Below are 72089 nucleotides of genomic sequence, written 5' to 3' on the forward strand. Positions count from 1 at the left end.
AATACTGTAGGTTGTAGATGGGATGGCTCTCATTTTTTTAAGCTTAGAAGCTTCCGGGTGAAGTTCAACTTTGAACATAGGTTGTGGGATTTTATCTTTGTTAACAATATTTATTACTGCTCTAGCGCTAAAGCCTTTTTCGCTTAGGGCATTTGTTATCTCAATGGGTTCTACATCTGATTCGATACCTTTAATTACGACAACAAGGCCCTTACTACTCTTTAGTTGGTATGTGTAGTAATTTTTTTTGCTGTCTTCGAAATATTTAGTTATGACTCTAAAAATGTTTTCAGTGTCGATTTGGATTTTGGTTTCGTGTATATTGCCCCTAGTTATAGGAACAATATGAAAAGTATTATTTCCAATCAGACTTGCAAGGATTGTAACTAGCTTATTTGAGCTGCGTTCACGCAAGTAGATTGGAGGCGGTTTAAAATTTTTGTTAATAGGCTGATTAGCTTCATCTGTAGTTTCAGCTAATTCAGCAAATCTATTGCCAGAAAGAATGTTTGTAGTTGCACTATCTTTGATGGTTTTAGTTATTTTAGCACCTTTTGAATTGCTTTTTTGAGGACTAAGTTTGCGTTCCATATTTACATAGCGTTCCATGCCTGTTTGGACCTTTATTTTATTTTTTGGACTCGCTAAGTCGGAAAATGCAAGCGAAGTTGCTGAAGGTGCAATGTTTGACAAGCTTTTGTCAGTTTGTGTAGTTTTCAGAGGCAACGTATTCGATGCGTCTATTACCAAATAAGCATTACGTTTACTTGGAATGCTTATCGTATGTCTTCTTACTAGATTTTGATTGCTCATTTGCATACGTGGTTATATATGCAAATAGCAGGTGTGCTATAAGATTTACTTAATTTAACTACTATTAATATTAATTGATATTAAATTAAATTAACTATATAAATATAAGTAAAATAAAATTAAATTAATATAAAGAAGAAAATAATAAAAATAAAAATGAAGATGTAAAAATAAAATGAAAATGTGTAAAATATTATACTTTATATTCTAATAATTAAACATATAAATAAAAACAAAAAGAGAGAAAAAAGAATAATAATTATACTAAGAATAATAATAATAATAATAATAATAATAAAAAAATAATAATAATTAATAAAATTAATATCTTTAAATTCCAAAATCCAATGTTAGCACGTATGTTGGTTTTGATGTTGTGTTGTGTTGTGATGAATTGCGGGCTTCCAATTACAGCTTTTGTGGAACACGTTTGTAATAATACTAGCTGTCTCTATCAGCACTTTTTTGTTTTGTTTATATATTCACAAAACCGCACTGATATTTTGTTTGAATGCTTGCTCACTTTTTTTATTTTGAGCTTTAGAAAATAATTTGCTGTCTCTGTCAGCTATTTGAGTTTTTTTTAATATTAAAGTTGTGCAAAAATCAACAAAAATCGAAAAAGCGCGCGCTATTTTCAAATTAATATTTTATGCACTTTTAACTTTTAGGAATTGTTTTTTTGTCCGAGAATTTTCTGTTTTTTATTTTTGTATTAATAACAAAAGTTATTCTTTTAAAAGTGATTGTTATTTACTTGTTTTTATACTGAAATTTAAATTTTTCCGAGACCGGCTTAAAAACACGTCCGCTCACTAGAAAGTTCGAAAGCTTTTTTCTCTTAATATGATTTAGTTTTTGTATGATATTTAGCAGTAATAAAACTATTATTTTATTGAATTTTATAAATCTCATTATGTATTGTCCAATATATATCAAAATGCTTAGTCATCCTACCATATAACTGAGGTATATATATTTATATATAAAATTATGTTGCATTAATATCTCTTCAGCTGTTTGAAGATATTTTTATCTTACAGTGAAAACTGTGTTTGGCTGAACATTCATTATCAGTCAATGTTTGTTTATATAAAGGGATACTCTACCGAGAGGGACTAAGCTGTTCCAATCAATAATACAAATAATATATGGTTTCAAATATTTTGTCCGTCATTTTAATCAAAATGGATTAAGTTTACAATAAGGTTTTGTAATAATATGTTATTATTATTTGCAGGTGTACAATTGATCTTTTAAGTCAGGTGTATTCATAGCCTATTATTTAATAATAAATATTTGCAGCTTTGCAGTTATAGTTAATATGTTTGGGAAATTCTTATTGTTATCTAGAGATATGTGATACTTCCTTCATGGCCTTAATTTATTTTTCCAACTCAATTTCCTCAATAAACTGTAGTATTAAATCTGTGCTTCAAAATTCATTTGTCATTTGTTTATGTATTTGAATTGGTCTTATCCCGCCTATTGCAGTTTGTCGCGTTAATTTCTTTTTTGGTACCATATATTTGTCAGATATGTTCTTGTAGCTGAAGCATAAAATATAATTTTCCAAAAAAAAATGTATTCTTATTACTTAGGCCGGGAATTTATCAATCTACGTAGTATATAAAAATGTACGCATGTACTAAAACTGTACATATATATACCCATTTAATATATATCAGATTTGAAAAAAGATACTATGAATGTTCGTGGGTATATATATAGTGGGATTTTGGGACAGCGCACTTTCCAACAAGTGGACCCAATGAAGTGAAGGATTAGTCGAAGTAGACCACGAAACTATTTGGGTCCTTTTTCGTCCTTCGATTCTCGGATGTCGTTATTAAGTTAAAGCTCGTGTGGCTTCCGTTCTCATAACTACATCTTTTGTTAATGCAAGCAGCTCATTTATCTTGAGGTTTCCTGCCAAGTCATCTCCAACCCAATGGTGTCCCAAGACAGACTTCCTCCTACTTGCCAGTGCTGGACATTGGCACAATATATGCACCGCTGTCTCCTTTTCTTCTAGACATAGTCTGCAAGTGTCTTCCTCAGCAAAAATTATCTTTTTGAGGTGATACTTGAAGTTGCCATGTCCAGTAATTAGTGAAGTCAGCCAGCTTAGAGTGCTCCGCGAGTAGCGAATAGCACTTATATTGCTTCCCTGGCTTACGGTTTCGTGGGTATACTAATATATTATATATAATATTCGAAATCAAGTATTATAAATGTGCCAAATTCACTCAATAAATGTATGTGAACCAAACCGGATTAAGTCAGAATTAAAATACTGGATATTTGATTTCCAAAAAGAATTAACGAAAACCAAGTCAACACCTCAAAGACAATTAGAAACAAAAATTGGTTAATTTTCACACAATTAGGCAAAACGTTTCACAGTTTACTTAATCCAGTTGCAATCAGCTTATTTTTCTTATTAAACAGTGAGCTAAATCAACTGCAATTTGTGTCTTTCGGATACCAAAAAAGTGGGCTTACAAAATTTATTTTATGTCAATTAAATTCCAAGAAATGCGGTTTTAATTTGCATTCTTAAACACCTACAATGTTGCAGTGTTTGTGTTGAATATTAAAATGGGTCAAAGGATGTACTATTAAACGTGCGTCCAATAGAATCATTGGTACCTGCGCTGGTAGGCCGTAATTCTGGCAAAGCTATACATAATACATAAGCTAAACCTTTCTGAGTAGAAATGCAAATAAAAAGGAATAATTAAAAAATGCAGAATTAAAATTCAAATGCAAATGCAAATGCAAATACTGTTGAAAAATGGCATAAGGCAAACAAAATACCTGGGCACGTGCACATGTTGCAAGCCGAGAGCAAAACTAGAATGTAAATAAAATTTATTTTAATCAATGCAGGAGATTCTACTAAGCAATCTTATTATCCTTTACGACATATTTCAAGCTAAGCCGTTCTCGTTACAGCGAATGGATTAAAAATTCAAACTGTTTTTGCATAAGATTTTCGGTCCTACCCAATTGCTAAGTCAGTTGTTTTCTTTGTGAACACATGAACCTTTATCGTTTCCGTCTTATTTTCTCCATTCATTATCTTTTCTGTTAGTTCGTTTGTTTGTTTGTTTTTGTGTTCAGTTTCTTTTTTCAATATCTGCACCCAACTCTAGGAATATAATCCTGTAAGTTCACATATCGTTTATGCATAAATGTTTATGCAGTAACTTGCGTTCATTCAAGTATGCATTCACATCGAAGTCCTTTCGCTGGAAAATAGTCAAATATGCAACATTTTCCTATCAACTATTCAGGTTTCCATATCGAACGCTCAGTGAAACAATTGAAAGCTACAAAAAGTAATAAACTTAATAGAAGTTCTCTGTTTCCATTCATTTGAAAAACTTCTACCAAAAACTCTCTTAAATTACCATTTTTTTTAAGGATACTAGAGTTCATGAATTCGCATATTCTCCAAATCACAATGTATGCAACATGCCAAAGATTGTACTATTCTGACAAGTAAAGTTATTAAATGGCAGAAGAATAAATTGAATTGTAACCAAAGCAACATGGGATTATAGTTTTTTTAGAACTTCACTTCATAGTTCACATCCTGCTTGCCTTCTCCTTTCTATTTGCGATACAAGCAAGTAAGCAAACAATCAGTTAAACTGATAAACTTTGCGCAAAGTCCTTTAATGTGTGCATTCATTCATGTGCATAATTCTCGCCTACATGCAAGTGCTGCATCAGGATACGCGCTTAAGTATCGGCTTTGGAATATCCTTTAACGTTTGTCTGTGCATAGAATTGAGTTGCCTCTTCTCCACTGCACTGGGTGTACCCATTCATGTGTTGTGTTGCGTGGTGAAAGTGAAACATAAGCAGAATTTAGTGGAGCGCTTTCATGTAATGCCTCTTTTATCCGGTTTTGTAGTGCCTTTAGAAAGTGCTTATCAATTTTTTTGTACTTACCTTGCGCTGTAAACAGAGTATGAGTGCTCGTTTAAATTTGCATCAGAAACATTTAAAGTGAAATGCTTAAATTGTAGTTTTACACATCAACTTAATATATAAAAATGCATTTTAAAAGTCATTGAACTGAAGAAAATTGTATAGTTTAAATTAGTATTATGTTATTATTATTAAATAATAGGCTATGAATGCACCCCAACCTTAAAGATCTATTGTGACCCTAAAAGCCCAACTAAAACAAATCTAGAATATTTATAAATCTCGTAATTGCTGTGGGGTTAATATAAATCTATTTGATTTGGTATCAAGATCCCGCTTCCAAAGTAGTTAAGACTATATCTAACCGCCGCTGGGCAGTTGCATAGAACATAATCTGATATTTACTTCTGCTCATGGCAGAATCGTCAGGAATCACTTTCTACCGGACCTATATTTTTCATGTCGTAATTAAATCTACAGTGTCCTGTAAGAAGCAATGTGGAATTTAATATCGTTTCTGCTAAGAATAAGGATAGTGTCAGGTACAATGAATCTTCTTGACTGCTGTTTGTTTGCATGCCTGTTTGAGCTCTCCAGTGTTCAAGTAAATTTCGTTTATTTCGTTTACATATTAAGTTATTTGTGCTATTTGCTGCCTCGCAGAAGGGCTCTGAACATTAAAGGAATACATGCACCTTTTTTACTAGGGAGTCTCTATTTCACTGCTCACATGTCCTTCATATCCTGGTACCCATATAAGAGTAACATAGTTCCTCGATGCTAGAGTATTGAGCAGTTGAAAATATTCCCAGACCAACTTTGATAATTAGTATTAGATGTAGTAATAAAATTGTTGTAAATTATATATCATCACGTTCCGTTCTACAAATTTCATCCAATACCGGTACTGCTATATGGTGCAGAAGCGTTAGCAGTTACCAACAGTGATGAGAAGGTGTTAGGAGCATTATAAAGCATAATTATTCGGAAGATCTATTTTTCCTTAAATGAAACAATGATTTGTAAAAGTTATAACACGCCATTGACATAGTTAAACGTATAAAAATTTAGTCTCTTCAGCTAACTTTGTCATGCCGTGCGAATGGGCGAAAATGCTTAGGCTAGAAAGGTTTTTGATTGGATACCTGAGGGTGGAAAATGCTTAAGAGGGCGCCTACCTCTTCGTTGGAAAAACCATGTGACCAACAACATGAAGATACTCGATACTACGAACTGATCGAACTGAAATAAGTAATACATCACATAGTTTAGTATTCATTTGAAATTAATTAAAGAGCTCAGACAATGACACTTAAGGTTATATATAGATATTGTAACCTTAATACTTCGCATTTGAATGATATATTGATAATTAAATAAATGCTTTGGATAAATTTTTTTTTTTGATTGTTCATTGAAATTGATATCTTTTTCATTAAAAGAGATTGGACAAGGCCATTATCAATTTAAGACAAATAATTTTTTTTTTTAATTTTTTAATAATGAACATAATAATAATTTTTAATATCTCACAAAGTGCAATATATAATATATATAATATATAATTTGAATAAAGTATTAGTATTGCTGTTAAGCTAGACTTACTTTGTATAGGGACAAAGAAGCTTTATTAAATTTTAGAGGAGTTTTTCGAATAGCAAAGAAAGAAATAAAGTACAAACACAAAAATTTATTTTTTTTAATTTTATTGAAGTTCGGCTGACCATACAACGCTGTTTCGAGTATTGCCAAGTACTCTTCATCAGTGGTCTTTGGAAATAATCGAATTTTATTTAATTAGTTTATAGTCCGTATATAATTTGTTTGGACTGCAAGTGCCAGGCTTAGAACTCGTGCCTGTCAAATTAGAAGCGATGACTAATCGTGTTTATCCACAAGAAACCAAGGCTGCACAAACTTTCAATGCTCAAGTTCCAGGTTTTATTGTCACTTGTTTTTATTTAATTAGTGACAACAACCAAAGCACTTGCCGTGCTTTAAATTAGAACGAGCTTATAAACTACAGCTTTATTTTGGAAACACAAGTTTCAACGAATTGAAAGTTTAACTTTTTGGGTTTGCCTTATTCTTTATTTCTTTTCAAAGCTACTCTTTTTGTAGAGACATATTGTACTGCATATTGTTTTACTTACTATATGTAAAGCGACCATTCTGGTGCTTTTTACAAAGAAGCTATGCTATGTTATTCTACAAATCCGCTTATTGCGGTTAGGAAAAGCTGAACAATATTATATTTTAACCTATTGTTCTTACTTTTCACAAGTCTAATATTTGAATAAAGTATTAGTATTGCTGTTAAGCTAGACTTACTTTGTATAGGGACAAAGCATTGAAAGTTTGTGCAGCCTTGGCTTCTTGTGGATAAACACGATTAGTCATCGCTTCTAATTTGACAGGCACGAGTTCTAAGCCTGGCACTTGCAGTCCAAACAAATTATATACGGACTATAAACTAATTAAATAAAATTCGATTATTTCCAAAGACCACTGATGAAGAGTACTTGGCAATACTCGAAACAGCGTTGTATGGTCAGCCGAACTTCAATAAAATTAAAAAAAATAAATTTTTGTGTTTGTACTTTATTTCTTTCTTTGCTATTCGAAAAACTCCTCTATAATATATAATATAATAATATATAATATAATATTTGAACCCGTAAAATCTTACGGAATTGAACTCTGGGGCTCTGCTTCTTCATCAAATACTGAAAAACTTCAAAGCACTCAATCGAAAATCTTTCGACAAATAGTCGATGCCCTCTGGTATATTAAAAACACGAATATTCATTTAAATTTTCAATTTAACACAGTCACAGATATGATTGTCAGCAATATAGAACGCAGTCAAATTCAGGTTTTTGAAAAACCTTACAGTTCTTTTTAAAAAATTTTCCAGCCCTCTTTAATTTAGAGGGTTCAGTTAAGATTAAATTAAAACAATATGCTGATAATATAATATCCTCTAGTTTATTATTTCGAGGAAACTGAAGTCCTTAAAATTGTAGAATATGAACAAAGAAGATGGATATATGTGCCAGACTTCAAGAATTTTCAAGAAATTTTGAACAGGTCAGCATTTTTTAAAAGGTTGTAAGAAGCAAGAGTTCAGTTAGAAATCAATAGTTATTTGGTGCCAAGAAGAAATTCAACAGTGTTTTTAATCTTAATCCGAATAGATTCTTTGGATTATTTTGGCTTTAAATATTGAGTCAAGTATTAGTACTATTTCTGGACGCGGTAAATTTTCGCTCAACCAAATTTTGCGAAATTTAGAATGTCATTATTACCAAAAAAATATACCATTATCAATACATTAACTTAATAGCCACAATAACTTAATTTTAAATCGGTACAGAGTGTCATAACTGTTATGTGACCTATCATAAACCATAAAGCCGAAATTCCGGAATAGAAACTCCAACAGAATGATGTCTTGTTCAATACGTAAATTATATGCTTATATGATCGATATGCAGTAGGATTAATTCCAAGCGCAAGCGATATTCTAAAATTGTAATAAATTTCTTCTTTACCTTATTACAGATGCGACATGTCAGTCCAGTCTCCTCCGGGATTATGATCACATATGAGTTTGTCTTTTATTATATAGATTTGTAAAAATTAGATTTACATTATTGGAATATGATATTCCGAATACTCGTGTGAACAACGTCTACGATATTCCTTTAGTTGATTTTCTTGAATGCATTAAGGAAACTATAAAGAGATGTACGTATGATAACCTATTCTATTAGGTATATTTACTTCTAGTTTCTTCGATTTTAAGTTTGTGCACCGTGGTCAAACGACTAAGTTGTAGTTAGGGTAACTTTACCATATCTGGAAAAGGCTACTCAATTCACCTTCTTTCAATAATCAATAAAAGTCAATAATCAGTGACTCTGGATAAGTACTCAGCATATATCTAGACCAAAATTCATTACACGTAGCACTTGAAACCAAAGAAGCACAAATATCGATTCATATGACAAATCATCTTTATATGATTGTCAGATTTAACATATAGTATGTTTACATCTCTAAAGTTCTTTACAAATATTTATTTTGCACAAATGATATATAAGACTTTTGTTTCATTCACAATAACACAATTTTGTAGTGTTAAATACTGTACTACGGTGAACTGTTCAAGTTACAACTAACTTGATTTTGTAGAAATTACGATTAAATTATGTTTTCAACTGTCTAAATTCCTTAACAAATCTTCCTGATTCGAACTTGTTTTGCTGTCGAAATCAATAAGTTGAAAACACAGCTGCAATTACAAGCAAAACTCTGATGTGAATCCAGTATAACATTCAAAACTTTATATTGTTTTACAAATAATAGTTATGTTAAAATTATATAAGGAAAATTGTGCGAACATAAAAGTCAAGTACGGCCTTGCATTAGTTGGTTAAGGAGCGCTGACTCTCAGCTTCAAATTTAGCAGGGCACGAGTTCGATTCCTGGTACTTGCAGTTTCAAAAAATTGTTTATGAATAATTAAATACTAGAATTATTTCCAAAACCACTGATGATGGTCTTGGGCAATACTCGAAACAGCTGTATGGTCAACCAAAAATTCAATCAATTAAAATAATATAAAATAAATTTTTGTTGTTGTAGTTTCACTACTGTTCGAAAAACCTCTTTATATTATTATATTTTCATATTAATTTATTTATAACAAGCTCATCCAGTTCACTTTATAGTCATCTATTGTTGCCATATAATAATTTCCCAGCATTTTAAGGCTATTTACATACGTCAACATAGAACAAAAGTTAGACTTTTCACTTTCTTCCAAATAGTAAGCCGCCGACAACATTTATTTTTGTCAGGTATGAAGTTAACAGAGCATTGGGCGTGTATTTGAGCATATCCATGAGATATATTTTTTCGCCACAAACATTTGAAAGTGTCACGCGTACAACAACAACAACAACAATTACAAGACCAGCAGAATAATAAAAAAAATATCTGCCACATGAAGTTGCACATTGTGGCGTTGAAGTGTGCATTTGCAGTTACGCTGACTTTGCGGCCGCTATTTCGATGCAACACATGCATTCAGTTAACACCTGAAATAGTCAGGCGTTGTGCCTGACTGTGTTTGTCAGTTGCATAAAGTTCAGGGAATATGGCTTAATAAATGCCACACGCCTAACCCAGCACGTGCACGAGCCACATATGGTCAAATGACTCGACCAGCATTTTTTTTCAGGTGACTGCTTCATTTGTATGCAAAATATGCAGGACTGTTGATATTAGGATTTGTATTTAAAGTAAAAGTAAAAATGCTAATTGAAAAAATAAATGCACTTTAAAGTGCAGTTCACTAAATTCTGATGGTTATAAATATTTTAACGCGCTCCTGCAGATAAAAAATATTTCAACGAGTTAATTTCATAGCAGGGGAAAAGTAGCCGTTAAATATAAATAAATTTTAAAAAATTTTATAACTATGATAATATAAAATAATATAATAATATGAATCATATAATAATGTAAATAGCATATTATTAACATATTATTACTTCCATACTCCATTAGAAGCAAAAAGAATCTACAAAAGTTTCTATTGTGGGCTACTTTTTTCAACTTGTTAAACGATTTGCCCGTCTCCTGCTGTCCTTATCCAGGACATTGCTAGTCTGCCTCTGCACAGTCATCGATTGATAAGTAATTGCAATCTTCTTTCGATTTTGGAATTACCGAGCCAGGTTTCCGATTCATATAGCGTACATGGTGATGGTACGTATATTGGGGGCCCGTCATATGTTGCGCAACCTAGCAAATGATACTCGCGCTTTTTGAATGCGCCTATTGATGTCCATTTTCGCACCCCCATCCACCAATAAATTACTCCCTAAGTAAGTAAAGCTTATAAAATCATTATAAAACGAGTTGAGTTTTCGGTTTTTACACGCATTTCTTCAGTTTTAGTGATGTTCATCTTCAAGCCTACCTTCGATGATTCGTCTTGTACAATGTCAGCCACATGCTCAAGATCTTCCAACCTAGCATTAAACCTCCAACTGATGCCGCGGTTTTGCAAATCGAATATTCACCCAATCGAGTACAACAATAAACAGTAGTAATAAAATGTAGGCTTGTTTGACTCCGGTGGTTGAATTAACATATAAATATTTATAAAAAATATTTTTATTAATTTTATATAATATTACTTGCATTTATTTTTACAAAATTAATAGGTAATCTATTATACTTAGATTAGCCCTTATTTTTGTTTTTAAAATAAAATAAGAACTGCTAGTCTCTATTGGAACCACCTATCATACAATAAAAAGAATTTATAATACTTAACTGAGGTTAGTATTAACTAACGTTTTAAACCATCATTGCTTGCCATAAGAATCTATACTTAAATTATAGCAAACTATATAACATACCCTCACCAAAGACATTGTAGGACATTTGGAATATTCCAGATTACGACCATATCTGTTACTCTTATCACAGAGCTATTGTAACCATTACTCTGCTTCAGATATGAAACGTACTCGATATCCTTATCAATTTAGTTGTTTTTCAGATATCAACATTAGAGTATAGCATTCTAATATACAACTTACAAAATAATTCTATGCTGTTTACTTATAAGTAATGTTCTATTACAGAATATTTTAATATACTTAATATAAATTTATTATAAGGGTTAGGCTAAAGAACTTAGTTTGTATGGTTCTTGAATCAATGACATATTATGAAATTTTAAAGTGTCTAATCATTCGGATCATAATATATATGCAAACATATCAGAGATTTGTTATGAAGTAAAATTCTGTTATTGATATGAAAGTTAGATTTCAGAGTCAGATTAATAAGCTTGGTTTGTATGGCTCTTCAACCAGTAACACGTTATGCAATTTTGAAGTATTAACTCATCTTCTACATATATGGCAATTATATCAGAGATATACAAAGTAAAGTTCTGTTATTGATATAAAACTTAGAATAAAGATGTAGCCAGCTGCAATATCAGGCAATAAATTCTGCAATAAATTGAAATGTTTTGTTCGGGTTAGACGAAAAGACATTGTTTGTACTGATGTTTATCGCTTATAGTGTTAACTCTTCAGTTAATGCGTGAGATCCCAGAGACATCTTTCCATAACGCCTGATCAGAGCGAATTATATTCTGAGATGTTTGTGCAGCTAAAATAACAGACCATGAACTGGAGATAGTAAACGAGTCTAGCCATTTAAAAAGAGTTAAACGATAGACCCGTGGTTCCCAACCTTTTTTCATCCTAGAACCACTATGATATTTTTGTTTTTAGTAGGGTTAAAAAAGTTTAAAAGTAATAAACTGTATGATTATTTTAATATGTTTTATGCATCTCTGGTATAATGTGCAATGAATTGTATAAGTGCATACGTACCTTATAAAGGCTATAAAATAGATATATAATTACTTGAATATTTTGTATGCTTATTTTCTAATAAATGAGGTCTCAGATGACAAATTACAAGTCATGTATCTATACCTGTTAAATTTGATGCACGCACCATTTTTAACAATCTCAAATGATGCGTGGAGCACCGGTTGGGAACCACTGCTCTAGACTTATCCGCATATCTTCTCCGAATGCTTTTTCTATCTGTAAGATAGGACAATATAATATTGTTCAAATTTTTTACTTCTTCTATTATAAACTGTATCGTTATAATTAAAATATAGTTTATATATTTAAAATTAAATTGTTTTCACTCAAAGCTAAATAATCTCTTAATTAGTGAATGACTGAAATAAATATGGAAAAATATAAAATTGCAGAAAAATTGTTTGTTGAAGAGAATTATCATAAAATAAAATGAAAATTAATTTAAAAGCACAAATGTGAAAAATATCATCATTTTTAGATCTAAATAAAGAAAATTCTTTTTCAACTTAATAAATATTTAAAATAGATATAAAATATGCTTTAAGTTGAGTAATAGCATTTTTGCTACTGACACTTGCTAGAAGTGCAATTTTACACTTCCCGCAGCAAACGCTGTATGCACGCCATAAGGAGGACTACTTCGAATCTAAAAAATATACCAAACAAGGATAAAAATTTCCGTTTTCAAACTAAATAGAAAATTCTTCATCTTCTTTATAAATGTAAATATGTAGTTTGAACGTTCTGTTGGCCAATAGATGAATCCAGCAAGTTAAATAAGAGTTGCAAAAAAAAGATTATTTCAAAAAATACTGCTGCTTGTATTAAAAAATATAAATGGGACCATTGGCATACAGGATCAAAAGGACTTGGTCTAAGCCATGAAAAGCCAATGGTCTACAAATGCTCCGTACGTGACACTTACCAAGCATGAAGCGTTGCCGTTAAATTTTACTTTTCCTTTTTATGCAGATTCAACTATTTTATTTTCTTTTATTTCTCTGGAAAAAAAATTTCTAGAAAAATTTTTTAAAATAAAATTCACGTTCGAAGTTTTGTTTCTGAATGATTTTTGCTGATAATACTTGTTGAATTCTAATTTCTTATTAGATTTAGTACATGAAGCACCATTCCGTTTTCTCCATCTTAGCTTCCATTTTATTTCATATTTTATTTATTTAGCTGCTGACAATGGTCAAATAATTTGAGTTAAACGAAGAGATTTATTTTGCATCAATTGCATTTATTGGAATAATATCAATTATGTTATTTAATGTCCGTCATACAAATATTATGAAAAGGGTATAAAAAATTTGTCAAGATGCTTGTAATGCTGCAAAAGAGTTATAGAAACCCATATAAACTGTATGGATTTTGGACCAGCAGAACATGATGAACATGATGGTGACAATGCCTGTCTAATCATTTGTCAATCTGTCTGCCATTGTGTTTGACTCAAGATTTTTTTGTGGGGATCAGGGCTCTCAAGATACATTTTCTCAAATATCAGAACGTGGTTGGCTACTTTGATTTCACTGTCTATTAAACTCACATTCGGTCTTTCCACCGAATTATATTCTCTGCTTTTTTATCTCTCATTGAACTAAGGACTATTCGTAAGTCTTTCTATCAAATCTTAGTATCCTTTCTCTGTTCCTCTCTGTGTTATCTTTCGAGGCCTAGATTTATATCAAATGGGCTGTATTTTAGAAAATAACAATTTCAGGCCCTTAGACTAGTCGTGACTTGAGAGGGGGTTGAATATGGAAAAAAGTGTCTTGTTATTACACTTTTTGGATTATTATCATTCCACCCAAGGCTTTTGACACCTTGAAATTTACAATTATCAATATTTTATATTTGCGGAATTTATGTTCTTCTTATAGAGGAACGAGCTATCTCTATAGTTAGTTTTTTCCTGATTAATTTTCAAATTACTTCGTGAGGCCACTTTTTTCAATCGCTGTATCGGTGACTGTTCTATTACGCAGGTATTCTTTTTCTATATTTCAGATATGTTTTAAAGAACAACTAAAGAGCAACTGAAAACATGAAATTGATTACGGGTGAAGCGAGGGTTAGCATACATCACTCTATTTAATCCTTGAGTGTACTAAACATCTTTCTTTATTTATTATTAACTTCTGAGAGATACTGTTGGAAGCGTGTTTGCATCTCTTTTTTAGCTATTGTATAAAACTGCTTAAAAAGTTAATGATTTAAATTAATGCTCTTATAAACAAAGCAGTCACTTAAGAAGACCATTTATTATGGGGTTATGAAAAAAGCTATTTCTTAATGAATAAACTTAATATAAATTTAGTTGACACCAAAGTAAACACAAATATTTTTGCTTTAAAAACTTGAAATTTTGCATTTTATCATAAGCGAAATTATTTTTCCGGAATAAAAGTTTTAAAATTAATTTTAAATTACCAATAAGGATTCTGAAAAGTTTCAAATTGAATTAGAAGTTCTTCCATGTGCACAAGAACTTTCCAATCAGAAACTTCTGTACATTTATCTACTCAAATCCTTCCAACGTCAACATATCGTTTTGCATCAATTTCTGAAATTATTCGAAACTTTTGTCACAAAATGCACTAAAGTTTGATTTGTACCTTAGCCAGAATATGAGGAAAATATTCTAAAAAAATAAATAAAAATATTTTAAACTTTTTATAAAAATTGAGGAAACTAACTTTATTTTATTAAAAATATATGGAATTTTATACCTACTGCACTTTTTTCTTACATCCTATTGATTGGGAGGAAAGGTGGTAAGATGGCAAATAGGTCTTATCATCAAATTTTTATATGTGATCGAAATATGTATTTAATTTTAAGTGCTGAATATTACGAGACTACTACATTTTTATTCAAATAGTAATTAATATTAATATACAACTCATTTTATTATAATTTCTTTCAATTTCTTTTATTGATAGACAATATTTCTGTGGGGTATAGTAATTAAATATTAATCTGAATATAAACTTTCTGTAAATTTAATATTTTTTTATCATACTACTATATATGAAAATATTTTCGATATTCTCTCTTACCACACAAATAAATAAATTACGAAAATTGTGCTTTCCTTATATGGAAAGCATTGAAGGCTATCGTGTTTTTTTAAACTCAAAAAAATAATTTTTTATCGAGTGAATACTTATACTAGTCATTTAGCGAATATCACCAAATATCCATCCAAAAACGGTCTTCGGAAACATCTATTGATTTAATTGACTGTACATAATTTTTTTATTTATTAAGATAATAAATTTTGCATTGTGATCTAGAGTTCTATTGGAATCTCTTCTTAAAATTAGAGATTAGTTCAAGTGTTGTCTAGATATATTGTAGTATTCAGCTTACTTTACCGATTTTTATTTCTTCTACTGATAGGAGAAGATGTCTATCGCCGCATTGCTTTGATTTGTGCAACAGTGACTAACAAATTTCTAGCAAGTGCTTTAAATTCTTCGATTCTTGCTTATAGTCCCAGCATATATCATTAAAGTAAGTTCAAAATCCTGTAGAGTTGTAAAATATTTAATTATTTATCTTGAATTTACAAAAAAAAATGAAAAGTATAACAAATATTGAGTTTAAGTAAACAATTGATTTTGATTTGCTTTTAAATCTTTTATTCTTTGAATTTTTTAATATTATCACAACACAAATATTTTTTCATTTAATATAGAAAACTTTTCAACCAAACTGTGGTCGCAAGTCATTTTATATTTTATGTAAATATTATAACATGTTTTTTCCTAAAATAAACTAAAAATAATTTTACTAAAAGTTTCCGTTTCATCTTTGGAAAATGGATATCAAGTAGAACAAAAAATTATTGAAACTCATAACTGAAGCACTCAAAAGTTTTTTAATATTTAATAACCCTCGAGTCACAGTTTAGACATTATTTTTCAGAAACTATGTATATTTTTGTTTTGATAAATCTTCAAAAATGTTTCACAAACTTCACTATCAATCGTCTTTGATGCCAACGCCTATATCCTTGTCATAATTTTCTTCCTAACTAGTTTTCAAGCCACTCCCTATTCATTTTATGCATCCCATGGAAAGCTATGCACGAAAACTTTTGAAATGAAATTTCTTTTCAATTTTCTCAATGCAAACAACCAAAAGCAAAGAATGATTAAATTTCAAACATTTCTCTCTTTATTCGGAACCATAATCAAGCGAATCCCCCAGTCGCCTACTGGTCATCCCCAAATATTGCAAATATTTAATCTTAAAATGCAACTCCGGGAAGTTCTGTCGCACGCTTACCAAATTTGCATAATGTTCGGCAAATAAGCAATTTGTTGCAATTCTCTTAAGTCAATTTTTGCTGCTGTTCCGGAATTGTCAACTCATCTGCAGTTCCTGTGCAATCATGAAGTTGCATTGGATACACCAAGTAGTCCGCATTTATTGGAGTGTCATTTGCAAAACTTTTTGATGCAAGTCTAATTGAATTTCATAAAATTTCTGATATTTTAGTTGCTAAAATTGGAGAGGTTTGCGTTTCGCAGGACCAGGAAAATGAAAATAATTTGATGAGTAAATTAATAATTAACAAACAAAAGTTATTACGGTGAAGGGTGTTAAATTATTCGCTTAATACCAAATTTAAATGATATTCTCTCGAAACTCATTTACAGTTTTTAATTATTTTGAACATCTTAAGAGTACGTGATAGTCAATAGTTCTCTAACGTGTGATTACCTGCTAATAAGGTGCTTACACGCATCAGTATAATACGACTATAAATAACTGTGGGGCATTAGAATGCCAAGGAACTCCGCGGGTATTAGTTAAGGCTGTACGTTTGGATATGGTTTCCTCCTTGAGTGAGAGCGAGATCTATCTAACACCATTGCTATTCTTTAGCCCGCAGCACCTGGTTATACATTGCAATTCTACATCGAATTAAACTAATAAATATAAGGCTGTACGTTTGGATACAGTTTCCTCCTTGAGAGGGAACAAGGTCTATCTCCATTGTAATTCTTCAGATCACAGCATCTTGTTATATATTGCAATTCTACATAAAATTAAAGTAGTGAATATAGTCATTCTATCTGCGTATTTTTATAAGCACATTCCCCACGATATTTCTATTAAAGAGCCCCTCACACATTGAAGGAGAGTAATGAATACAGCCATTCTACTGAAGTCAATTTGGGTTTTCACTACAACCACTACGATACTTCTATTAAAGGAATCAAACCTAATTAGTCAGGGCAGCTGAAGTTGTGGACCCTCAATCCCATGATATTATATTCACATCTTTGATCGGATACCGGAAGTTAAACTCACTCACTACCCTTCATACTCCAAAGAGTGTCGGGCAATACCTAATTGGCTTCAGACGCCTCTCACGACAGGTGTGCCTTGCGTCAGAAATATGGTAACGTCTTTACCATAGAATAATGTGAGAGTAGATTTACGTATAAAAAAACCATTGAAACAAAAGCGTAGTATTAGACTATAGTATAATTGAAGTTTTAAGTAATACATGAATAGTTAGTAAGTAGTCGAAAGGGGAGAGTTACTACACAATATTAAATTATTATACAATATTCTTAAATTATTATTATATCATGACTTAAAATAAACGAATTCCTACGTAAAAGTCATATTTATCTACTTTTGTTATATGTATGTATATTGAACGTCATTACTTAGATACAAAATATAAATGATAAAGTCTACAAACCATTAAGAGTTTTGTATTATTGTCATTGGAGACACTTGTATTCCAATAAAAAATCCAAAAACTGTAATAAAATTTGTTAGATAGAATTGTAAATGACATTGATTGAAATTATTTTTATTTGTTTATTAACAATTTTAACAATTCTTCTTAAGTTTCCCAAAGCTACGTTAAGAGTATAGTTGACATATTGTACAAAAAAAAAATTTTTATTAAATAAAAGTATTATTCTTTTCTGTTTCTGTTTTATAAAAAAATTTGGCTACTTATTAGTGTCAATGTTTATAAAATAATGCAATTGTCCAATCTTTCTTACTCACTATTTGACTATAACACCCCATTACCGGATTTCGGCCTGACGCAGCATGTCGTTTCAAGTGCTTTTGCTGCGTACGCATATTCTCCAGTCCCGTCCAGTCTAGTACAAGTCCGATTAGTACTCCCTCAACTTAATCACTTCAACGGAGACAAGGTCTACGTCATCGCCTTCTTTTTTCTTTCTCCAACTACCGGTTCAAACACCTTTTCGTTGGAACGTCTTCATTCATTCTTATGGCATGACCAAGCTTACATAGTCGCTGGATGTTAATTCCCTAAATTATAACAATGTGTTGATAAAACTCGCACAGCTCGTGGTTTATTCGGATGCGTTGGTCTCCAACGTTTCCAATGCGTAGAGAACCAAAGATCTTACGAAGAACTTTTCTGGTAAAAAATGCCAGTGCTACTACACCATTCTTTAATAACGTCCATGCTTCTGCGCCGTATAAAAGCACAGCTAGGTTAAGCAAGTTATAAAGCCTAAATTTTTTTTGTTGATAGACAGCTCTACATACTAACTACCTACTAAGCTCTGGATAACACTTATTGGTAACGGTGATTCTTCGCTTAATGTCCAGGCTGTCTTTGTTGTTGTTCGTTAAGGCGGTGCCAAGGTTGATGAAATCTTTAACATATTCGATATTATAGCCACCAATCACTAACTCGGTGCTCAAGGTACGCCCATTAGCTGATATATACATACTTCATTTTGTCCTCATTACATTGACCAATTAGCCCATAAAAAGTAATATTTATACAATATTATAATCATATTTTATTCTTTAAAATATTGATATTAATATATATGCTGGTATAAATTTTTTTAATGGAGCAATACTCTTTTTAGTTAATTAAACTCCACGTACAAACACTTAACATACTAACAGATATCAGTGGTAGCCATTACGTATCCTGGTGTTGAGATACTTTTACCTCCAACTGACAAAGGACGGAGCAAAGTTTTGCTACATTTTCCGCAACGTTAACCAAAGATTTATTTCATGCTGCAGTACTTCATGGAGTGCAAACAAGAGCAAAAAATCTTTTATTGTTTGGTTTCTATAGTCGACCATTAATGACATATATCCAGCTATTTTTTAAAATATTTTAAATCATTTAAGATACATATCTTCTAGTGATGATATATACTTAAAAGTGATACTTCTATTGCTATATGAAATAATATTTTGTAAGAATTATGTCGAAAAAATCTTATTTGTTATATCCACCTTCTACAAGCCAATCTACATAAATTCACATACATCCGCTCAACATATATATGTATATCGAATGTAGAGTTAAAATAGAATTTTTATATTATTTTAAAATAAAAGTCAAACTCTTATTTCTGGTTGTAGTGTATCCGGAAATAATGTTCGACAATAAAGAGCTGTGCGCCTTGCAATGCAATTGTATCTTACATTGTGTTATTTTGGTAAATATTGCAAAGCTTCAGTATGGCCAAAAGCGTAATACGATAACAGGTGGTTCCCGTTGGGAGCAAGCACATTATAGTGATGGTTTTCTAGCGCCATGAGACCTACATAGCTCCCAAAGAGAAAAAACAAGAAAATGGCAGTGGAGATATGTTGAACATACATACACGAAACCATAGTAGCGTTTATTGCCATTTTGTGGAACTACTGCAGAGAGCTAGTAGTTATATATTTAAAAAGGATACTATCATTTCATATTAGCAGCAGTGCAACTATTTACACTGAGGAAATAAACTAACTTAATTTCTGAAGTTATTTTCAAGATAAAATTATTTTCTAAAAATATTTCTAAAATGATTTTATTGAAAAATGAAATATATGCAGTATCTCTTAGGAAGCTTTATGTTTCTAATATTTTAAATGTAAAATAATTTATCTCTTATTGTATGTTCTTCTTGTAGCTATTTACGTTAAGTTTCCTAATCAATTTAATTCACTTCAGAATGACAATAAAATGAAAAATATTACATTGAGTACAATGATCACGTCTCATGGCGATGTCATTGCCAGGTTCAATTATGCTACGTTCGTATTGCATATTAGAAACTCATTAGAGCTCCTGGCAGAGCAGATTGTCCAGCATACAAACAACCTTGTTAGCTGGCAGACAACAGAGGATACTTGCTGCACTTATCTTTTACTGTAAGGACTACCAGGTGCAGTTGTAGTTTAGTTGGACAATGTAATGCAATCTGTTATTGGTTCTCGTGATTGAAACGTTTATGCTGCACAGTCTCTTGTTCCATTTTACGTGCACCACATGTAATGTAAATCAATGCCGCAATGCTTTTGTGCATCTGGAATGAATGTGCTTTAAATGACCTTTGTCTGACGTAAATTGAGTGAATTTCCAATTACCATTCGACATTTATGACATGCAATAATATAAACCAAACCAGACCAGACCAAACCAAGCCAAGACAAGCACTTAATGTCTGTGATAATAATATAATTATTAATGTGATGATTGAGGCAAAGATGAGTTTAATTACACTTAGCTTAAGGCATTAGATTATTTCTACCAGTATGAACTAAGTTTAATGGATTTAATTCTCTTATTTGCGTTGTGTTTTAAATCTTACATATATAAATTGGCAATAATGCATTGTAACCATTTTCTAAAATATTTTAGATTTGTATTTTAATAAATTATTGTCAAATTCAATTAAAATTCATTAAGTTGAAAGTTGTGGTATTTGTGAAATTTAACATGAATAAGTGGAAACATAAGGCATAACCCCTAATAGGGTTATTTATATTGATATATTGACATAGTAGAAATTGATATATGCATGTTTAATATAAATATTGAAATACAATCTAAAATATTAATTTTAATAACACAAAATATGTAAACTATAAGCTACTAGTATAAACTAACTCTACTTTTTGTTTATCAATTATATTGAAATTAAATATTTTATATATATTAAATTTATTAAATGTACAATAATTAATTTCAAATAATAATTTAATTTTACATACTACTTAATTTATTTAAAATAATAATATTATTTTAAAATTTTGGTTAATTTATGTTGTTCCAAATTATGAATATATTCATGAAATAATACTAGTATCTATGTACAATTCCGTAGTATCAAGTTACTGAGACAATATAGCTGTAATGAATTGTATATAAATTATACATAAATATAAAATAAAAATATTTTTTCACCCGAAAATATATTGTGCTACTATATACTAGTATAAATTATATGTACTTTCTCGCAACATAAAAGAACATATAAGGTCGCAGTGCTTCTCTCAGCAAGAAGCTAGTTCCCGGTATTTAAGCTATCCTACTCTATACAATTCTTTTGTCGTTATTGAAAGTGATAAATGTCGCCATGGTTTAACGTTTCCCGATATTATGTATTACCTAAGATGATTTTGTCTTTTTGATATAAGTACGTCACATTTCATAACATATATCAGATGAATTGGCGAAACCGATAATCTATGAAGTAATTAAAAAATAATGTTTAGTTATTAGTAGTAAGTACATAAAGTAGCGTAACCATGGCTGACTAAGGGTGTAATTAGTTCTTGACCCGTAAAAATTTTATAAATCAGTTAAAATTTGTAAAATTTGAGATATATCACTCTTCTCCTTGATTAACATCAATTGAATACATCTTCTCAGTAACAAAAAAAGTGCGAGTAATGTATAATTACAATTTCTTTCATTAGCAACTATAGTTTTCTAGTTAATAGTTATAATAGATCATTTCTTTTGTAAGCATATCACAAAAGTACAACCACCGCTTAAAATAATTACATATGAAACAACAACACTAGGCCTGTTCTTTGTGTAAGCATATTACAAAAGAACAACCGCTTCTTTTAAAAATAACATATGAAACATGGTTGCCAAAACTAAAAATTCGTCTATTGTGAACGATTTTTGGAAGTACGCATAATATTTGCTGTTAACTGTAAACTATTTGACAAATAATACTCAATTCTTTTTAATTTACTAAAATTAAAAAATTATACTTAATTAATGAAAAAGCCTGAAAATACAAATTTTATTTACAATTATGTAAAAAATAAAATAATTGCAAAAAATTCTTATTCATTTTCAAAACTTTAACTTTAAATTTTATTACGTGTTTTGCATAAATAAGCCTAACAAAATTTCCGGTTCTTCCAGTGTTGCCATCAAAAGTAATGCTATTTGATATTGTTCTTTTGCGATATGCTTACAAAAGAAAACGCCTAATACTAGATTTTTTTCTCTATCCTCTTCTCTTCTCTTCTCTTCTCTTCTCTTCTCTTCTCTTCTCTTCTCTTCTCTTCTCTTCTCTTCTCTTCTCTTCTCTTCTCTTGTCTTCTCTTCTCTTCTCTTCTCTTCTCTTCTCTTCTCTTCTCTTCTCTTCTCTTCTCTTCTCTTCTCTTCTCTTCTCTTCTTTTCTCTACTCTTTTCATTTCTTCTTTTAAATCATTTTAAATCAATTTCATTTTTTTCAACTTCTGAACACTTCCAAAACATGATTTTAAAATACATTCCATATCATCCAAGTCAAATTTTGGTTAAACTACCGCACCATTTTGATGTGATAATCTTGAGCATGCATTTCAGTTTACACATCACAACATATGGTTTGGAAATTATCACTGATCATTCAAAAATTCCATTAATTACTTTCCGAAACATTATTTGAATACATTATTTTCCATATCAGCTGACATTTATTGCATTGATTCAATGCTACAAACGACCAAAAATATGCTACAAAAAAGCAAAACAAAAATGTGGTTTCAAAAGAAATTACATAAAATTGAAGTATATCAGAATCTGATGTGTGTCAACAATACTAAACCCAGTATTTTTCATACAATTTAGTTCAGCTACTTGTCAACTATTAAGAAAATGTTTGAAATTTCGCAGTCGATATTCTGAAGCAAACGAATTTTATTTTGAATCTAAATGCAACAAATTTGAGAAGTCAATTTTGTAGAATACTTTTAGGTGTTCAATATTGAACTTTTATACGCTACTTTTTGGGTGAATGACATACAACTTATGAACATACAACTTATAGTATTATTATCAGAAACCAGTTTTATAAATGTCTGTAATAGTTTAGTAATAGAAGTTGTTAAAGATATGACATCAATACTGATAACAGGATTTTTAAGATTTTCATTTTGGAAATACAACCACTGTTATCCATTTCCTTTAGTGGTGCATGGGACCTCAATAATTCTTCTAAATCTGACTCTATTTGGTGTTTCTGTATAGATGTTTGCGGATTTCTCGGTTGGAACTCTTCTCTCTATATATCTGGAGTGCTTCCATGTTTTAAGATAGATTTCACATTTTTGTTAAAGATTCGCAGTTTGATCTGCCTACTGAGTACACTGTATCGCCATAAGTTAAGTTTACCAAACGCGGCTTTCACTTTATTGATACGAACATCAATATCTTTATTAGCTCTGCTTTTATTGGTCACAAGCTTCTCAAGTAGGTAAATGATGAATATTACTACAGGGGAAAGAGCCTATGACCCTCAAAGCCCCCTTATTTATTTAAAAAATAACTATTTATTTAAAATAATATTTTACGTATTCATAAGAAATATGGTTAGTTCAATGAAAAGCTTTAACCAACTTTAAAATATTTATGAATATTTAAGCATTACTAACTTTTATTACTAATTACACAAGATTACGATTTTTTTTAGAAATGATTTATAATTTACTTTTATTTTATTTTATTTTTCTTAACAATCCATCTTATGAATTAGATAAGTAAATTTAATTAGAACTGCAACCTTTTATGCTTTATTAAAATTAGGATATATTAATTTAATATGATCATTATAAAAAATTATTTCATTTGTATGTAAGAGATCAAGAGCGCGGTACCTATTTAAGGCTCAATTAGACGGTAGGTAACGTAAGAAATTAATTTATAGTGAAATGCGCAGCCAACCAAACTTGTGTGTTTGATAGAAACGAAATAAACAAAGTACACCGTTTTTATTTATTTCGTTCCTATCAAATACGCAGGTTTGATTAGTTGTGCATTTCGTTTAGAATTAATTTCTTACGTTACCTACCATCTAACTGAGCGTTTATAATCTTCCAATTTTAACAGCTTCGTTGACTGAAGTTACTACAAGTGAGTTGACTCAGTAACTGATGGTCTTTTGTAAACTATAGGAGGTACTTACTCGATAACAATCAAAATCTTTATATGTTTGTGTATATTACTCTTTCTAATAAACTATAGAGAAATAAGTATTACGTTTAAAGTTTTGGAATAATAACGTTGTAGAATTTCTTATTACACCTAACAGATTTTGCACATTTCAAGTTTATAATGCAATAAACTAACAGAACCTAAAATATCAATAAAGAAATGTAGCACTGATTCAACTTGAACTGCATGTCTTCCATTCACACGATACGCACTCCAGTAGAGAAATTTCTTTCTCACTGTTTTGTGTCCTTGCAAATTTGTATCTGCAGCAACAATTTTAGTGCTGGCTACGTTGCACACTTTTAGCTTTTGTCGATGTTGCATGCAATAATATCAGAGACGCATCATTATTTCCATTTTATTTATTCCGTCTTTGCCACAAAGTTAATCGTCATAAACTGTGCAATCGCATTGTGGACACATAACAACGTCTTCGAATCGAAATGCAATTTCTTTTATTTGCTCAGTGCAATTGAGCGGAAAACTGTTTCCTTTGGCAGTCATCCTCAAAGACTGCCAAATTGGTAGCATTCAACTGAAATACGTTCAGTGAATTTGTTTCACAATAAATGTTGCAAAATATAAAATTTCTTATATTTTAAATGAAATAAGAGACAAATATTTTTGTCACGAAAATCGAACATTCTCTAAAAACAATCAGTAGCAAATTGCTTGGCTTCAGCAAGAAATTCATTGTCTATACTCGTAGTAAGATATTTCATTATTAATATCTATTAAATTAAGATATCTTCTAAATGAAATAAAAAGTAGTATAAAATAAATTTTAATACGAATTTAAAAAACCCTAAATTGTTTCATCCCTTAACATAAAATTGATTAATATGAAGCAGTTCCTATAAGGTATGTCCATTTATTATCGGATTATCATGTGACAATTTGGCATTGCATTTCTCTCTGTTTCGTTATCTATCTGCCTGACTGTTTTAATGCAAACTAGTTAATTTAGTTTTGAGAGAAGACATAGATGAATGAAACTTTACACATAGTCGCCTTAAGAAACGGATATTTGCGAATTTCCATATGAGGACGAACTTTTCTTTAATATATATATATTATGTTGAAGCTCTTTGAGCCTGTGCACTTGAGCAGTCTTACTCTTTCTTAACTCGAGGTATTTTCAAAACCCTTCTTTACGCCTTGACTGGATTATTGTTTATGACTTCATCAGACTAAGCAATAATTGACCTCAGATCTGCATACTTCCCCGAGGAGTCTGTAACCATTCTGAGATTTGATAATGCGGTGTTGGTAAATCTGTCAGTTTTCGCAAATAATTTCAGGGCTCTATCCCTTATGTAATTTTTGATGGGATCAATCTTGAGATCCCTGAGGATGTCATTCATCCTAAAGTACCACGGTACTTTGAAAAGTCTTCTCAGAGCCTGGCTTTGTGCAATTTCTAGCTGGCGAATAATAGTGTTTAAAGCTTTGCTAAACGCTACACATCCATATAGAAGTGACGAACGAATTATTTGGTTATATATCAATTTCCTGTTCTTAGCATAGAGATTTTCATTTCTGAATAGCGGTTGGAGGTGATGAAGAATTTTGGCATAGCTAATTATTTTCAGTTGAACATGTTTGAGCCATGTGAATCGTTTGTCCAACGTGATACCGAGTTATTTAACGCTATCCTCGCAGTCTATCACCATATCACCCACTCTCACTCTCGACGGATTCTGTCTCGACTTACCCGTTGTAAACAGAGCCTTTGTTTTTTCATTATTGATTTTTGTTTTCCATTTCTGGAAATACTAGTAAATAAAATTTATTTGCTGACGACTTGTCTTTATCACAGTAAGAATATTAATTATTGTAATAAAACTATAAAAGCAATACATCATATGGAACTATGATATGGTAAAGGACTTAAATGTCCTTTACCGAGTTTCCTTGTAGTTGTATAAACCATCAAAGACGCCAACTTACAAGGATATTCAAAGAGGTAACATATCAAGATACGGAGGGTCATAATCTAGTGATGTAAAACCGTCGAACTAATCCTCCCTGGATTGTTGAGATAATAATGAGCCCTAAATAAGGATAATATATTGTCTAACAAAAATTTATTTTTATATATATTGAGTGATATTGTTAAGTAACTGTAGGTTTTTGTCACTAGATGGATTTATTAACTATTTATCTGATAAGACTAATCCAATTATGTGACTTCACAAAACTAAACGCAATGAGGTCAATATACTTCGCTGTTAAAAACTTGATCCTCTAAATATTAATATTTATATATTCACATTTAGATTAAATAATATTAATTATAATATTATTATTAAATTTTCTTTTAATTCACTTAGATTTTTGACAATTTTGTTTATTCAATTTGAACTTGAAGAACATTGAACCCATTTTCAATGTTTCATTTAATATATTTTTGCTTTAAAATTATTCAGATTTCTTTAAAAACAAATGTAAAATGAAAATTTTCAATCCAATTTTCAAAAAATTTCAAATGAAGATATATTTTTTTAAAAGGAAACTTTAATCTGAGTTAAATTAAAGCAAGTACGCATTTTCTGTACGAAGTCAATTTTAATTAATTTCAGCAATCCAATCAGCAACAAGCAATGCCCAGAGGTAGATTGCAAATCTGAATTTAATTGAGTCTTCAATGCAAATCGAAAGTAGAAGGTAAAATATTTTTGGTATGTTAAGCAACCACGAATTGCAGTAATGAAAACAGCAAGGATATGCTTTAAATATACGTACAAAAAAAATAATAAAATAAAGAAAATAAATTTACTTAAACTCTGCAATGTTCTTTGATTTCGCCTCATATCAGGCACGTGAAAGGATTAAACAAAAAGCAGATGGCGCTTGGCACAATACCCGCAAAACAAATTCCATTCTTCACTGCGTAACCCCAAAAGATATAAGAAAAATTGTATGAAATTTTCCGTCGGAGGAAGAATAACGATAAGCGTACGCGTCAAATGGAAGAATCAGCACCGAATACTCAACCATTTACATGTTGTTAATGGAGGAAAATTTGCCCGGACAGTAAAACTGCGCAGACACGTTTTAAGCAAGAATTTCTGGTAAAAATCAAAGGATTACAATGTATGCAAGGATAAGAATAAGCAAGGAAGGATACCGGGCAGCTGGTATCCTCCGAGTTGATAAACTTAACATTTCATTTTTGAGTCGAGTATTTTATTTTTTTTTTTGTTTTTGTTTTTCGGTTTTATATATATTAAAAATAATTGTTAAGCCTAACGAAGCGTGAAACAATACCAAAATGTGAAAAAATTAATATAAATGAAATGAACGAATTTTAATAAATGGCATTCAATAAATTCTGTGAAGGACGAGGCATAATTACAATGTGACTACGTTCAGTGAAACAGTACTGAATTTAATGTTCATTACTGGAAGGACTGATTTGAGTTACAATTTATGCAAAAAAGGAAATAAATATAATTGAATATAAAGGTCTCAAATAATCAATAGTCCACATCCAATAAAACGCCTCTTATAATAATGTTTATATGTAGAAATGATTTGAATACAATGGACTCCACTGCTACTTCACTGGCCATTAAAAAGTCTATATGACAGGCATGAATAGACAAATTGATTGGATAGGTCGTGATCATTCTATAATAATGATAAATATACCACATAAAATGGTAACCGATCAAGTCAAAATAATTCTTCAGTAAACTTCGCGAACCATTTAATACGTGGTCAGTACTAAATCATCTAAATTCTCACGTACGCTTGGCATTTGTAACTTCATAGTCATTTATGGCTTCCGCTTGTTGGGTAGAGACACCTTATCCATTAAGACTTCGAATATTCATGCTATATATTTCCAAATTGGAGTCCATTCTTTATTCTTTAACGTACTATGTTCTTTTCCAGACATGAATTCATTCTGCTGCCGATTTTTTGGGCCGAGTACTGAACTCTGTAGATAAGTTAAACTGAAATTCTTGAGAATTGGCTTTTTGTGTAGTTTGAACTATCATTTTTTCTTCTAGCGAGTGTAGGTAACTACCCTAAAAATACCACTTGGAAGGTGTGTGACAACTTGGATGGAGCAAGACGAGAATTACATGTCTGATTTAGTTAAATGCTATGAGGCACGTTGCCTTTATATACTTGCTTCTACAACATTGCTTTTCAACATTTTTATAAGTTATAACAAAGAGGAGGCTTATACCATATAATACCTTTCGTACATATAGAAATATGTGATGCAAAGGATTATTTACTATTTATATTACTTATTATCTGTGTTTTGTTATAAATTAAAAAAATATTCACATAAATTAATAAATATACATTTTTTTTCTCCAGTTATTTTATATGAGCCCTACAAAATATAATTATTTATCTGGTACTTTTTTGTATTTTGTAATTTCATAGAATCTAAATTTTATTTGTTTGTATCTATAAAAAGTGACTATGCGATGCTACATTCCATAGATTCAAAAATCAAAAGATAAGTTGAACTCCTAAGAGACAGACAGTTAGATTCTTTTATATGAACAAGCAGACAGACGGACATTGCCTTATAAATTCAATTCGTCTCGTTGATTAATTATGTACTTTGTTCACATAATTAAGAGGTTTCTGCATGAAAAATAGTTTTAACAAATTAAAAGTTAAAAATAAATTAATAATTTATTTAATAACAGTAAAAGTTCGTCTTACAAGGGAATTTCTGTAAAAAGTCTTCATTTACTCTCAACACAAAGATTGGAAAAGGCAAAAAAGAAATATCAAACGAATTTCTAAAAAACAGGATTTTTAAGAATCTATTTCAATCATATTGATCATAAAAAATTTAATAAACATATATATACTCGTATATTCAAGTTTTCGATATGCTAGCGAATTTTATGTTGACTCTGTAAAAGTAGTTCCAACCATCATTTGGCAGAGAGACGGAATTGTTTGCAGTCACATTTTATTCTATAATAGTAATGAATAATATTAGAAGGGTTTTGAATAGTAAAGAAAAAAAAAATGAAGGACAAACACAAAAATTTATTTTAATTTTATTGAAGTTTGGCTGATCATACAACGCTGTTTCGAGTATTGCCAAGTACTCTTCATCAGTGGTCTTTGGAATAATCGAATTTTTATTTAATTAGTTTATAGTCCGTATATAATTTGTTTGGACTGCAAGTGAGAGGCTTAGAACTCGTGCCTGTCAAATTAGAAGCGATGACTAATCATGTTTATCCACAAGAATGAATAATATTACTATAATATGCCTAAGGCCCATGCTGTTATAGCAATAACCTATTCTTTACTTGTTATTTAAATGATAATGATAAAGTTAATAATGAATTAATAAATAAATTACTACAATTATTAAATTAATCATTTTATTTTTTTTATTTAATAATTATGTGCTTATTTTTTGTTTTTATGAAATATCTTAAAATTTTCTTTATGATGTACAACTCATAAAACAAATAAATTTTTAAATCTTTTATAAATTTATATTTAAAAATTAAAATGACAAAACATAATTTTTTAAATCGGAATTTTGTTTAAATTTTGTGAGTTTATACTATAAAATATATTAAAATAGTTTTAAAACTATTTTTTAGAAGTGTTATAATTATTTTATAATATATTTTCAATCGGCGCATATATATTAAACAATTTAAACAAACAATTAAATAAAATAAATTATATCTATTATAATCAAAATTGTTTTTAAATCCTTTGAAATTGATATTAAATTTAAATTAATAAATTTAGTTTAACGTAAAAACAAATTTCTGTTCAATTATTGATTTGTCGAATTAAGCCATAAAACTAAAAGTTGGCAACCACGACGGCGAATTCAATTCAAGCGAATTGCTTATGTTGACAACTGTTCGCAGCTGTTTTTCTGCGCTGTTCTAATGTTTTGGTATGAGTTCCGTGTGCTTGGCTGGCGTTTGTTTTGGTTTATTTGTGTATTTATAACTTAACCGGTAATAAAAAGTTTAACAAAAAGATAACAAATTGCAGTATAACTAATTAATTTTACATTAATTTGAATGTTACTTAAAAACATATTATATCTTAATATTATAGTAACAAGAGTTGTACACAAATTACTTTGCAGAAACAAATGTTGAATGTAAACAAATACCCTACAGTAGGTAATAAAGAGTCTTTCATGAAACATGAAGGTTAAAAAATTATTAAAAGTGCATGATATTATAACATATATGTTTTGTGTTTTAAATAGATACGATAGTTGTATAAATTAAATAAGAGAGACATAGAACTTAATAAAACTAATTAAAAATAGTAAATATAAAAAAGTATAAATATATAATATAAAAATAATATATATAAGCATATTTATACCGTAATTATAAACTTTTTATAATATAATGTATCAATTATATTATAATAAGAATTAAGAAGATTGTGAACTTTAAATTAAAACTCCCTTTAAAATCGTCTATTATTTTTTAATACACAATCTGTAATTTATTACAGATAAAGTTACATATAAAATAGTAAATAGTCAATTCAAGTGAGATAGTGAGTATATATACAATCCGTCTGAGGTTTTAAAGTTAATTCGCTATATTGATCCACAAGCACAGTAGTTTCAGTTCTACTTAATATTTATCGTGATATTTGACTTAAAAGTTGATGTTCAAAAGACGTCGTAGGTACATCAAAATCGGTATTAAGTATTAATACAAAACTCTAATGAAATTACCAAAATATTTAAATAACGAATTAATTTTTCGTTAAATAACTTAAGTTTGAAATATAAAATAAAGATTTTGATGTTATTTGATTTTTAAAAATTGACACTAGTACAATATTACATATCCATAATATTGTCTTATCTAATATCTTGTCTTGTCTAAAAGTAATTTTTAAAAGTAATGCCATATAGGCTGCAAAAAACAATACTAAGCATACTATCTTATTTATTAATAAATATTAATGTTTCACGAAGAAGACTATTGCGGTAAACGTAAGAAGCGTTAAGAATTAATGGAGAAAAGTTTGAGAAGTTTATTAAATATAGTATTGATTTAATAGTGTGTTTCGGAGACTATCTTACGAAAGTTAGTCATTATTAGTCATCCAATTTATCCGGATTTTTTTGTTTGAATCCATTTTTTTTATTACAATCTATCAAGTATAAATGACAATAAGTAATATTTATTTCGATCTATGAAAAAAAGGGCGCGTGTGGGCTATTAAAATAGAAATGTGTGACCTACATATACATATCTAAGACGTCACTCCAGTTCATCCGAATATCACTAAAAATATCTACAAAAGTATTTTGAGTTTAATTCAACTTAATAGAGATAACAAACATATTAATATAATCTAAAAAATATTTGGGTTCTATTTGAAATGGTTCTAGTCCATGTATTCCGCACTGTTTATTAAGAACAGTGACTTCTGCAATTTTATATTGAATTTATTCTAATTAACATAGTAATTAATAATAATAAAAATATAAGTAATGTAAAAAAATCAACAAAAACTAAAGCAAGATTAGACATGTTCATGCGACACGTTACCTATTCCAAAGTTTTTGAACAGTCGCTCCGCGGACCAGTAGTAGTTATTAGTCCACTAGTGCGTGAAATATTGTATTTTAACCGTTAATGACACTAATTTTTTTAAAGATACGGGGGTATAAGATAAAGATACTATTTAAAAGGTAAAGATACTATTTATATTTTGAGAATAATAATGAAAATATACTAACTTGTCGTTGAAAATTGTTGTATTGTTTGTTGAAGTATTTTCCTTTATGATTATAAGACTTTACTAGCGTTTGAACCATTCCAATCTCCATTCCAGTCTTTCCAATCTTCTTTAGACACATCTAAAACATGGTTTTTAAATGCAACAACGGCTTCTTCCGTTGACAAAAATCGTGGTCCACGTAATTTATTTTTGACGTTCGAGAACAAGAAGAAGCCATTAGGAGCCAAATCTGTTATTAGGACTGTACGGCAAATGACCTATCAATTCGATTTTTTGAATGTTTAAATAGTGATATTGATCGGTTGCTAGACGAGATATGTGAGCACTCTCATTGTCTTGATGAAGAATGATCCAACGGTGGTGTCAGATGACACCTGACAACAATCAGTGTTGCCACGGCTCAAAATATAAATAGTGACCCTCGTATGAGGAATGTTTAATGATCTTCAAATGGTTAATGTGAGAAATTTTATTCATATGTATGACTTCGAAACAAAAATACCGGAAAAGTACACGTGTAGATGGACATGGTGGGAACGACTTAACTAACTGAATTTATTAAGTAAAATATTACTAATACTTTTTAAAATTTCGGTTATCTTCTTCAATGTCTAATAAACATCTTATTGATATTAGTACATGTACACTTATTGACAGAAGTGAAAATTTTTAGAATAAAAATTCAAGTCCAACTGTGCGAATCACGTGCTTAACCTTTCAAATAACACAAAATATGTCAAGGATAACCATTGTCATTATCGTTTTTCGCAATGCAATAAAATAAAAAAATAATTTGCAATTCATAAATACAATTGTTTTTTTAATTGTACTTAAGCAAATATGAAAGGACATGCGATATAAATTATACTCCACATTCATGAGTAAAGACCTAAAATAGGTAATAAGTACTTGAATAATTGCAGTAGCGAAATCAAATATATTTTGCAAAGCAGCTATTTCACTAAATGGTTCATGTATGCTTTGATTTACTAATTTGAGGTGTACTGTCCACTTTTCAATCTAACCTATATCCGCCTCTGGATAAAACCATTGATTTTTCGTTATGAAACTTAAACTTTTTTATGAAACCCGTTCGAAGAGATACATTAGTTTTAATGACAACAATTTTGTTTTTGTCACACTTGGAGTTATTTTTATGCTTATAACAATACGCATTTGTTAGAAATTATTAGTGCTGTGCAGGCTTTGAAGAAATTAAGTTATAGTAGTGTAGAAAACAATCTACTCAACTAAGGATTTGAAAATGGAAAACTCGACTGACATTTTGCGTACTCCTTTCGGTGAGGATTTACCGCGCGCCTTCAGTTACAGCACAGCGAGCAGTGAAGATACTCATTATTGTGGACCTTATGTGCAAACGATTCTACATTTCGCCAGTTACCGAAATTATCAGTTGAAACTCATCAACAATGATATTTTCAACATATCACGTACATTGTTGAAAATTGAAGCTGGAGAGTATAATCTGTCTTTGCATGGAGTATCTTATACTAGACCAAACACTATTGTGCAGTATAGCTATCCGGTTGAAATATCCAAAAAATGTATAATGGTACCTTTGGAAGATGAACTTCCCAAATTTTGGCATATTGTGTGGCCTTTTGATCGTTATATTTGGCTTGTTTGTTTCTTCAGTATTTTTTATATAGCTGTGCTAATGTGTTTCATAGAACATCCGGTAAGAACAGTCACTAATGATGTTGCACGTAACTTGTCGTATAGCTTAGCAATACTATTGTACTGCTCTAATATGAATATACGCATTAAAAATATCACTGCAAGAGTCTTCACATTCTATACGCTACTCTTTTCACTTGGTTTTATACTAAATGCTTACTATTTTCCATATATCACGGCTTATAATATGAAGCCCATTTTTACAACTCCAATTAATACCGTAGAGGAATTACTTCAAAGTAATACAGAAATTTTACTTCCACCAGAATATCATAATGATGTTGATGATTATAAGTACCAAAAAAATTTAAAACCATTAGGTGAACTTTTTACAAGGCGTGTTTTTAAGGTTAGATTGGAATATTTAAATCGTTCCGTGGCTTATGTGCTTCTACAGGATAAATGGAAATTTGTGGATATGCAACAAGTGACTTTAAAGAAGCCATATTTTCATCTGACTCCATTGTGTTTTGGAGTGTGCTTCAAATCGTATCCAGTAAGCTTAAATTCAAGTTTTCTTCACTCATTGAACCGATTTGTGTTGAAAGTAAAGGAAGCAGGACTTTGGCAGAAATGGGAATGGGATGCCTTTCTTATTGCTCGACGTGCAAAATATGCAAGCATCGTCTTGGACAGCTATCCTTTACAACCTTTAAAGATAGGTTATTACAAGATTGCTTTCATCATGTACGCGATTGGGATCTCAATTAGTTGCCTTGCTCTATTAGTGGAGTACTTCAAGTGGAAAGAACATTTGTGGTATTCTGGTGTTATAGTTATGTAGTAAATGTTCGCAGATAAAATATTTGGTTCTTTTGTATGTAAACCAGAAATTTTGTTCATTAACAGAATTATAATATTTTAGTATAATATAATATATTTACTAATTATGAATATATACCGCGGAATCTTGAAATAATATAAATACCTAGTTAAATACAATGTTTGTGATTGTCTTTTTTTTTGTATTTATGAAATTGTTGCTAACGTTAATTCGCATGGATTTGGTCTTGTTCGTGTTAACTTATTGGCCAAGTTGTAGAGCGTCGTTTGTTAAGCTTGAAAGCCTATCCTGTATTTCATTATATTTATTACTGAGCAACATCATCATATAAAAGATCACCTAATTTTCGGGTCAGCTTTCAGTTTATGGCGCATCTATTGTAAGCCACAAAGACTAACAATTTTATTAGAAAGAGCAACGGAGAGTGTACGCTTCCTTGTTTGACTCCTGATACGATCAGAAAAGATCGCTTAATTGGTATTAATTTAGTACTCAGCAACATGTTCCGTCGAACATATTTTTAATAATGTTGGTTGTTTTATCAAGAATACCTCTAGCGGAATGGGCAGACCAAATAATCTCGCGCTTTAATACATCAAATGTTTTTGCCTCGTAAAGGGGGGAGTTATACTCAACTGACTGCTCTATTAGGACTCTTACTATATTGATGTTATCGCAGCAAGAGTGACCGGGTCTAAAACCAGCCTGATTTGGTCGTATGAATTTATTTAATTGTGCAAAGATTCGCTTTAAAAGGATTTGAGTAAAGATTTTTGAAATCGCTGTAAAAATTGATATTCCGCGCCAATTTGCGCACTTTCTTCCATCGCCTTTTTCTAGTTTTTTTACAATTATCGCCTTTTGCCAGTCGTTAGATATTTCTTCATCTCTCCATATTTTTTGGAATAGTAGCACCAGTATTATTATTACTATTACTATTATTATTTATTACTATTATTATTATTATTTTAAATTCAGAAAGCTCATCGTTTATTAAGAAAGCTGATAGGAAATCAGTACATAAAATCCGTCAACAAATCATTATCAAAGATACACTAGCTAACTTTACTCAGTTAAAGTGAAATATTAATTCCAATTTTAAATCTGGTTCAAAATTTTATAGTTTCGGTTAACTTTAACATCAGTGACTTCATCAACAAACAAAATGGCCATATTCAGTGCAAGGAAAATTAAATAGTTATTTATCAAATGGCGACCCAGCATAGGAAATGCATTGGTTACTATGCTCTATGAGCTGGTGATTCAGATTATATGTCTTCAAAAATAAGGAAAATATAAGTGTAATTGTCAATGGCATCCGATATCGATCCATGTCGAACTATTTTTATACCCTAAAATTACAATATAGCGTGTTACCACATGCTATTCTATCAACTTATCAAAGAAAGATATTGGTAAAAATGTAATCTTTTAAAATATGACTGCCTGTTGACTGATCATTAAAATCGTTTAATTTGTTATCATTTAATATCATTTTTGTCTATGCTTTAGCCATTGGGTATGGCCTCAAGTGATTGAAAAAGTTGTCAAAATTTAATCTTCTGCAGGAGTTTCTCAGATCCTCCTATATCAGTCATTCATATGCCACCTGTTGTTTACTTTTTTAATTTTTAATTAAATTAATTTTACTTTTTAATTTAAAATTTTGAACCTTTAGAAATAATATTCTTTATATAAATATTGATATTTTTTTATTTCTTTAGCCCGTTTATATCCTACTCCACATTTATTGAAAAATAACCAAAAGGCGGTCTACGATTACCATCGTTTAGAATGTAAATAAATGGAAGAGTTTATTATCAAGTAAAAAAAATGTTTATAAGACATAGTGTAGATATGATAGTGAGGGATTGAGATTAATCCGTACCAACTTACAAAAATTTTTCCACTACAATCCATTATCTTTTCTTTTCACTAGTGTTAAATGGACATTTCTTTTATATTTGATGGTCTGATAATATGTAGAAGGAGCACCAAATAGAAAAATATAACCACAAATCATTCCAATATGGAATTGTGAATAAATTATAACAATTGAACAGATATACGATATAATGTGGTTTAAAAAAATATCAGAAATATATGGATTTTTATGCTGTAAGCACAAATAAATTCACTGATCGAAGTTGCCACAGAAAACTCTTGGCTGACCATGACAGTCGTTCTTTTTCTTAAGTAATGATAAATGAAGGTTTTTGAAAATTGAATTGGTAAAATGATACGATTTCGAAAACAACATTACATCTGTATGTAGAGCTGAAGTCTTTCATCTATAGTTGGTGTCAGATATAGCTAGTCTATTCCAGTAGTTGTGGATATATTCAAGTTACATGAATAACATCTTATTTAAAAAGATTCAAGAATTAATTCAGATACGTGAAAATGCAAGTTAATTCTTAATAACAGAAATTGTCCTCCTAAGAGTACTCTCCATCGATCGAAATGCACTTATACCAGCACTTGATCCAATCGTCGAAACAATTTTGATTATCGGATTTTTGTGTAGCTATTCGATCCATCTTTCATTATTTTTATTGAATACTTTTCGCTGCTAAAATGCTTTCCTCAGAGTGACTTCTTGAGTCTTGCAAATAGGTAGGAATCGCAGTAATTAAAATCAGTTCCTACAGTTCGGACTGTTCTTGGGTAAAAACTCACGTTAATAATTATTATTATACCACATGTATTACATTATTAGATAATGCGATATGTGTGGTGTGTACAATTTATTTAAATATTTTGATAGTTAATTGCTCTCATTATGAATTTTTTTATCAACATTGTGTTAATGTTGAAAGAACCATTTGCAATTTAGTTTTTATTTAAATATAATATATACAATATTTATACTGTACTTATAACTAACCTAAAGCAAATGTAAAATGGCATGCAATAAAAAATATCACACTGTAATCAGCAAATAGCGGAGCTTGTTAATAATACCCTCCAAAACTACAGGGACGAAATTGGAAAAAGTTTACAAGGGGAATATTTTGCAAAACCCATAACTTTTGGTAATTTGATGAAATTTTATAAAACGTTAACCTTTTTTAAGGTTCAACACATCCGCCTCTGGAATAAAACATTGATTTTACATTATTCACTCCAAAACTTTTCGAATGTATAAAACCTTTCGAAAAACCACTTCAATTTCAATAGAAATAATCTCTTTTTGTCATGCCTGTAATGGTTTTTATGCTTTTAATATAAAACTTATAAGTTATAAACCGCCAGTCTTGTGTTGTATTCGAAGACATTAAGATAGAAAAACCTTTCCATCAAGGTTAGAATGCAGTTGCTTTATATATTGAACAAGAAATGGAAAATAGTTTAAGGATTTTACGTACACCTTTTGGTGAAGATTTACCACGCGCCTTCAGTTACAAAGACGCAAGAACTGAAGAAACTCAATATTTTGGACCGTATCTGCAGACAATTCTACATTTCGCCAGGTATCATAATTATCAATTGGAACTAATCAACAAGGATATTTTTAATATATCAAGCATATTATCAAAAATTGAAATCGGAGAGTATGATCTATCTTTGCATGGAGTATCGTACACAAGACCAAGCAATATTGTGCAATACAGCTATCCGGTTGAAATATCGAAGAGATGCATAATGGTACCTTTGGAAGATGAACTTCCCAAATTTTGGTATATAGTATGGCCTTTTGATCGTTACATTTGGCTTGTTTGTTTCTTAAGCATTTTTTATATAGCTGCTCTGATGAGTTTTATAGAGTATCCGAGACTTGCAGTCACTAATGATGTTGCACGTAACTTGCCGCGTGGTTTAGCAATATTATTGCATTCCTCGAATATGAGTAAACGTATCAAAAATATCTCTGTAAGGATTATCGTTTTTTACATGCTACTTTTCTTGCTTGGTTTTATACTAAATGCTTACTATTTTCCATATATCACGGCTTATAATATGAAACCCATTTTTACAACTCCAATTAATACCGTAGAGGAATTACTTCAAAGTAATACAGAAATCTTACTTCCACCAGAATATAATAATGATGTTGATGATTATAAGCATCAAAAAGATTTACAACCATTGGCTAAGCTTCTTACAAGGCGTGTTTTTAAGATTAGATTGGAATATTTAAATCGTTCCGTGGCTTATGTGCTTCTACAGGATAAATGGAAATTTGTGAATATGCAACAAATGACTTTAAAAAAGCCATATTTTCATCTGACCCCATTGTGTTTTGGAGTGTGCTTCAAATCGTATCCAGTAAGCTTAAACTCAAGTTTTGTTCACTCATTGAACCTATTTGCGTTGAAAGTTAAGGAAGCAGGACTTTGGCAGAAATGGGAATGGGATGCCTTTCTTATTGCTCGACGTGGAAAATATGCAAGCGTCATTATAGACAGCTATCCAATAGAACCTTTAAAAATAAGTTACTATAAGATTGCATTTATCATTTACGGTGTTGGGATTTCAATTAGTTGGCTTGCTTTTTTAGTGGAGTATTTCAAGGGGAAAGTGCATGTTTAGTCTGATCGCGTTTTCTTTTGGTAAATCTGGACTCAATCTAGATTTACTCTCGATTTGTGACAAAATTTTGTGACAAAATCACACTTGTTTAGAGTAATCTAACATTTTTTGGCTTTATTAGTAAACGCATTAAATCACATTTTATCTGTCAAGTCATATAACATAGCTTTTCATTTCAGGGTAATCTTGCTACTCTTACAAAATATCTAGAGTGTTTTAAAAAATAAACTCGAGTGTTACGGATATACATTTCGAGATTCACAAATCTCGATTGAAAAAGTTACCAGATTTACCAATCGGAAACGGTATTAGTTCCTAATTTTAAAATTATAAAATGTACTTTTTAAATAAGCTTTCATTTGAAGTCAAATAAACAAATTTATTTTTAAATTGAAATATTTATTGTCATATCTTCAGTATTAATAATTTACAAGGTGAGATGAAAAAACTCAAACAAAGTAAAACGCCATAATTTTTTCATTTTTTTTAAATTTTATTGAATGAAAGCAAAAAATGTCGGAAATAACATCAAATTTGAGAATCGGTTTAGATTTGTTCGAATTGGCCACCTTTGGCACGAACTATGGCCTTCAAACGGCCAATGAAACCATCACACGCTGCCCGAAAGTGGCTCTGCGGTATTTTGTCCCATTCTCGGCGAAGCGCTTGCTTGAGATGATCGACACTTTGGTATTTTTTAGTTCCAACCTTGCTTTCCAAAATACCCCAGGCACAATAGTCCAACGGATTGGCATCCGGAGATTTTGGTGGCCATTGTGCGGTGGAAATGAAGCGAGGAACCTCATTTCTTAACCATTCTTGGATGGCGCGTGCTGAGTGCGATGGTGCTGAGTCCTGTTGGAATGTCCAAGGTCTGCGGCCGAAATGTTTGCGTGCCCAGGGCTTCAGAACTCCCTCCAAAATATTTTCGCGATAGATTTGCGCATTTAATTTGACACCACGGTCGATGAATACGAGCGGCGAGCGACCATCGGCTGTTATGGCGGCCCACACCATCACCATGGCCGGCTTTTGAGTTGTGATGGCCAACCGAAGTTGCAAATTTTCAGCTGACCTCTCTGGCAAGTAAACACGATCATTTTGTTTGTTTACAAACTGCTGGATAACGAATGGTTTCTCATCGGAGAAAACCAAATTCGGCAGTTCACCACTTTCGGCCAAGCGAAACAACTCTTTAGCTTTTTCGAGTCTAACTTTTTTTTGCGCATCAGTAAGATCTTGCACTTTTTGGAACTTGAATGGCTTTAGTCCAAGCTCATTTTTCAATATTTGCCGAATGGCATATTGCGATATGTTCAGCTCACGAGCCATTTTTCGTCCACTGCGACGCGGATTTCGTTCAATTCGCTTTTTCACTTTTCGAACCATTTCTGCCGATGTTGCTGTTTTTTTTCGTCCACTTCCTTGACGTCGGGCTACGCTACCAGTATCATGGTAACGAGCGATGGTACGAGACACAAAACATTTATTCACTTTTAAATGCTGGAGGGCTCTAACGATAGCCACTGTATTAAAAATAATGTGTTAAAATTAATGTATGAGATATATATGGAAGCATATGGCTTATGAGTTTAGTTTAATAATATTTGAACTGAATATTAAAAACAAAATATATTCTAAAAGACTTTAAGATTATTAGGCTTAAAATTATTAAGATTAAGATTAGATATTAAATTTAAGATTAAAATTATTTTTCTTTTATAATTAATATATTGAAAAAAAAATAAAATAAAAGCTTTAAATTAGTTTTTAGTTTTATTACTATATAATATTCTATATAACTATCGCCGATGTTGCGAAATTTGTTTGACTTCTTCTTCAGAGCGGAGCATTATTATAACTACTGGTGCTGATATTGTCACTGTAGTCTTTCCTGTTCATGGTTCTGTCTATGTATTTTTTATATATGTTTTAAGAACTGCAAAGCAGATTCAAGTACTCTTTTCTCTTCATGGTTCTGTCTATGTATTTTTGATATATGTTTTAAGAACTGCAAAGCAGATTCAAGAACTCTTACCTGTTCATGGTTCCGTCAGTATTTTTCAGTATGTGAAGTAGAACTGAACTCTTTCTCATTTGCACCATTTCAAATATGAATGTACCTGAATTTCAGCGGCTTGAAAGAAACTATTATAAATATTATCTATGTTCAGACAACATATATCTTTCATAAATGCAACGAGTGTTTTCTCTGTTTTGAAACATTGTTATATGGAAAGTGTTTTTTATCACTTATAGTGAAAATACTTCTGAATCTTTTTTTTTAGGTTATTTTATCGAATATTCAGTAGCTAGTTTTTGACAAAAAAAAAAACGTAGTATCAGATTTACATCTTTCATTTATATCAAATTTATCTTTATATTTTGCTACCGTTCTTGTGTTGTGTACCTGCATTAGCGCAGTCATTTTTAATCCCTCCGATCTTAATCGCTATATTATGTTTCATCCTAGCCATAATTTTTATGTAAAATGCTTCACTATGTCTGGATCCTTAAATCAAACTAAATTATGATTAAAGTGCCTTCTGACAATACCTTGCCCTTGAAGTGCCCTGTTATCTATCGGAAGAACTGCCTCTTGAATGTAGGATGTTACCTTTCACAGTCTTACCTAGTCTACCATTGATCTTTTTAAATATAAATTTTGATCATAAGAATTTTTTAAGACTACAAAAGCTAGTATTACCTGTGTGGACTCTATCCTCTATGATCGCTTCGGTGGAGAGCACCTCAAAATATTTAAAACTTTATGTATATTGAAATAAAATTAATTAATGTTCATTTATATATCAAATATTAGACAACATTTCTATTAACTCCAAGTTACTGCTCTCTGAAAGGTCCTCGATTTTGGTAGCACGATCGAGCAACATTGCCATCGGGAGTGAGGGTTTATTGGACGGTGATTCCCTTTATCTAAAATAGTGTTCGAAGTAATATTTTAATAATAAAAAATCAATTTAATAAAAATTGAATATATGAAGTAATGCAAAGCAATCATTCACATTTATTCTACTAAATGGGCATGGGTGCATTTAGGTGTAGGCAATTTTGCACACTTTCAAATTTTAAACTAGATTTTCGATTTAATGTAATGGTTTGCTATTTACTTCATATATACTTGTCGATGCTATAATGAAAGAAAGATGCAAATCTATACTGCACCAAAATCACTTCAGTCAGCTGCATTAAATAAAATGTAACCTGCAGACGGGCCACTGCGTAATATTCGTAACAAGACATACTATAAATCGGAGTCTACTCTAAAATAATTTTTGTCGAGATTATGGCTCTGCAGATAAGAAGGAAACTGTACTCCACCTTATGACTCTTAATGTCCATCATTAGCTACGAAAAGTTTTTAAATCTACATGGCTCCTTTTCTTACCGACCTGACAGAACTGTGATCCTGCATAGTTAGGGTTTTAAACATATGTATAGACTTATGAGATTGGTTCATCTCTACCTAATGGAGGAATCGTAATCGTACATTTTGCGTTGTTCATTCGCTGATGTCCAGTCTGCTTATATACTAACGCCAAACTGTCATCCTGAAAAATTAGGGAATTAGTTTATACACGTTTATAGAATTGTCAGGTTAGTTCATTTTTACTTAATAGGGGAGTCGCGGCTTTCTGCGTTGCTCATACATTGACCGCTAGTCTGCTTATGTACTAACGCTAATCATGTGGTACTACAAGGGACCATTTTTTGAGCATAAGGCCACCACTCCAATCTAACTTAAAGATATAGGTAAGCAAAATTTTTATTGTTGAGTGAAAATATTGTTGTAAATAATTTTTTTATGTTTTCAATTTTGTCTTTAGTCGAACTGAAATATTTATTTACTTTTAATACTACACTTCTTCTAATTGTCTAAAACCAATTATGGTATATATTTTAATACGTTGTAAAATTGTTTTTAAGTTAAAAACTTTACTTGACTTTATAAGCAAGCTTACAATAATATGGCTTCTAACTTGCAATCTAAACTTCTATGGTTTTATTAACTAAATATAAACTAAATATAAAAATCATTTTATCCTTTAAATATTTCAAATTAATTGTACGAATAAGTTTATATAAATCTAAATCGAAATTGTTCATAACTGTTTGGAAAATTCCAACTGCAGCTGAAGCAGAAAACTTTTCCATATTATCTAGTAAAACATTCATAACAAAATTTGTTACACACTGTATCCGACTAATCTGCTTATCTGTAAGATAAACTCTGCTTCGACTGCCCACAAAATCCAAAGTTTTTGAACACAACGAAATGCAATACAATTATTTTTATGTTTAGGTTCAGAACATTGGACACAAAGGACCAGGACCAGGCACAGGCATAGGCACACAGCTTACGGCTTTGATGTATCAACTGCTTATGCAGAGCATTATCAGCAACAAAAATATTGGAGCAACTTCAGCAAAATCAACAGTGACACCGACCATGAGCAGCAAAACAAACTTGGCTGATAGCAGTAGCCCAACGAGCACTGGCTCAACTTGCAGAACTGACAGCAGCCAAGAATCCAAGTTAGACATGCCGTCTGACAGCACCTACAGTAAGGTTGCTGGCCATTTGCTAACTTCATCCACACCTAGAACACTGAATGAATGCTTAGCTATATCAGAGCATATGGAATTGTGCCAAATTGAGTTGCACTATCGCGCAGAGGGTAATGCAAATTTGGTGCTTGCATTGCCGCAGTTCAAAAAAGTTTTACGTTTGCCAAAAATGTTGCCGATGAACGGCCAAACACAACAACAATTCCATGTTAAAAAATCTCTACAACAAAAACGGCAGCAGCAACAGACTCTGGAAAGTGTTTCCGACTTGGTTAGGCAGCAAAACACAAAAGGTTAGTTATTGTGGCGGGAAACGATGCGGTTCCATTGGCTTATGAGCTGCTGCAATCAGTTGGACGGCACAGAGGTGGTAGTGGGAAGCAGAAACTGTTTTGCCAATTCAAATGTTGCAACTTTGGCTCGAAATGATGTTGAAATATATTTTATTTCATTTATTTCGGATTGTTGCAATAATTTATTAGTTGCTGTTTGGTATTTTTACAGTTTGTGCTGTTCGCTTTCACATTTATGCTCTTCAATTTCACTATTTTGAATGGTTTTGTTTTCCTAAAACATTTGTAATTTCAGTTGAAAACTTGACAATGAAAGAATTTGTGGATTTCATTGAGATAATTCGACGTCTATTGGGTAATGAGTTTATATTTGAAGCGGAAGTTATACAAATACCAAAGGAAGCAGATAGAAAATGGATAAATGAACATGTACGTGCCGCCAGACCAGGTAGGCAAATATAAAATATTTTCCATATTTAACTTGCAGGTACAGAAAAATTTATTTACGGTAGTTAAATATGATTTTCAATAAAATTAGAAAATCATATTCCGGTAAAATTACCAGATACCATAGTAAAAAAAATCGAGCTATTTATAAATGAAATCTCTCTTTATACGTTTATATTTATGTTGGAATTTTTAGTTTATTGATGAATAATACAATTCCATACTACATCACTACTCATATCGTTGTTGTTAGTCCTCTTGCAAATAGTTAAACTACAAGATGAAAATTCAGATCTTTTGTTAATTTCCTCCAAGCACCACTGCCCTACAAAATGTTAAAATATCATCATGGCTAACCATTAATATACAAGTAAAAATTAATATATATGTATATATAAATATAAATAGTAAATAAATAAATAAATACTAAATAACGCATCTTATGACGAAAAGAAACTATTTAAAAGTTAGAATGGTTCGAATAGAAACGAAAAGACAACAACAAATATTTCAGTTAATTTATTGAAATTCGGCTGACCATACAGCGCTGTTTCGAGCGTTGCCAAATACTCATCATCAATGGTCTTAAGAAATATTTGAATTTTTTAATTAGATTTTTATAGTTTATATATAATTTGTTTGGACAGTAAGTGCCAGACTTGGAACTTATGTCTGTCAAATTAGAAAGTATAACTAATCGTGTTTTTCCACAAGTAGTCAAGTTTGCACAAACTTTCAAATATCAAGTTCCAAGTTTTTTGTCACTTTTAATTTTTTAAGTAACACTAACTAAACCACTTAACGTGCTTCAATTAGAACGAGCTTATGAACTGTAGTACCTAAATACTTCAAGGTAGGGTCCCAGTGTTGGTTATTCGCGACTATATTTAATCCGTTTGAATATGATCGCAATGAATATATCTATGGCGATCCAGTTTTCTTTATCTTTGTTGTGACATTTTTGACGTTTACTTCAATAATTCTGAAGTGAAAGGTGCGGTGTCAATGGGCCTCACCTCGATCGCTGTTTTTTACGAATAGCTGCTTTTTCTAATACCACGACCTCCACATTGACATTGACATATATGCAAAATAACTTTTATATATACCTATATTAGTTTTATCAATATGAGAAGCAGTTAATCTGTTGCAGCTGATTTATTGTTTTAATCTATTCACTACTTTAATCTTTCAGTGATTTTTTTAATTCAATAGTTAGCACTAGTGGTTAGTAGGTTTTGAGATTTTTAGCGATATTATATAGCTTAGCGTCGCATATAAAAAACTATTTATTATGTGTGTTAATTCTCTAAGACTCTCCGTGTCTTAGATTATAATTATATTTTTATAATTTTTTTAATTTTATACAACCATAATCTCTTTCATATATCTTTAAAATATATTTTATAAACTAGTCATATTAATGTCATATGATATTAATCATATCAAGTTTTTTATAAAACGGACGTTAAAAACCAATCTTATATAGAATTGTTCTGGAACTACTGTTAAAATATGAATAAAAATACTCATTCAACTTTTCAATCTTTTCTGAACGAATCGTGGAGTAACTTTAGCATGACTTTCTCCGCATTAGGTTTCTAGATTAGGTTCTATATACAAAGAAAGAGTAATAAAATCATACAATAAATTATGAATATACAAAAAAATAGTATTGAAATTTAAGAAATAAAAATATGATTAATTAAAAAACCAGCTGTTGGCTTAAGATTTCATTCTAATATAATACAGTCACTGAATTTGTTAATGAACTTTTCTTCCAAGCAAATTAACAAAACTCCTAGGTCGAACTTACAAGTCAAGTACGGCTTTGTATCAACTGACTAATGAACGCTGAATCTGAGCTTCAACTCTTGATACTTGCCACCTGAAAAGATATTTACGAATAATTAAATACAAAAAATAACTCTAACACCACTGATAATAAGTATTTAGTACCACTCAAAATAATGAAAATTTTTGTTGTTGTAATTCATTACTGTTCAAAACACCTCTCAAATAAAAATAATAGTTTAAATTAAGAATTAAGTTTCTTTTGTCAATATGGTTGTTAAAAATCAATCTAATCATATATGATAATCTCTCTTACAATCCTGGAATGAAAACTGGTAATTGTTTTTTCTTCCCCATTCTTTTCTGCCTCATCACCAATTATTTCACTTCCTTCTAGTTGAGGAAAATGGTTCTTTTTCTTCATCAAGCGCATATGAATCCAATTATATCCTGCTTTCTTTGTAAACATAAATTCAAGTACTTCTTACAATACAGCATCGAGCATCCAATAAATTCCATATTTTTTTTTATAATACTTCTTTTTATATGACATGAAATCGATCATAAAATTTCTTGAAAATATTTTATGCGTTTTGAGGCTAAAGCTTCTTGCCGCTTGGCACATGCCATTCAAGCTGACAGCATTGTTTATTTATTTTTTGAGCTTACTTTTACGTACTTTTTATACTTCCCAGTCTCTCTAGGGACTTATTAAGCATTTCACTGGCAGAGCTCGAAGTCTTAGCACGACCATAAGTTCAACAAGATGGCCTGCGTTATGGAAACTCATTTTTCCTATGGCATGTGTTGCTTTAATTTGCAGTTGCCGGCAATGGTGTTGTTACTCTTTTTTAACTGTTATTTTTTTTTTTTTTGTTTTTTTATGCTGTTGCATTGTTAGCAAATATTGAATATAAAAATGCACTAACAACAGCAACAGCAATAGCAACAGCAACAGCAACTATACACCACCAACAGCAACATTGCAATATTTCAGTTAAGTGTAAATTATTCTTATTTGTTTAGTCTTTCGTTCTTCGTCCTTCGTCCTTTCTTTTCTGTTATGTTATACTATATTTTTTCTATATGTACACAATACCGACTTACCACTTTCTAACATGGCTTGCAGCACATCGACTGGATAAAGAATTTTGTGGGCAATTTGGACTTCTGCTACCAGATGTTACCCAGTTACCGGCAGCGTTCGACATTTTAGTTTCCAATTTACAGGTGAGTTTAACTAAAAAATCCATTTTTAGAAATATGAGCTCACTCTATTGTTTGTGTATATGTTTGTCTATAGTTGTGTATGTGTAATGTTCTGATATTGTATACAAAATATATAGCATTTTTTGTGATTTCCAAGGACATTTTTTACAAGATTCGTACTTATCCAGTACTTGTACTACCAACATATGGTCACTCTCTGTGCTCAGAGGTAATAAATCAAAAGGATTTTTTTTTTTGGTTTTTTTTTCTTTTTTGATTTTTTTGGTTTAAATTAAAGTGAACGAAAATACTTGTATACATACATTGTATTCAATTTATATGAAATTGTTCTCCGAGCAAAAATATAGCTACGAAAATCATAAATATTTGGAGATATTATGTGCTTTGCACTTTGGAAAAAATGTGTTATTGTGCTCAATTGTAACTAATATTTTGGATTTGCACTTTAGACAAATTTAGTTCAGGGCATAAATCATACCCGAATGTAAGGCAGTAGGAAAAGCAGAGTTACAGTTTCATGAAAATATGTGAACGACTTAATTAAAAATTGTAAATTAACCAATTTGTGTTATGTATAAGTCGAGTACACAAAAAGGAACAAAAAAAAAGATAAATTCTGCAAATTAAATTTTTTTACTTTATTTTTAGATATTAAAAAAATATGTTTTATAAATGATATAATGATACAAAATAATTTTACATAATTAAATTAATTTAACAAAATACAGTCAAATTTCCATAACTCGAAGTCCAATTTTGCAAAGAAAAGTTTCGACTTCTGGAGACTTCAAGTTAGAGAATTTTTTATAATTTTTTTTTTTAAAAGAGGTTCTTTCGAGCAGTAGTGTAATACAACAACAAAAATTTATTTTTTATATTATTTTAATTAATTGAATTTTTGGCTGACCATACAGCTGTTTCGAGTATTGCCAAATACCCATCATCAGTGGTCTTGGAAATAATTCTTGTATTTAATTATTCGTAAATAATTATTTTTTGAGACTGCAAGTACCAGGAATCGAACTCGGGTCCTGCCAAATGTGAAGCTCAGAATCAGCGCACCTTAACCAACTGATCCAAAGCCGTACTTGACTTTTTTGTTCGCATATTTTTCTAGAGTTTTGTTACTATTACTATGAAAGTTTTTATTAATAATTTTACTTGCTGTGTTTTATTTTACAATGAAATAATAAACCAGCTGTAGAATAATTGAATTAATTAATTAATTATAATTTTATTTTCAATTGTTAAATTTCAATACTATTCTGTTCGTAGAGTCATTATTTGTTGTATGATTTGTTCTTTCTTATGTATAGAACCTAATCTAGGAACGTAATGCTAATTTTTTTTTGAAAGACAGTTTTCGTATAATAAACAAATACTTTATTAAATACTTATTAAATACGTTCTAAAACACCACCTTACAATACTGGGTATACTTACGGATGCAAACTGTAGATTCTGTGAAGAGAATCAGAAGTCGGCCGCACATGTGCTGTTAGAATGCCCTGCGCTAATGCATATACGAAATAGGCTCCTAGGAATGTATATTCTTACGGAAGAGGCAATAAAACTCTGTAAAGTAGGTTCTATACTACTTTTTATTGACGCAACAGGGCTTATAGACCTACTCTAAGCCCAGAAGGGGGCACAATAGACCCGACGGTCGCAGTGCTACATACCCTAACAATAATAATAATAATATTAAATACGTTACTAAATACTTTATTATTATATATTGGCCGTTCTGTTGCAACACCTTTTGTCATCTTTCTGGTAGGTAGCATAATTCACGCTCATAAAATTTTTGGTCTTTGCTGACAAAAAAGTGATCGAGGTAGTTTTTGAACTTCAAAATATTGGTTTATATAAGGAATTTTTTAAACACGACATTTTTTAAAAAAGTGTATTATTATAATAAAAAGTGACCAATCAGCCCTTTTTAAGAACAATTTAATTATTAAAAAGTTTTGGCCATTACATCAATAAATTATTAAAAACAATAATTAATATATTTTATATAAAAAAATAATATATGTAGTTTATACTTTAGAGTTTTATCTATGTAGATCAGCATTTTCATATATATAAAAAAATAAATATAGTCTTGTTGCTTATATTTGTTCTAGATCAGCATTTCTTAAGCACTGGTTGGTAGTGTTAGCACCACATATTCATAAAATATTAGGTGGATTGATAATTATCTGACGTCACAACATGTGGCAACGCCAGAACAAAATCAATTATATTTTGTATATCTGACAAGTTTTAAATGACAGCTATAGAAGTTTTGACTTCTTCAGACGTATGGTTAGCTTTTTGCAAATAATTATAATAGTGCACCTTGATGATTGATATTAGGTTCATAATCTTGTGTAACGATGTCGGTAATCTCGCGGAAAAGTGACAACAGCGAAATACAAGCACTCGATCTTTACTTTATAATTATCAATTTGAGGTGTAACTCTGTTACTGGACTTGTTACATGAGATCGTGAATACTTCTATTATATATTATAGCAAGAAAATCTCCAAAAAACTTGAAGTTTTTTACAAAAATATCACTTAACTGAATAAAAATATATTAAATTTATATTTGTGACTTTTACGGTTACTATATATTAGTATAAAGAAATCCATTACTCCGATCGGTTTACGCTAGATGGCGTTAGAAGAGTGAGATTTTGTACCAAAAAATAAAACTTTTGACAGCTTGGTGATTGATTGACTTAGTTAATCTTGACCAAACAAAACCAGTTCAGTTGCGTAAATCTTCAATTTAACAACATGATTAAAGCTTTAATCTCGATGATTGTTCTAATCGCAATGATTGCTCTAGTCCCGATGATTGCTTTAATCTCGTTGATTGCTTTAATCTTGTTGATTGTTAATATTCTGTGCATCTTACAATGTAAACATAGAATAAATAAATTATAATAATTGTTTTATTATTTTTATTATTATTATTTTTAATGATTATTAAAAATTAAGTAAAATGAGGTGGATGGGACTCTGCAGAAACCCCCCGGCTATCAAACAGTAAAAGTGTCCAGATGCACTAGCTCGGATAAGCCTCAACATTAGACATTAGACAATTGTTTTAATATGTTATCATAGCCACATTTATTTGTTCATTTTTAATTTATAATTATTTTAAATTGAAGTTAATAACAAAAATTATAAGTGAATAAATTAATAGTGAGAGAGGAGTTATGTTAACTTCTCTTCTTAATATCACCAGTTTATTTTTATGAAATACTTCTGCCAAATGGCCAATTTGGTGCTTGAATGCAAATGAACCGAAATACTTTACCATATATCACTTTATTGTTTGTTACCAAATCCATTTTACCTCACATTTATTAAATTTCGTAAGCTCATGCAAAATAGTTATTGTGATTATTTTCCTGCTTTTTTTTTATTTCCATGGAATTTTACATATTTTCGAACAAAAACTTCAACGTGCAGCCAAGAGCAGCATTAACTGGAGACACATACGCCATTGAAATTAAACCGAAACAAGGTTGGTTGCTTCCGAGTGATGTCAACAATTTATTTAAAACGAAAGTGGCAAGTAGTGAAAGAGCTAAAGAAGCTGAAGTGTCTGCAACAATAACCGCATCGCATAAAGCTTCAGTTCGAGCAGCGGAAATATCGCAGAGTACAAGTGAAACAACAAAAATCTCAAACGCAAACGACACCAGGTGCCGCTACTGTGCGATGCAATTTTTAAAGGTAATACGGAGATTTACGCTATTATGGGTTCACTCACACGGCACTTTTCATTTGATATGTACACACATATATGCATATATATACCTTATAGATCTATATGTACGCAGCCATACGTGCAACAATATTTACTTGCGCTTCTGTAAGTTGTGCTTCAGTGAATAATTGCAGGACGATTTATTTTCTATGCAAATACGTGGTAGTACCCAGTACCCATAATACCGCAAATACAATTTTCACATTTTCTTCTTCTTCTTCTTTTCACTTTCTTTACTCACATTTGATTTACATTTTCAGCTACAACAACAAAAAGTTTCGGAACGCAGCTCCTATTGCCCAATGGAACTCTTCTCCGGGTAAGTTTCAATTATTCTCAATATGAGCTTCCTCTTTCCTTTTGGACGCCATAGTTTGATTTCATTAGTACTCTGGATTGTTTACTATGAATTTCAGAAGTTATTTACTTTAAGTTATGATGACACAGATGTATATTTTGTTAATGAAAATAACAGATTAGAGTAGTTAATATTCAAAAACATAATATGAATTGGAATAAAAGGGTCCCTGTAGTTATACATGACCAAGTTTTGACGCTTAAACTATACATAAAAAAATTCAGTTTATTAACCATTTACATAAGCATTTACTAAGAATATAAGTACGATCGAAGTACATCATATCTTCTCTTATAGTAATATTTTTATAATCGTGTTTTGAAATATAATCTATGTAAAGATGCTTTATGAACGGTTATTCTTATCCTGATCCTGACGACATCTTTTCAAATGAATTTTCTAACAGAAGTGGGGAATAAAGTAATTGAGGTATTATAACATTGCCGTTAGCAATAAAAATAGCCCTTAACATCATCAAAGTATTCTTTTAAGCGATAATTAGTAATAATGTAGACTTTTACAGGTCTTAATTTTGTACAATTATAATATGTTTCGTTAACCTCGGGAAAACTTTCACTGCCACATTTTAAATTTAAGATGATTTCTCTCTTCGCCATGTTTATTAGGGCTCATCTATTATCTTTAATAAAAAGAATACATATAATTTAAATAAATTTTTATGAGAATATCTTTATAAAATATTCCTGGAAATTTTATAGTTTCATCCATTAATATATGTAATTAATACATGTTGTATCCCAGCAATCATATACTAAATATGTTAGGTCCTTTAAGTTTTTTTAGGGTTCCTCACAAATGATAGAAAGTAATAGAATTATTATCATTTCTTAAAGCAAAAAAAAATCCCGTAAACTACTCGTAAGTTAGCCCCAATATATAACATTTTAGTGACGATTTTACAAATTCACCCAGTTAATTTAACATTAAAGAAATCGAAGTTTTGGTGCTCAAAAAATATCATTTGACAGTTAAAAACTTTGCACATTTATTAGTATTTTATTTCGATTAGTTCATACCATTCTAAGAGATTTTTTGTATCTGAATAGATTGGTTCTTGCACCCCGGACCATCTCGAACTACATCAGATCTTTGCGATCATTCGTTTCATTCCACAACCATCATACCCCGTGTAACTTTTGACTTTTCCTTAAGTTCAAGAGATCACTCCGGGTAATCTATTTCGAAATGATAGACGAAATTAAAATCTAATTGCTATGCGCCTTAATCCTTAAGATCGTTCTGAAAATCAATTTTAAGAATTGCTTTCAGGATTCGATAAAACTTGACGTAATTGTATTATAGGAGAGTTAATAGAGGAGTACTTTAAAGACGATTAAATAGATTGAGAAGGGTACATAAAGATTTTCGAAGCTATAAATAATTTCTTCTTATTATATATATTTAACACGTGAAATGTTAGATGTATATATATATATATATATATATATATATACAGAAGACGGTAAATTAGATTGAGAAGTTTAAATAAAGATTTTGGAAGCTATAAACAATTTCTTCTTATTATTTACATATATAACACGTGAAATGTTACATATATACTCTAGCGATATTTGTGATCTTTGGTGCTGTATTCTTTTACGGATTCTAATAGAGTTCTACGAATATTATATACATCTTGTATTTTGTATGTGTAAATTATTTATTTATTCATACATATTTATTCATGTATATGTATATATATATAAGATTGTTAATGTTTATTTGATTTAAAGTATAAAGCGTATAAATTAAAATAATAAAGTTGGTCGGCTCTAGAATTCTTCACGTAAAATTAGCTGCAACCATTCTTCGTAACATACTCTCACTTTTCTCGTGATACACTGACAGTTCTTCACTTATAGACTTTTGCCTGGGTTGCCGCTTTTTAGTACTGTTTGGTACTGGCACCTATATATGGACGTGTGCGAGTTAGGCTAAGTTGCGTTCTATGTAAATGAGGAAAATTCTAAGTTGTGCCGATAATGTAGTGATAAATGGCGTGTTGATAAATGGCTAAATGTATGCAGTGCAAAAAATCCCAAAAAATCTCCCATTTGGTTTAGCATCAAATTAGCCTAACTCGCACACGTCCTATATATGTTATATATATATATGTATATATATTATATATATGATATATATCTAAATAATTTCACATTTCTTAAATAAATATAAAATTATTACTAAATGTTATATGTTATAACATATATGAAAAAGTGTCTATAGTTCAGTTGAATGTTGAGTTTCGAGCATTTAAAACAAATTAAAAATTTATTCGTATTAATTTTCGACTCATAAATTTCAATTTGTTCTGCTTGCATGTGCTATGAAATTTTATTTTCCGAAACTCGGAAACGTTCTACTCCATCGCTTTCCTAAAATTAAAAAAGAAATAATAATAAAAAGTACGTACCATATAAAAAATAAATAAATGGAAAGTAAAGTCTCTCGGAAAGAAAGTATAAACTTTTGTCCATTGCATATGTTTGAATTTTTCCGTGTTGCAGTTTTTTATCTTTGAGATGCATTCGTGCACAAAATTCAATTTGATCTTTTGCAGTTTCTTCACTTCTGTTTAATTTTGTATTTGCTTTGAACTTACGTTTTACTCATTGAATGCTGCATATACATTTCCGTTTTATTTTTTTTTTTTTTGTTTTATGTGCCACAATGGGTTAAACGCCAAACTTTAGTGCTCCTGGTAAAATGTTGGCCGCATTAGATGCACTCTTCGAGTGTCCTCAAAATAATTTAAGAATATTTCAAAATGGAAATTTAATTTATGGAGATCACTACAAATCGTTATCCTTCGAGAAACAAATTGAACAAATTTTTACGGGGTAAGTAACTAAAGTTTTTTTTCTTTTTTTATTTTATTTTGTTTTGTTTTATTTTATTTTATTTCTATTTATTAAAATAATAATGATAATAATAAAATAAAATTTATATTTTTATATTTTAATTTTAATTGCAATTTTCCTTGATTTTAATTTAATTAAAATCATCCAAATTGTTAAAATTATTTTAAAAGCATAATAAATTATTATTTTTTATTTTATTTACATTTTTTCTTAAATACTTAAATTTCATTTAAAATAAATAAAAATAAAAAAAACAAAAACAAACTAAAAATAAAAATGAAAATAAAAATATTTAGTAAAATGACATTGGCGGCTTTAAAAGATTTCATTGTAACATGTCTCTTGAGAGACTCTGATGAAAATGGCAAAGTTGCTAAAAGCCGTGCCAACATTGTCGTTCCTGGTGGCGTAGGTCAACCGCATTCGAGTGCAACACAAACACAAGCTGCAACGAGTAATGCTTTGATGATAGAAACAAAAGCGGAAACGGAAGTGCAGGCGACTTCAACACAAATCACTGAAGCGGAAATGTTGTGCTTACCAAAAAATTGTATCTTGCAAAAAATTTTGCATTTACAGCTGTTGGCCAAGGTAAGTAAAGCTTTTTACAACATTCCATTAAAAAAATTCACAAAAACAAAATAAAAATTTTGTACAAAATAAATAAAAAATTGAAAAAGATAGAAAAAAATGGAAAAAAATTTAAAATAATATAAGCAAGAACAAAGGAGTAAAATCTGCAGAAGCCAAGGCACGAGCACTACAAATAACGTAAATAATGCATATGAAATATTGGAGAAAATATTCTTTTAAGATAAGATGCACTTTTTTTTCGAATATATATCTTTGGAAAATAACTTAAATCAGCAGAAAAAATGCTGTAATGAGCACATAAAATTACACAATCTTGAGTAATAACTCTTCCGTGTCGCCACTACCGGTTTTTAAAATCTTTAAATTTATTTTTAGTGAATGAATGGAAATTATTACAATATTTTTGTTAAATTATTTTATTTAAATAATATTTAGTTTTATAAGAAATTTAAAATAATTTCAGGAAATTGCAAAAAAATATGCATTATTGTGTAAAAGTTTAAGACGACCTCAATATTTTCGAAAGCAATTTTTTATAGCATTAATTGAAAAATGAAATAGTACTAAGGGTGTGTGTGAGTTAGACTAAGTTGATGCTAAACCAAATGGGAGATTTTTTGGTATTTTTTGCACTGCACACATTAAACCATTTATCAACACGTATCGACACATCACTACATTATCGGCACAACTTAGAATTTCCCTCATTTAGAATGCAACTTAACCTAACTCGCACACGTCCTAAATAGGAATTTGCTTCATTGCATCTTCTCTTACAATCTATCGCTAATAATATAATATTATAATTTTTATTTTAATTATATATTTCATAATATAAAATAAAATAAGTAAACCTTATATCACGGACCTCAGATTGGTGGATTGAATTTCATTGGATGAGGTCAGAATGATGTGGATTATTTAGAAATCAATTACACTTTATGAGATTACCAAAAATAAGAGAGGTGTGTTTACTTGAACCTATTAAATTTTAATTAATGAATGGACGATCAGCTCTTTTTAGGCGAGAAATAGTGGATTGAAATTCCCAGCTAAGTGGTTGATATGTTCTGACAACCTTTTATTGTATTTTTGTCTTGTATTGTCAAGTTAGGCTTTAACTAAGTAAATTTGTAACTTTTGGTAAATACTTTCATTCCTAATATACCATGGGGCTCCAGTGATTATTCTCAATATTTTTTACTAAGCTCTTTGGATAATTTCAATATTTGAAGCACTAACATTACCGAATAGCTGGATACCATAAGTCTATATTGGGTTTATGATACTGTTATACAAGAGTACTTTATACTCTAGGCATAGGGAGGATCTGTTACTAATGAGTCAGTGCAACTACTAATGAGTCAGCCTTTAAGGCTTAGAATATGTTTTAGAAAAACAAATTGAATTTAAACCTTGAACTAAAGTATTATTTTAGTACGTTTTTGAAACATGCTATGAGATAATCTAAATCCTATATTGTATTAAAAAATTTAAATATTTCTATATGGATATAATATTACTTTTAGCGAAATTTAAAATATATGTACGAAAACGGTTTTCTAGAAGTCACAACAAAATCGTATACAGCATTAGGAACGCTTCTGAAGAAACAACATATAGTAAACTTCCTAAACTTAAGACCTGAAGAGGAATATTTGTTAGCAGCAATGGCAATGGATTGTTCTATTATGCTAACATTTCAGGAGATTGAAGGACATATCAGGTAAAGTATACTAAATTTGTCAGTTCTTTAGAGAGACTATAAATATACGCTATTATTATTGTTTAAGTTAACATTTGTGGTAACAATCTTAGGTTCGTGTCAGAGTCTTGACTCTGACCTTTTTGAGGTTTACCTCATGCCTCAAAGCTATTAGTATTAAGAATTTTATTATAACTACTGCAGTAATGTGGATGATGAATAATATTGGAGGTTAAAATATGTCAAACTAACTGCTCAGCGCTGCAATTTTTCCAGACATTATTGATAATATTAATCTGCAAACTTTGCAGATATGGTTAATCTATATTTCTGTGCCGACTGGCGGTGATACTCAAGCTACTCTAAGACATAGCAACTATGGAAATACTGAGTCTGCGGTTTTATAGTCGAAGTTACTACATTTTTTAATTAGCAGCTCGCCGTTCCCTTACCTTTCTCCGATAGGCTTTTTTAAGTACTGAAAATGAATTTATATTTGTATTACAAGATTCCAGTTAAGGAACTTAATCGCGCAAGTAGAACTTATGATAATTGAAATGATAATTGGTATTTATAACCATTTCATTCTAAAGACCGTTCAGCAATATGTTCTTTAAAAAGCTATAGAATTTTCATATAGGTATATAATTCTTTTCGAATTAATAATACCTTGTGTATGGTTTTATTCAAGAAGAAACCAATGCCACGTATACTATTATCTTTATTCTAGTTTATAGCAAAATGGCACCATTCGTTATTCTTTTTCTCCTAAACCACTAACTATTCTGTTAATAGTTGTACTAGTTTTCGTTCGTGGTATAGCGTCGATTATTTCAACATTCAAATCAAGTCTATGTTCCGTTAGGTATTTTATCTGCTACAGTTAATTCTCTTTCCAATCCATATCTCAACCACCCAACATTACTTCTTGTGGAAACTTAAATCGTTAAAAGTTTTAACAAGTATTAATGAAAGTTTAAACCTACTACAATCGGTGGTTATTTTTTGAAATAATGTTTTTACGGTAATATCATTCGTTAAAATCCTTCACCCCTCCGTAGATGGAATGTGATAATGTCTAGTAGTTATTGTTAGTTTTTACGCAGATAATTTCAAACTTGAAGTCTGATATCTCGGAAACTAATCACAATTTTTTTTTTCTGATTGATTTATTTATTTAATCTTTCTAAATAAAAATTGACAATAATTTTGCGAATCTTAAAGAACTAACCAAATTATTAAATACTGTAGCGAAAAAAATTATTCAAATAAGCTATCTTTAAAAAAATCCGTTGCTGAATGACCGTACCATAGAAAATAGAATAGTGCCGATATATGAAGCTTCCGGTCCATTTTCGGTGTATCAAGAAATAATTCTATCGTGATAATATTCAAGAATAAAATTTTTAAAACATTTTTAAGATTTATTGTTTAATTTTATTAAAAACAAAATCACATCCACTAAACTTCTGGTTTAGTTTGTTGACAAGAAAAACAATACCTTATAAATATATTTTCTTATGATTTTTATTCTAATAACTATTAATGTTACGGATCTTGTACCTTTCAGTTCAACTTTAAGTCAATATATTGTGCAGATACCGAACAGTAACAAAACATTCTTAACAAAAATGCATATATTGGACTTAGATCCCAAACCTGACAGCCATTTCAGTAAATACGTAAAACAAACCAGAATGGCATATGAGTGTTCTGAGAAGAGATGATAATAATCAACGAAATGACATGGGATATGTAAAAGTCTCTTAATAAAATATATAATATATAAAATAAAATAAAAAACATTTTATGAAAAAAATTAATTTTTAAAAAATATAATTTAAACACAAGTTAAACACAAATTTTTAAATTATATAAATAATTTTTAAAAATATTTTTAAATATTTAATAAATGTTATATATTTTCGTTAAAGTTCCACAAAATGTTATTATTATTGTTCTAGAATGTGGGTCTGCAAACGTCGGGTCTATTGTTACCCCTTCTGGGTTTAGAGTAGGTATCTAAGCCCTGTTGCGGCAATAAAAAGTAGTATAGAACCTATTTTACAGAGTTCTATAGCCTCTTCCGTATTAAAAAAAAAAATTATAAAAATAGACGTGAAAATTGCCCAACAGCCGGTACTGCGGCCAGAAGAGTCCTATTGTACCAATTTCACTATTGATTACACAAACCTTTTTAAAGCTTTGTGAACAAAATCTAGAACTGAATCTGGAGAAGAGCTCTTAATCTGCTCTGGTCACAGAAATTCCATATGAAAGAGGTTTCTTCTGTGCGTTATTAAAGCTGGACAGTCACAAAGAATGTCATCTTCGAGGCATAATCTGCATTCCGAATTAGCAGATAATTGTCGTTTATGAAGGTGATATTTCAGACTATAATGACCCGTAATGAAACCCGTTATCAACCATAAATTGCATTTTGAGAATTTAAGAATGTCGTTGTAGGAATACGGTGTTATCAGTGCTCTACTTTGTCTGAGTTCTAGAAAGTTTACCCAGTACTCCAGCCGCATTTGATTTTTCCTTTCCTTGAAAATCTGTTTTGTACTGGCCTAGTTTATTCCACAAAAGGGTTGAGGGCCTATAAAAGCAGTTTTTAATACAATTCTGGCTAGCTCATCAGCTTTTTCATTTCCCAAAACTTGCCTCTTCCGTAAGAATATACATTCCCAGGAGCCTATCTTACAATATACATACAAATACTTAAATATAATATTACTTATACATAAGACACACATATACCAAAATTAAATAAAAATAAATTAATTAATATTAAAATTAAAACAAAATGTATATAAAAAAAATAAATGAATGTAGTCAATACAATAATTTAAAATATTTTAATTCTTTTTTAAAAGTAATTGCAAAATGCATTAATTGAGGAAAAATTCAAAAAGTGGTTTTCACTTAAATTTATTTATTTTTGTTATTTTTATATATATATATATTTATATATATAATATTTATTTCTTCATATATATGGTATGAAGCATAGAGCATATGCTGTTTCACACGTGACACTCATAAAAATATCAGCCAGCGTGTTGCCACACCTTCGGAAGCAAGCGAATCGCAAGGATGAAAAACCATATCAGAGTGGAAAGCGTAAGTATTTTGCTGGAAAATGCTTTCAGAGAATGAAGAAGAACACTCCTTAATTAATTTGTTTTTGCACCCGCTGGGTAGGATAGCAAGTGAACACAGCGAAATTCCTTTATTGCTGTAGTATATCAAAATGCTTGAAACTGTTTGTAGCGAAAATATAAGAAAATATTAATAAATATTTTCAGTATTAAAGAGGCTATCACGGAATACTGACACCCAGATACATTAGTTGCCCCACAAAAAAATAAAATAAATTTAAAATTTTAAAGATAAAAATAACGTTATTGTTAATTATAAATAAAAATTATTTCAAATGGGAAATACAGTGGTAACATTTACTGAACAGCAATTAGACGACTATCAAGTGAGTCTAAAAATATTTTAATTATTGTTCAAAAATTAATTAATATAATATTTATTTATTTCAAGGATTGCACATTTTTTACTCGAAAGGAAATTTTACGGTAAGTTTTTTAATTAAAATTATTTTTATTTTTTAAAAGTGGCTTCTTAATTGTATTTTATACAAGTACGTGAGTTGAATAGATTTTCTTAAGAAGAAAGGTTTATTTCTCAATATAGTGTTGAGTTGAGTACACCCCTTAAGGTTTCTGGAGTTTTTGTATCCTTCATATTTTTGGAAGACTGCAATATAAGTGTTTTTACTATTTTAGAGCGAAATTTCTTTATTGGCATTGGAAAAAATATAAAATAAAGAAATAAAATAAATATTAAAATAAAAATAAAAATAAATATAAATATAAAATAAAAAAAATATAAAATAATATATAAAAAATATAGAGAGTGTAGTGAAGAAATATTGAATTTTTGCGGTGGCTGTCTTAATATGAAAGATTGATATATATTTTTTTTCTTCAAATGATTTTGATTTTACATTCAATTTTATTGAGTCGGTTTAATTAATTAATATATCTAGTTCAAAAAATTTAATTTCTATGAATTACTCCATATGTATTCTTAAAATCTGTGACCATCACATTTCCACCTGTCATATGATCATTGTCTTCGTTGACACATCTTCAACCCTTACAGGTCATATTGACTGTTCCTTCATCTCGATTACTACTTTCAAAGCGACGACATTTACGTTATAATATGTGTGAAAAGTAAGATTGTCTGAGTAAAAATTTATACTATATATTTATATATATATATTCTAAATATATTTTTTAAAAGAATTAGAATATACCTTTAAGAACAAATCATTTAACTTTTCTTAATTTCATATAGTAAGATAAAATTGTAATTGATCATATTTTTAGTCACTCTGAGTAATCTTATAGCAAGGTTGCACCTGTCAGTTGGGAAAAACTTTTGAGATTTTGATCTTAATGAGGTAATTCTCGTTATGCTCCAATTCGTCCAGTAAAATCTTCCCTGCAGACTATGAAACCCTAAGCGAAATAATAGGAATTATTTATTCATTAAAGACGAGGAGTAAATTTTTCTTTTGGCAAATTTAATTTTATTCTACCACTGAAATAGTTTTTTCTTCAATTTTATTATAAATTTCAAATTTATATTACTTTTGAATATCTTAATTATAATAACGATTTTACTAGAAATCTTGTAATATACCTTACGTACCTGAACTGAAAAATCCGTTCAGGTATTAAGTTTTTTCATACATACAAAGCCTTCCACACGACAGAAGTCCAGAATAATTAACGTTATTTCCTGCCGTGCTTAACATCACGGTGTTCTACACACATGCATCGGTACATTGCGCCGATGAACGCCCCATTGGAATCTTCTCGGTAATTCCACCGGTTACCAATGAAGAAATATGTGTAAGACATAAAACTTCCACCTTGGTTTGATGCGAGGCCTATCAATACCACTGCTACAATGTGGGTTGTAGCACCGGGTGATGAATACACATCTCCACGCCGAATGCAACGAAAACTGAAAATTCTTCCTGCGCAAGTTTGGGTATTCACCACAGCCACTACGAATCCAACCTCAAATGGTCAGCACAGCCGAAGCTGTGAGCCACTGACCCCCGTAGTATCAGATATTGCCATCTGTGGTCAGATGGCATATGTATGTCTTGATAGTGCTTTGAGTGTTACGAAAGTTCTTGTTTTTCGAAAATGATAATGATGATTTTTTTATGATAAACCCCTCATAGTTTTTCATTTATGTAGAAACAACACTATGGATTTAAAATATTGGATTATCAAGAAAACATGTTGGTAACGAGCAAAATATTGACTTATGGGGATCAAATGTACTTTCGGTTCATATGATGCAACGTTGCAAACTTGCTGACATATTAACTTGGTGTACCTGTAAAAGTTGATTTCTTAACAATATCAATTGTTAGTCAATAATGGGTTAACATGGGATTTAAGAGAGTTGTCATGATTGAAACATGATTTTTTATTTAAATATAAAAACTTTTTCTAATATATTACAAAACAAACTCAAGCTTCCCATACAAATGTGGACGTTTTTTCTGAAAGTAAGCAATTTTTTGAGGGAAAATTCAAATTCTATGATATGTAATCATGTTTGCAAGTAATCCATAAAATAATTTTTTAAACCAAGCCATGTGGAATAAACTTTTTCCTGAAATATTTCCGTGATTACTCCTAATGCACATCTACTGCAGTACAATTATTTTATTTTTTTTTTTATTTTTAATTTTAAAACTTAAAATTTATTTTATTTTTATTTTTCATTTGCATTGTCTGAATTATTATTGTAATATTCTTGCCATTGTGTCTTTATGGAATAATCGTAAGGGAAATTTAAAATATTACAGCGTTCATAAACGTTTTCGTGAACTCCGACCAGATTTGGTACCGCGCCAAATGACCGAGGGCCAAGCATCGAGTGTCAAGGTTCCACCTGAATGTATTGAGAAGATGCCAGAATTACGTGAGAATCCTTTTCGGCGCCGCATCTGTGAGGCATTCTCACGCGATGGTCAGGGCAGTTTATCCTTTGAAGATTTTTTGGACTGTTTGTCTGTGTTTAGCGAACAAGCGCCGAGAGACATTAAAGTCTTTTATGCATTCAAGATTTATGGTGAGTTTTAATTTAAAAAATTTAAAAAAAAATAAACTAAAATTAAAAAAAATTAAAAAATTTTGTTCAAATTTTAGTTTGAGTTGTCGTGTTTGTAAAATTGTTTGTAAAAAATATTCAAAATATTTTTGGTTTGATATCATGAATTTCGCTCCATTGCTCCATGGCTGAGCTTCTATTGTTTGCATTTGGCTTGCATATTTTTTTCTGGATTTTATTGGTATTGGTTGGTCGAAAAATAGCTCTCAGCTATTATTTTTATGGTTTTCAATTTTTATATTTTTATATTTTATATTTATTTTTACTTCTCTTATTAAGTGTAAATTTACAGTTGTTTTATTTGCTTTTGACATTTGAATGCATTTTCATTTTAAATTATAGTCCACTCAGCAGTCCTCGAATTTATTATTTATTTATCTCTTCCCAAAGTTCAAGGGCATTCCTTAATCGGAAGAGGGAAATAAATGGAAAATTCAATAGGGGAAAATATAAGGAAAATAATTTATATTAAAATTTTTTATTTTCTTATTTAATTTCATATTTTTCAAGTATTTTCTTGAAAATCATATCAACAATTTGAGAAAAATAATTTTTGAAACTACAAAAGTGAGTAAAGACTATACCTTTAAGCATTGAAAAATATTTAGATCAGTCAAGTTATGGAGTAGGAGGTCATTATATTACTTACAATAAATTTTTATTTGAATGGAAACATACATATGTTCAGAATACCCGATATAAAAAGTTTTTAAAATATTTTTATTAAATTTATTTTTAACGTCCATTTGGACGAAAGAAACTAAATTTTTAATATAAAATATTGTTTTCAGTTGAAGTCTTTTTATCGAAGAGTAGTAAAGCACAACAAAAAATTTTATTATTTTTGATTAATTTAATATTTGAGTATAGCCAAATACACAACATCAGTGGCTTTGGAAATATTTCTTATGTATTATTTAATTATTCGTAAATAAGTTTTTTAAACTGCAAATACTAACGATTGAACTCTTACTTTGCCAAATTTGAAAACATATTTATATACATATATATATATATATATATTTTTAACAATATACCTTTACTAGTCTTTAGTTCTGAATGAATATTTTATGTCAATAAAAAAAATTTGTATATATACTCGTATATTGGGTATAACTTTTAAACCTTAGGGTAGTTTTTATACATTTTTAAAATATTTTTATTTTTTTAAAACATTAGCATTACAAATTGAAAAAAAAAAATAGTCACTATTTGAACAAATATGCCAAATATATTTTTTTAATAGCAGTAAAATTTTATTTTAATTAATTTTATTTAATTGTAATTTAACGTCAGTTATGACGGTAGTGTGTATTTTATTTAAATAGGAACTATTGTATTTGTTAGAGAGGATTCGAAAAATAGTGAACTACAATAACAAAAATTCTTTTCTATTACTTTAATTATTATTATAACATTAATTATTATATTAAATAAATAATTAATCAAAAAAAAAAAATTTTAATTATATAAAAATATTAATCACCTAACTCGTTTCTCTAATAAAAACAGACAATTTATTTAGAATCAATTACCATCCAACTATATTTAATTTAATTTATTAACTTTATTGTTAATTGAATTTTAAATACCTATTATAAAATGCCTGTGCTACACGGTCCCGAATGTTGGATACATTGGACTAAATAAACTCACGAATATTACTGCTATATATATTCTCGGCCAGAGAACGATTGAATGGAATGAAAAAGCAAACAGTTTAACTAGCCTTCGCGCTTCAATTGACATCTGCCTATAAGTACTGGTGAACGTACGTTAGACCACTTATCACATATCTGTAAGAATAAAAGATTTGTTGAACTATAAAAATTCAAGAAGATGGATCTAGTTCATCTATAGGCATTTTTGCGAGGATTGTGGTATTGGTAGTAATTACTTGTTATAGGAGCCGATCAGCCACTGTAATCAACCGGCATACCAATCAACAAACAACTTAATACTTTATTTTGACAGATTTATAGTTTTCATATTGTTGATTACCATGTATTCCAAAGGGACAAAATCCGTCGAGAGTAAAAGTGGGTGATATGGTAAAAAACTGGGAGGATAACGTTAAATATCTCGGTTTCATGATGGACAAACGATTCACATGCTTTAAGCATGTTCAACTGAAAAGAAATAGCTGTGCCAAAATTCTTTATCACCTCCAATCGCTATTCAGAAATGAAAATCTCAATGCTAAGAACAGGAAACTGATATATAACCAAATAATTCGTCCGTCACTTCTATTTGGTTGTGTAGCATTTAGCAAAGCTTTAAACACTACTATTCGCCAGGTAGAAATGGCACAAAGCCAGGCTCTGAGAAGACTTTTCAAAGTATCGTGGTACTTTAGGACGAATGACATCCTCAGGGACCTCAAGATTGATCCCATCAAAAAATACATAAAGTATAGAGCCCTGAAATTATTTGCGAAAACTGACAGACTTATCAACACCGCGTTATCAAATCTCAGAATGGTTACAGGCTCCTCGGGGAGCTATGCGGATCTGAGGTCAATTATTGCTTAGTCTGATGAAGTGATAAGCATTAATCCCGTCAAGGCGTGAAAAGGAGTTTTGAAAATACCTCGAGTTAAGAAAGAGTAGAAGTGCTCAAGTGCACTGGCTTAAATAGAAATAAATAATACATTCATAGTGGAAATGAATAAGTTATTTATATATAGCAGTTTATTACTTTGTTCATATTACTAACATATATTCCTTAGCAAAGAAAGCAGTTCTAAGCTATTGGAGAGAACGAGTATACCCACAATAAATTATATATTTTTATTTTTATAATTTTATATATAATATACTTTTTATATATTATATCTTTAAATGAAGCGCCCACTTAGATCCATTATACAAAAATTTTGTTTATGGACTTATAGTGAACGAAATAAGTATTCACATAAATTAAAAGACCACATCTGGCTAAATTATATTTTCCATATTAACTTTCATAAATTCTAAAATATGTTCTTTTAATAAACCTCTTTATTATACACATTACTGAAATCTCAGAAAATATTTTATAAATTTACTTTCTGCTTAAATGCAACTTAATTAAAGTTCATATCTTTGTAAATTACTTAATTTATTTTGATAGCAGTTTTGCTTTGGTTTAAATAAATTTTTCGAAATTTTATTTTAGAAAATTTGTCTTTTCAAGTAAATTTACATATTTAATCCCAGCAAAGAGCTTTTTGCTATTTGGATATATGAACAGCACATAAATATGTGTACATGAATGTACAAACTGGATACGCAATCAAGGATCAAATAAAACGGAGCTTGAATGCCATAAATAAATGCACTCTGAAATGTGGTTCGCCTAACAAGGACCAAAGGGAAAAATTGGAAAAAATTTATTTAAATAAAATACATGCATGTGGCATGTAAAAATTTCATATTCGTAAAATTTGAAACAGTTTGGATTCGATATTTCAAAAACATTTATGTTTCATTCAAATGCTTTAAAAATTAACAATTCATTTACCAGTTTTTATGGTTTGGTTTACTAAACTTGAAACTTGTATTTTTATTAAATAAAATCTATTGGTAAGAGAGAGATTTTATAATTTGTATCTGAATATTCTATTTTAGTTAAACATCAAACGTATGTCAATAAAACTGCTTGTATTGCGTTAGGAAACTCTGAGAATCACATTATCTGATGTTAAAGAACTTATTTATTCTTGGTACCGACAAGAATAGGGTCCATGCTATAGCTATTGTGACTACTAGAACATTGTAAATTTAATACATTTCTTTAGACTTCTCTAAAAAGGCATTGAAAAAAAAATGTATATAATAAGTAATAAAAAGTTAACCTCAACTTTTATTTTTTTTTTGATAATTTCCAATAATAAAACTTCTTAATTTAATGAAGTATCAAAGCTAATCATCGTATTTTTTGTAGCACACGACTAAATAACTATCTTCAGACTCAATTTGAATAACTGTCTATCCGGATTTTGTTGTTTGTTAACTACTCCTTAAGTAATAGAACACTTATGTACCATATGGCTGTTATGTTGGTACACCCATATGGTACAAATTTCAGTGCCATCTGTCCATCAGTTTGTTAACAGCAGCTGTTAATGTGAGACTACCTCAAGTGCATTTAGCGATTTTTACTATAGAAAATTCTTGTTGTACGCGATTTTTTGACCAAACACGGCACCACTGTTATCGCTGAGGCACCATATTCCCCAGATCTGGCGCCGTGCGACTTTTTCTTGTTCCTGAAACTCAAATTGGCGTTTCGTGGTAAGCGTTTTGAGTCGATTGAATCGGTAAAAGAGAATTCGCTGAAGGAACTAAAAGCCATACCTTCACGGGCCTACGAAAAGTGTATGGAAGATTGGCAAGTCTCTTGTTAAAGGCTTTTGCTGACATCACTGCTACAATCCATCAAATATCATATTTTCACAATTAATATGTCTTACGTCTTTGACTACAATATTTTCTAGTCTCCAAAATGTTTATACACTTCATAATTAGTCTGAGGGATGGAGAGAATAGTGTTGTTGTTTTGCTTACAACTTCAAGACTTTAAGCAAATGACTTATTGTTTTTCGCCGCACTTCGTAATTATTGTTTTTTACGAAATGCACTTATTATATTTTATTGAGTAATAAATAACTATCCGCCTTATTGATAGACTCAAAAAGTCGATGAAATTTTACAACTACTGGAACAATACCGACAGGCAAGCTTCCAGGAGAAAGCAGAACCACTTAACATCAAACACAAGATAACAAAGACGAAACGATTTCAAACCATTTTTGAAGATTATTGTTATAGACGATGAAAAATATTCTAAATACGATAATATCCACTGCAAGCTATCATGGTCTAAACCCGAACTCTACAAACGACGTCCAATCCTGCATTAACGGCAAACTAGTTAATGTTGTGTGTTTAGCGGAATTGGAAGGGACTTGTCTAGCTGCTCCAGCCTATTGCAACGATTAATTTGGTGCTTTAATGCTCACAACTCGACCGCTTAAGTATCAGAATCAAGAAAGAACAGCCAGAATTAACCAACAGAACCGAAGTTGTGTGCCGTCATGACAATGCCAGGTCTTACAAATTTTTGATGACTCGAAAGAGATTGACGGAATTTGCCACCCTTCTATATTCAATATGCAGCCTTGCTTCTTATTGATATGAAAGAGTTGTGACCATTTGAAAGTAGGGTCATAGCGCATTTTATAGAGCGCAGTTCTCAGTTTGGGTTACTTTTACTTAAATGGGTGTTGTACACATTTTCTTCAATATTCTCTTGTGCTGAGTACTTTGATTTTTATTTATATTATGGTGGTCCTCTTAGTATAGCGTTTCTGTATGGTATCACAATGCATACGAATTTTGAGTTTCGAATACTTCGAGTACGAAGTTGTGACCCACTTCAGTACAAATCTCAATATGGAATTGTGACCCACTTGAGTACAAATCTCAAGTGGGTCACAACTACGTATTCAAAGTATTCAAAATTCGAAATTAGTAACTAATAAAGAACCATACTCAACGTTGACTAACTCTTTTATTCCCAAAAGTAATTTATTCACGTACCAGGAAGCTTTAAAATATCAGAATCGATTTGCCAAGTATTCGTTTTTCTGTGTTTGACTTTTTCAAGAGTTATATTGCGCTAAAACTAAAAGATTCCTGACATCATCTTTAGATATAAAATATCGTCATCAAAGAGATTCTGTTTAGAACATGAATAGTATGGACTTCTGCTAAGGTCAATAGTTCGTAGTCTTTCATAGTAGAATATCTCAATTTTGCCAGACCTGTTTATTTACAAAAGAAGTGTTCAATTATTTATTTTTTCTCTTTTATCTTGCAACTATTACACTTCTGGTTGAAGAGAAAACTAAATATTTTGTTTTGGATGCAAGTTTCCTCAGCAACTTTCCTAGTTCGATTTTAGCTCTTTGGAATAGAGTTTTCGTTCTCGACACATTATAGTCTTGTCATGTTAGTTTGGATTTTTCATATGTCATCTTAGCATTCCATTTATGTTCTACTAATTTTAAATAATTAATGTGGATATGATTTTGAGTCAATTTTACTGCGATCAGTACTTCTTTTTCTCATGAAACATAAATACTGATTCTCTTCTGAAAAACAAATTTAGATCACATTGTTGTTTTTCATTTATGTTCCATCAATATGAGAAGATAACTTTCGATCAATTTTGCAGCACCTTTTAATGAGACCAGTATTTGTTCTTCTGCAAAGAATGCTTCTGGTCATGATCCAGGTATTTCTCCAAGTATTCATTTCTGTCTATTTTGGGTGCTCTAGAACTTAGTCAATTATATTGTGTATTCAGTAATCAATAAGATTACTTGAATTTTGCATTGCTCAACTCGCTTTCTTTTTGCACTAGGGTTATTAGCTTTATATATTTATAAATCATTGATTCTGAATTATTGTTTCTTACATATTAAAATCACTATTCTACAAATGTAGTATAAGACCTTCTATTTTAAAGCTTTATACACCGTCAAACCAGCCGTCATTGGAGAGGTGTGTCCGACTTCATAACACATTAATATGTACTAAAGCACACCCTCTTCGGAAAGATTCATTCCCCCTGGAACTTCGGGAAGGGTCTCTTTCGCCAATATAACGTTCTACTAGTTATTCGCAGTTTAAATACATTTCACTTTTGAATAACATTCGCTCTGTTTAACATGTCATTATTATATATGATTATTTTTATTATTTATAATTATGTGCATAATTTTTAATATACATGAATGATAATAAATTATATTGTTTTACTTTTCCATTTTTATTAAATTATTTACTTTTGATTTAACTTCATTGTTATTCACAAATTGTGCTCAATAACTTAAAATTTTTAATAAAAAAGTTTTTCCTATACTAACATATACTTTTCCATAAATATTTTTTCAATTTAATAGATTTTGATCAAGATGGGTTTATTGGTCATGGTGACCTTATGTCGTGCCTCACAACGATGACTAAAAACGAGCTGAGTCCTGAGGAGCAGCAGCAAATTGCTGATAAAGTTATTGAAGAGGCCGATGTGGATGGCGATGGCAAGTTATCCTTTTTGGAATTTGAGCATGTCATCTTACGTGCACCTGACTTTCTATCGACATTTCATATAAGAATATAAATGCAAATAAAATATTTTTCAATATTTGTGTTTTCATTGCTTTCGATATGAGTAGATAGAACGTAACATTTAAAATAAAATCAGAATCAATTTTGGTTATTGTTCTGCTTGAAGTGCATAAGTGCATAAAATTGCATTGCTTCCATTGATGCAGTAAGGAGCAATGTCAACATTGGGTAAAGTTTTTAAATTGCAAAATAATAAAAAATATTATTTGGACGCATCAGTTGCATGTTTGCTCCTGCAATTTCCTTGCATCTGTGGTCGTAACTGCCTTGCATTTTCAGTCCTTCCCATAGTTGGTTGTGGTCATGTTTGCTCGCATACCGCAAATCATTTACATTACTTTGGTTTTGCTCAGAGATTTATATTAAATACCTTTGCGATATTTGCAAATTACAAGTGTACACTGTACATATTTTCAACATTGATAAATATTAATTAATTTTCTCTGCTTCATTTAAGCCTATCACATATAATTTATTGTAAGTTAACAATTTTGGAAATTGCTTCAGTAAATAAAATTATTGCTGGAGCAAAATAATTCAGAGTGAATGTATTTATGCAGATAACAGATTTTCACTGAAATAGTGATAAAAAATTGTGATTTATTTCAGATATCTACATTATTTAAGATATATATCTATTCAAGTTTGCAGTTCCCAGATTTATACGAATATAACATATTGTATTACTGATAAAATCTAGTAAAAATATATATTGTATCCTTGTCCAGTATTTTGAATACTTTTAAGATTTATTATACTTATTAATATGGATTTAATATGTTTGAACTCCATGTCAAACACTTCGTATCCGCTATATACTAATACCACGATTTGCGTTGATTCGATTGCATCCCCAAAAATATGCTTTGGCTTCGATTTGCGTCGTTTTTTAATACATGCGTACAGAGGGAATTCCCACTTCATTCCTTGTAGGAGACATTTTCTAAAAGGGGACTTACATGTATTAAGTTTTTAGTTAAAAGGTGTCAGTTTACATTTGTGTGGTAAAGTTGAAGGGTAAATCCTTGGAAGAAAAGTTAGACACGTTAAAACGTTTTAAACTAAAAGAAAAATCTGCTCACATTAATAGAATTCTGGGCTTAGCTCCAACTACTGTACGAACAATTTATTATCGTGATGCGGACAAGATAAAGGACTATGGAAAAGCTGCCATATATTTGCAGGTCAAAGAAATTACAAAAACTAGACGTCTATTTAGTTTAATAATGGACTCCATTTGGATAAAAAATCAGACTTAAAGGTTCTGTCGATATTCGATGAGTTAAAAAGTAATTCTCCATCAACAAGTCAAAAACCAGAATATATTTGGCAATTAAATATGTGGAGAAATGTGTTTCGATTCGGATTGTTTCGATTTGCGTCGCATTTTGTCGGTCCCAATTAACGACGCAAATCAGGGTATTATTAAACTGACTTTAAACCAAGTGCTTATTTTTATAAAACTCAGGAAATAATTAGGACAAAACGGTAGTGTGTATTATTGTCTCTTTAAGTTCCGCGAATCCGTTAATGCACTACACTGCCACAGAACGTATAAGTGCATTGTGGCGGATATAACATCAATACAGCATTTACTCCAAAATTGAATTTAAAAAGTTGAAAGCCTCATAAAATAAAATACAATACACCTTATACTATTAGGACTTAAGTACATAAATGATATGAATCAAAGAAAACTTGAAGTGAATATGAAATCTATTGTTATTTTTGTAGAAAGTGTTGTAAATGAACCTAAAGAAATTTAGAATACCACCACATTTAATAACATCTATTGCTTTTATAATTTAAACTCATGCGATTCAATACTCGTACTG

At 30.2% G+C, this 72089-nt stretch overlaps 3 protein-coding genes across 3 annotated transcripts; all 3 read left to right on the forward strand.

Annotated features, from left to right (window-relative positions):
- Nucleotides 1–33448: 33448 nt before the first annotated feature.
- LOC119674822 lies at nt 33449–36470 on the forward strand. The gene is made up of 2 exons (XM_038085980.1): nt 33449–34544; nt 36391–36470. The coding sequence occupies exons 1-2, from the start codon at nt 33449–33451 to the stop codon at nt 36468–36470; spliced, it is 1176 nt and encodes a 391-aa protein (XP_037941908.1).
- Nucleotides 36471–38005: 1535 nt separating this feature from the next.
- Nucleotides 38006–58629, forward strand: LOC119674823. The gene is made up of 10 exons (XM_038085981.1): nt 38006–38935; nt 43524–44082; nt 44378–44530; nt 47453–47553; nt 51021–51287; nt 51582–51640; nt 54394–54540; nt 54858–55152; nt 56685–56881; nt 58431–58629. Exons 1-10 carry the CDS (start codon nt 38006–38008, stop codon nt 58585–58587), a joined length of 2865 nt encoding a protein of 954 aa, XP_037941909.1. The 3' UTR covers nt 58588–58629.
- A 4111-nt stretch (nt 58630–62740) lies between these two features.
- Nucleotides 62741–70194, forward strand: LOC119685665 (calcium and integrin-binding family member 2-like; the record flags this gene model as incomplete). Its single annotated transcript, XM_038100016.1, is given in 2 exon segments — nt 62741–63040; nt 70029–70194. Coding segments are annotated over 2 exon segments (383 nt in total), but the record flags the coding sequence as incomplete, so codon positions are not given.
- Between the last annotated feature and the right edge of the window lie 1895 nt (nt 70195–72089).

The sequence above is a fragment of the Teleopsis dalmanni genome, chromosome 2, assembly GCF_002237135.1.
Source record: "Teleopsis dalmanni isolate 2A chromosome 2, ASM223713v2, whole genome shotgun sequence".
Taxonomy (NCBI): domain Eukaryota; kingdom Metazoa; phylum Arthropoda; class Insecta; order Diptera; family Diopsidae; genus Teleopsis; species Teleopsis dalmanni.

Bases quoted from the DNA above. Each gene is read 5' to 3' on its own strand.
- LOC119674822 (XM_038085980.1), top strand. From the start codon at position 33,449: ATGGAAAACTCGACTGACATTTTGCGTACTCCTTTCGGTGAGGATTTA. The intron at 34,545-36,390 runs GTTATTACAAGA...TTATTTCTTTAG, and splicing joins TTTACAACCTTTAAAGATAG to CCCGTTTATATCCTACTCCA.
- LOC119674823 (XM_038085981.1), top strand. From the start codon at position 38,006: ATGGAAAATAGTTTAAGGATTTTACGTACACCTTTTGGTGAAGATTTA. The intron at 51,288-51,581 runs GTAATACGGAGA...TTACATTTTCAG, and splicing joins GTGCGATGCAATTTTTAAAG to CTACAACAACAAAAAGTTTC. The intron at 51,641-54,393 runs GTAAGTTTCAAT...GCCAAACTTTAG, and splicing joins CCAATGGAACTCTTCTCCGG to TGCTCCTGGTAAAATGTTGG.